Source organism: Hordeum vulgare, chromosome 2H (assembly GCF_904849725.1).
Source record: "Hordeum vulgare subsp. vulgare chromosome 2H, MorexV3_pseudomolecules_assembly, whole genome shotgun sequence".
In the NCBI taxonomy this organism is placed as follows: Eukaryota; Viridiplantae; Streptophyta; class Magnoliopsida; order Poales; family Poaceae; genus Hordeum; species Hordeum vulgare.
In genome coordinates this window covers 137,522,778-137,594,866 of record NC_058519.1, presented here as the reverse complement: position 1 = coordinate 137,594,866, position 72,089 = coordinate 137,522,778, and the positions used below count along the sequence as shown (strand labels likewise).

At 47.5% G+C, this 72,089-nt stretch overlaps 2 protein-coding genes across 2 annotated transcripts; both read right to left on the bottom strand.

Moving 5' to 3' along the window:
• Positions 1 to 33,413: 33,413 nt before the first annotated feature.
• Positions 33,414 to 36,527, bottom strand: LOC123425554 (putative polyol transporter 1). Its single transcript, XM_045109246.1, has 3 exons — positions 35,533 to 36,527; positions 35,185 to 35,317; positions 33,414 to 35,098 (listed from the first exon to the last, which is right to left on the bottom strand). Exons 2-3 carry the CDS (start codon positions 35,270 to 35,272, stop codon positions 33,735 to 33,737), a joined length of 1,452 nt encoding a protein of 483 aa, XP_044965181.1. The 5' UTR covers positions 35,273 to 35,317; positions 35,533 to 36,527; the 3' UTR covers positions 33,414 to 33,734.
• Positions 36,528 to 36,613: 86 nt separating this feature from the next.
• Positions 36,614 to 39,770, bottom strand: LOC123425555 (probable stress-associated endoplasmic reticulum protein). The gene is made up of 3 exons (XM_045109247.1): positions 39,663 to 39,770; positions 37,577 to 37,730; positions 36,614 to 36,902 (listed from the first exon to the last, which is right to left on the bottom strand). The coding sequence occupies exons 1-3, from the start codon at positions 39,663 to 39,665 to the stop codon at positions 36,856 to 36,858; spliced, it is 204 nt and encodes a 67-aa protein (XP_044965182.1). The 5' UTR covers positions 39,666 to 39,770; the 3' UTR covers positions 36,614 to 36,855.
• Positions 39,771 to 72,089: the final 32,319 nt, after the last annotated feature.

The following is a 72,089-nucleotide window of genomic DNA, read 5'->3' as shown; positions in this document are numbered from 1 at the left end:
TCTCCAAGGTCCTTCATTGAAAAACTCTTGTTCAAATAGGCCTTTATGCTCTCCAACATCTCTATATTATTCCCCATCAATAATATGTCATCCACATATAGTATGAGTAAAGCTACAGAGCTCCCATTCACTTTCTTGTACAGACATGCTTCTCCATAAACCTGTATGAACCCAAACGCTCTAATCACCTCATTAAAGCGAATTTTCCAACTCCGAGATGCTTGCACCAGCCCATATATAGAGCGCTGGAGCTTGCACACTTTGTTAGCACCCTTAGGGTCGAGAAACCCTTCTGGTTGCATCATATACAACTCTTCCTTAAGATTCCCGTTAAGGAACGCTGTTTTGACGTCCATTTGCCAAATTTCATAATCATAAAAGGCGGCAATTGCTAACATGATTCGGACTGACTTCAGCTTATCTACGGGAGAGAAAGTCTCTTCGTAGTCAAATCCTTGAATTCATCAAAAACCCTTTGCGACAAGTCGAGCTTTATAAACGGTCACATTACCGTTGCATCAGTCTTCTTCTTGAAGATCCATTTATTTTCTATGGCTCGTCGGTCATCGGGCAAGTCCACCAAAGTACATACTTTGTTCTGATACATGGATCCTATCTTGGATTTCATAGCCTCAAGCCATTTGTTGGAATCCGAGCCCACCATTGCTTCTTCATAGTTCGAAGGTTCACCGTTGTCTAACAACATGATTTCCATCACAGGGTTGTCGTACCACTCTGGTGCAGAGCGTGCCCTTGTGGACCTTCGCGGTTCTGTAGTAACTTGATGCGAAGCTTCATGATCATTATCATTAACTTCCTCTCCAGTTGGTGTAGGCGCCACAGGAACAATTTTCCGCGCTACACTACTTTCCGGTTTGAGAGGGGGTGTAATTACCTCATCAAGTTCTACTTTCCTCCCACTTACTTCTTTCGAGAGAAACTCTTTCTCTAGAAAGGATCCGTTCTTGGAAACAAAGATTTTACCTTCGGATCTAAGATAGAAGGTATACCCAATAGTTTCCTTAGGGTATCCTATGAATACGCATTTCTCCGCTTTGGGTTTGAGCTTCTCTGGTTGAAGTTTCTTCACATAAGCATTGCAGCCCCAAACTTTAAGAAACGAGAACTTAGGTTTCTTGCCAAACCATAGTTCATACGGTGTCGTCTCAACGGATTTAGATGGTGCCCTATTTAAAGTGAATGCTGCAGTTTCTAATGCGTATCCCCAAAATGAAACCGGTAAGTCGGTAAGAGACATCATAGATCGTACCATATCTAATAAAGTGCGATTACGACGTTCAGATACTCCGTTGCGTTGCGGTGTCCAACGCGGCATCAGTTGTGAAATGATTCCACACTTCCTTAGGTGTGTGCCAAACTCGTGACTCAAGTATTCTCCTCCACGATCAGATCGTAGACACTTAATTTTTATGTCACATTGATTCTCGACCTCACTCTGAAATTCCTTGAACTTTTCAAATGTCTCAAATTTGTGTTTCGTCAAGTAGATATACCCATACCTACTCAAATCATCGGTGGGAGCGAGAACATAACGATAGCCACCACGAGCTTCAACGTTCATTAGACCACACACATCAGTCTGTATTATTTCCAATAAGTCGGTCGCTCTCTCCATTATTCCTGAGAATGGAGTCTTAGTCATCTTGCCCATGAGGCACGGTTCGCATGTGTCAAATGATTCAAAGTCAAGAGACTCTAATAGTCCATCAGTATGGAGCTTCTTCATGCTTCATGCGCTTAACACCGATATGACCAAGGTGGCAGTGCCACAAGTATGTGGGACTATCATTATCAACTTTACATCTTTTGGTACTCAAACTATGAATATGTGTAACATCACGATCAAGATTCATCAAGAATAAACCATTCACCAGCGGAGCATGACCATAAAACATATCACTCATATAAATAGAACAACCATTATTCTCTGACTTAAATGAGTAGCCATCTCGCATTAAGCAAGACCCTGATACAATATTCATGCTCAAAGCTGGTACTAAATAACAATTATTAAGGTTTAAAACTAATCCCGACGGTAGATGTAGAGGTAGCGTGCCGACGGCGATCACATCGACCTTGGAGCCATTCCCGACGCGCATCGTCACCTCGTCCTTGGCCAGTCTCCGCTTATTCCGCAGTTCCTGCTTTGAGTTGCAAATGTGAGAAACGGAACCGGTATCAAATACCCAGGAGCTACTACGAGCGCTGGTAAGGTACACATCAATAACATGTATATCACATATACCTTTAACGTTGCTGGCCTTCTTCTCCGCTAAGTACTTGGGGCAGTTCCGCTTCCAGTGATCTTTTCCCTTGCAATAGAAGCACTCAGTCTCAGGCTTGGGTCCATTCTTTTTCTTCTTCCCGGCATCTGGCTTACCGGGCACGGCAACGGATTTGTCGTCTTTCTTCAAGTTCTTTTTACCCTTGCCCTTCTTGAAACTGGTGGTCTTGTTGACCATCAACACTTGATGCTCTTTCTTGATTTCTACTTCTGCAGACTTGAGCATCGAGTACAACTCGGGAATGGTCTTCTCCATCCCTTGCATGTTGTAGTTCAGCACAAAACCTTTGTAGCTTGGTGGGAGAGACTCGAGGATTCTGTCAATTATAGCATCATCCGGAAGTTCGACTCCAAGTGAAGTCAGACGAGCGTGTAACCCAGACATTTTGAGTATGTGCTCACTGACAGAACTGTTCTCCTCCATCTTACAACTAAAGAACTTGCCGGAGACTTCATATCTCTCGACACGGGCATGAGCTTGAAAAACCAGTTTCAGCTCTTGGAACATCTCATATGCATCGTGTTGCTCAAAACGCCTTTGGAGCCTCGTTTCCAAACTGTATAACATGCCACACATAACCAGAGAGTAGTCATCACTCCGCGTTTGCCACACGTTCAGAATGTCCTGGGCTGCTGCGGGAGTGGGAGTGTCACCTAGTGGCGCATCAAGGACATAAGCCTTTTTAGCTGCTTCAAGGATGAGCTTCAAGTTGCGAACCCAGTCCACATAGTTGGTACCATCATCTTTGAGCTTGTTTTTCTCTAGGAATGTGTTGAATTGAGGTTGACGTTGGCCATCTACAATATTTATAAAGACAAATTTTAGACTAAGGTCATGACAATTAAGTTCATTTAATCAAATTAAGTATGAACTCCCACTTAAATCGACATCCCTCTAGTCATCTAAGTGATACATGATCCATGTTGACTGACACGTGTCCGATCATCACGTGAGACGGACTAGTCACCATGGTGAGCAACTTCATGCTGATTGTATTCAACCATACGATTCATGTTCGACCTTTCGGTCTCTTGTATTTGAGGTCGTGTCTGTACATGCTAAGCTCGTCGAGCCAACCTAGGTGTTTCGCGTGTGTAAATCTGGCTTACACCTGTTGTATGCGAACGTTAGAATCTATCACACCCGATCATCACGTGGTGCTTCGAGGCAACGATCCTTCGCAACGGTGCACACTTAGGGGAATATGTTCTCGAAATTTTAAGAGGGATCATCTTATTATGCTACCGTCGTTCTAAGCAATAAGATGAAAAACATGATAAACATCACAATGCAATCATATAGTGACATGATATGGCCATTATCATCTTTGCTCTTTCGATCTCCATCTTCAGGCATCGCATGATCATCATTGTCACCGGCGTGACACCATGATCTCCATCATCATGTCTCCGTGAAGTCGTCACACCAACTACTACTATAGCTAACCGTTAGCAATGAAGTAAAAGTAGTAAGCACATGGCGTTGCATCTCATACAATAAATCAAGACAACTCCTATGGCTCCTGCCGGTTTTCATACTCATCGACATGCAAGTTGTGAAACCTATTACAATAACATGATCATCCCATACATCATACATGCAACATCACAACTTTGGCCATATCACATCACATGTCAAACCCTGCAAAAACAAGTTAGACGTCCTCTAATTGTTGTTGCAAGTTTTACGTGGCTGATTTGGGTTTCTAGCAAGAACGCCTTCTTACCTACGTGACAGCCACAATGATGATATGCCAAAGCTATTTACCCTTCATAAGGACCCTTTTCATCAAATCCAATCAGACTAGAGTAGGAGAGACAGACACCCGCTAGCCACCTTTATGCACGGTGTGCATGTCTGTCGGTGGAACCAGTCTCACGTAAGCGTACGTGTAAGGTCGGTCCGGGCCGCTTCATCCCACAATACCTCCGGAAAAGAATAATACTAGTAGCGACAAGCAATTGACAAATCATCGCCCACAACCTTTTGTGTTCTACTCGTGCATAGAATCTACGCATAGAAAACCTGGCTCTGATACCACTGTTAGTAAACGTAGCATAAATTCAAAAACTTTCCAACACATATTCAGATCTTCCTATGGAGAGACCAGCAACGAGAGAGGGGTGAGTGCATCTTCATACCTTTGAAGATCGCTAAGTGGAAGCGTTGCTAGAACGTGGTTGATGGAGTCGTACCCGCGGCGATTCAGATCGCGGTGAGATTTCGATCTAGTGCCGAACCACGGCACCTCCGCGTTCAACACACGTGCAGCCCGGTGACGTCTCCCACACCTTGATCCAGTAAGGAGGAGGGACATGTTGGGGAAGATCTCCAGCAGCACGACGGCGTGGTGTCGATGGAGAGACGAGGTCTCCCGGCAAGGCTTCGTCAAGCACCGTGGGAGGAGGAGGAAGGAGGGGAGAAGGGCTGCGCCGAGAGGAGAAGAAACTGTGTGCAAAACAGCCCCAAACCCCTCTCTATTTATAGGAGGAGGGGGGTGCCACCCCTAGGGTCTCCCCCCTAGGTGGTGCGGCAGCCCCCCAGATGGGAGGTGCGTCGGCTAGGGTAGGGGAAGGGGTGGCGCACCCATTAGGTGGGCCTTAGGCCCACAAGCGCCAGGGTTCCCCCCCTTCTCTCCCTCCTGCGCCTTGGGCCTCTTGTGGGAGGCGCACCAGCCCACTTTGGGCTGGTTGCCTCCCCCTTTTGGCCCATGCTACCTCTTGGGCCTGGTGGCCCCTCCCGGTGGACCCCCGGTGTTGGGGATATTATCTGTTGTGTGACCCGCCCTAGTTGGGCCGGGTCACCAAGCGGGCGACTCATCCTTTGGCGATTCAAGCTTTGGCCCAATAAGCTCAGGAGCTGGATGGCGGTTCAAGATCCTCGTGGAGAATCAGTCATTGGGAAGATATCCAAGTCTTGGAAAGCACGGCGACTTAGAGATAGAAAGAATCATGACTTGCGTAATGGCAAGGACTCTTGTAAACCCTAAGGGCTCGACCTGTATATAAAGGCGGGTCCCAGAGATGGAGAGGGCAGGTTAGAAATCATCGAGAGCTAGGTCAGGCGAGTTACGCCCTCCTTGTAATCGAAACATCATCAATACAACACAAAGCATGACGTAGGCTTTTACCTCCTCACGCGGGGCCGAACCTGGGTAAATCTGCGTCTAGCTCCCGTTCAACCCCTTTGAGTCGCCACCAAGGTGCGATGGTTCCAACACTAAGGTGGTGTTTCTTTCCAAGGGACTAGACTTTTTTAGTCCCAGGGACTAAATAAAAAAGTCCCTCCAATAGAGACTTTTTCTAGTTCCTTAAGGAAAAGTCCCTCGTGTTTATTTACCTGGGGACTAAAAGGGACTTTTTAGTCTAGTCCCTGGGTAAAGAAACACCACCTATGTCCTTTCACGAGGACATCTGCCATCACAAAACCACGACAGTTGGCACCCAACGTGGGGCTTACGCACGGTGGAGTTGAGTTCTCAAAGGGAGCCCTACCAGGGTCAGGGACCTACGCGGCTGGGCTCATGACCCGGAGCCGCCGCGGAAAGTACTACATCGACAACTCGCTGTGGGGGCCCGAGGCCGATTCAATCGAATCCGGCTACAGAGTTCCCTTCGGCAAGGTCAACATCTTCATCGGCATGGTCGGAGCACCCGTGCCTGAGCCGGACACCTCCACCGACATCGTCGAGCCGGCCAGGTACATCTGTCCCGTGGCGACACCAAACCTGACACGCCCGGTCTTCATTGTCTTCACGCAGGGCTGTGATGAACCAGAACGATCGGCGACTCAGGAGACTACGCCGGTCAACACGGATGACGAGTCATCCATGGGCGACACAGATTCAATTCAATCTCTGCACGGGGGCTACCACAGAGATCTGTCGCTGGCAATGGATCCCGAGGTCCTCGATCGGACCCGCCGTCAGATCGCCGTGTACATGGCGGGGGCGACTTAGTCCCAGCAAAACCCTGCAGGCGACAACGGGGCTGGCGAAACATCCAAGAGCCCAGCTGCGATCTTGGTGGACTTGACGACGAAGATAGAAAGGATCATGGTGACCCTTGTAACGGCAGAAAACCAGGGCACGATAAATGCCGAGTTGGAAAGCTACGAGATGAGATGGCGAAGGCTCAGCGAGATGCTGAAGCAGAAGCCGCCAGGATTGAGACCCGGCAAGCTCAGATCACTGCTGAGACAACCCGTTTGAACACCAAAAACTAGCGACTCGAAAGGCATCAGCGTGCATCTGACGCCGTTCATCAGAGGAGGCACCAGGGACGTTTACCCCCTGATTTGAACCCTACCTGCCTTTTCAACACTCCACGCACCCCCGGGGCAGGAACCGTTCCAGGAGGAGGGCCGACTTAGCCACCAAACCCGCCGCTTCAGCCAGTAGTTGATCGTGTTCCCCGGTTCCACACGCCTCAGGGCCACTTTTCCAACCCCGTGGACAACGTGCTCTCCGCAACTCGCCACTTAGAATCCCTTCCGATTTATGGCAACACACCGGCTGAAATAGAACCAAGAAATGCCATTGAGATGTTGAAGACGGCGGTGGTTCAAAACGCGCAATTCTCGCACAACCTCGATCGGCTACACTCCACCCCCCACGCGAGCCGCACCAGAAGCCGGCCAGAGGACCAACCTGCCATAACCAGCGGACCGCGACACTTGCCTCAGGTTAACCCGCCTGACCATCGGGACCCGCCTGGCCGGGATCACCCGGACATTCAAACCAGCCCAGCACCGCTTATCGGAGATGGCAGGCAAGTAGGGGTGCCATGCTTGGCCCCCGCCCATCGCAATGAGCGGATGCCGAAAGATTTTAAAGGACCAAGGAAGGTGCCCAATTACACCCCGGACCTTGAGCCGGCGTCATGGGTTGAGAGTTACGAAATCGCCATGGACATGCTCGATATAAGTGAAGCGGTCTATGCCAGGTACTTTACAATGATGCTCGAAGGGACGGCACGCACTTGGTTGAAAAACCTGCCACCCAACTCCATCCAGACTTGGGCTAAACTGAAAGAACGTTTCATCAAAAACTTCCGGGGAACTTGCAAACGCCCGATGACGATAGTCGACTTACAGCACTGCGTTCAGCGCCCTGATGAGTCGGCCCACCACTGGATGCGGCGGGTTGCAGAAATCATCCACTCGTCAGATGGCATCACGGCGGCTCAGACTATGTTGATCTTGGAGCAAACTGCCACTATGAGCCCTTGGTGCAGAAGCTGGGGCGACTCAAGCGCAAGGTCCAGGATATGGGCGAATTAATGGACATCCTCACTCGGTACGCCGAAGCAGACGATACTAAAGATCCAAGAGATGACGACACCAAGGCCAACTCATCGAGGAAAGGCGAGTCATCCAAAAATCACCCCCGGTTTCAGGGACGCGCCCACCATAATCATGGCGGGAACAGCAAAAGAAGGCAGCGGGATGGGTCCACGGACTTTGTCACCAACACCAGTGCTAATAATGGCAACCGGCGCCAGAAGAAGAGGGGTTACAGTGGTAAGAATCCGCGCAACTACAATGAGATACTTATGGGCCCCTGCCCACACCATGCCATGGCGGATGGAGCGGCGACTCACTCTTGGGAAGACTGTTAAGTGAGGCAGGAATTTCGGGCGGAGGCAATCAAGAAGGGTCAAACCGGTGACCATGGCCAACGGCAGGAACAGTTCGGTGCACCTAATCAACGTCAGAACCCGTTCGGCGGCTTTCCCAAACCAGGGGCCAGGGCGGCTCGCAACCAAGCAGTGGCCAGTATCCGGTGCATAACCAACAACGGTATAACCCGCCCGGAGTGTTTCGGCAGCCACCCCTGCTGGGGGCTCCGCAGGGGCAAGATGATCATGGCGGGTTCCGCAGCAATCCCAAACAATTAAGCAGCGGGCAATACCACGTGTTCACCACCAGTGCCTGCAAGCGAGATAAGAAGGTGAAGCACCGAACGTATAGTGTAATTGAGCCGGCACTCCCCAGATACCTCCACTGGTCCGAGCAGACTATCTCGTGGAGTAGGGAGGATCACCCGCCCAGAATTGACAACCCTGGCGACTTAGCATTGGTCGTGGCCCCCCAAGTCAGAGGATATACCCTATCGAGGGTGCTTATGGATGGTGGCAGCAGCATCAACATATTATATTTTGATACCTTTCGAAGGATGAACCTATTAGAGAAAGACATAATGCCGTCAACCACAGTATTCCACGGTATCATCCCAGGTAAGTCGGCATACCCAATTGGGCGGGTCAAACTCACTGTGGCTTTTGGTACAACATCCAACCACAGGAGCGAGTCACTTATATTTGAGGTGGTCAAGCTAAAGAGCCCTTATCATGCGTTGTTTGGGCGACCGGCTTACGCCCATTTCATGGCTCGCCCCTGCTATGTTTACCTTAAACTCAAGATGCCTGGTCCTACGGGACCCATCACGGTCGATGGTGACAGGAGGATAGCAAGGGAGTGTGAGGAAGGAGATGCGGCTTACGCAGAAATCGCTTGTGCTGCAGAAGAACTCAAGTATCACCAAGCCAATGTTGATCCGGCACATATGTCGCCCCTCAAGAAGCCAACAACAGATGTTGAGCTACCCTTCAAGTTCAAACCGATGGATGACACTAAGATGGTGGACTTCGTTCCTGGTGACTCATCCAAGCAGTTTACTATCGGGGCGGGTCTGGATCCCAAATAGGAAAGCGCGCTCATCGAATTCATCCGTGAGAATCGGGACATCTTCGCATGGAAACCTTCTGACATGTCTGGTGTACTGAGAGAATTCGTTGAGCACCATCTTAATGTTGACCCCAAACCAAAGCCGATTCAGCAATATCTTCGCAAGTTCAATGAGGAGCGACGCAAGACAATCGGGAAAGAAGTCGCCCGTCTTTTGGCCGCCGGATTCATCGTAGAGGTTTTCCACCCCAAATGGTTGGCTAACCCGGTCCTGGTGCTCAAAAATAACGGCACTTTTCGCAGGTGCATCGACTACACCGACCTCAACAGAGCTTGTCCAAAGGATCCTTTCGCCCTTCCCCGCATTGATCAAATCATTGATTTGGTGGCGGGCTGCGAGTGTTTGTGTTTCTTGGACGCCTACTCCGGATATCACCAAATCAAGATGGTTGTGGAAGATCAGGAGAAGACAGCTTTCATAACCCCGTTTGGGTTTTTTTGCTATGTATCCATGTCGTTCGGGCTCAAGAGCGTCGGGGCGACTTACCAGCGTTGCATCCAAAACTGTCTCCGTGGCCAAATCGGATGCAACGTCCATGCTTATGTTGATGACATTGTGGTTAAAACTTGTAAGAAGGAGACGCTCTTGGAGGATCTCAAGGAAACTTTTGACAATCTGCGGGTGTATCAGATGAAGCTTAATCCCACCAAATGTGTTCTTGGTGTTCCCGCGGGAAAGTTTTTGGGTTTCTTGGTGTCCGAACGCGGCATTGGGGCCAACCTGGACAAAATCGAAGCAATTACTTCGCTTGGGAAACCAGCGAATAATAATCAAGTTCAACGCATGGCGGGTCGTATCGCGGCTTTAAGTCGCTTTATAAGCCGCCTGGGGAGAAAGCTATTCCCCTCTATCAGTTGCTTAAGAAAGCTGACCATTTCGTTTGGACGGACGAGGCCAATGAAGCTTTTGAAGCCCTGAAGCAGCAGCTGGTTAACCCGCCAGTTTTGGCCGCCCCGACTGAAAAGGAGCCTATGCTTCTATACATCGCGGCGAACACCAAGGCGGTGGGTGTGGCAGTAGCTGTCGAACGGAAGGAAGAAGGAAAGGAATATCCGTAACAACGCCCGGTGTATTTCATTAGCGAGGTGTTAACCCTCTCCAAACAACGTTACCCGCACTGGCAGAAGTTGGTTTATGGGGTATTTATGGCGAGTCGGAAGCTCAAGCACTATTTCCAAGAGCATCCTATCACGGTGGTTAGCTCCGCCCCTCTTGGGGACATCATCCAGAACCGAGAAGCAACTGGGCGAATCGCCAAATGGGCGATTGAGCTTGGGCCGCACCACGTGCGGTACACACCTCGCACGACCATCAAGTCCCACGCATTGGTTGACTTCATCAACGATTGGACCGAATTGCAGATTCCGGAAGACAGGCCTGGCCTCACGTACTGGACTATTTATTTTGATGGGTCTAGGCAATTGGAAGGCTCGGGGGCTGGCGTGGTGTTGGTTTCACCCCAGGGAGACAAGTTCTATTATGTTCTCTGACTCATGTTCCCGTGCACCAACAACGTTGCGGAGTATGAAGCCTTGCTTCATGGTTTGCGGCTCACCAAGGAGATGAACCTCACGCCTGTCAGATGTCTTGGCGATTCTGATCTGATGGCTCAACAAGTTTCAGGTACATGGGACTCCCGGGACCCCTTGATGGCGGCTTACAGAAGGGCCGTGTCTGATGTGGCGGGTCATTTCCATGGCTACCAAGTTGATCATATCGACCGGCGACTTAACGAAGCAGTTGATGCCCTCTCACACCTCGGCTCACAACGTAAGCCGGTTCCTCCTAATGTTTTTCTGGACATTTTGCATAATCCTTCCGTGAGGTTGCCCTCAGAAGAGGAGTTGGCGACACCAGATCCTGAGTCCCAGCTGGTGGCGGTTCTTCGTGTTATGCCGGATAGGGCTCTTCCTTATTTGGCGTACCTTACACGAGGCGAGTTGCCTTCGGATGAGGTGTTGGCTCGCCAAATCGTCCGTCGGAGCAAGTCCATGGTCATCATCAACGGTGAATTATATAAGCGAAGTGCCTCTGGGGTATTTCAAAGATGCGTTTCTTCCGATGAAGGGTGCGTAATTCTGAACGAGATCCATGCCGGAGATTGTGGGCATCACGCCGGGTCACGTTCCCTGGTCTCAAAGGCATTCCGACATGGACTCTTTTGGTTGACGGCTCATGCGGACGTGGAAGAGATAGTTCGTCGATGTGATGGCTGTCAACGTTATGGCCGACATGCCCATGTGCCGGCTCAAGAGCTGAGGATGATCCCTCTCACTTGGCCCTTCACGGTCTGGGGGTTAGATATGGTTGGCCCCTTTAAGATGTCATCCAACCAAAAAACTCATCTGCTGGTGGCGGTTGATAAATTCACCAAGTGGGTCGAAGCAGAACATGTCGACAGCTATGATGCAGAAACGGTCGTCAAATTCTTGAAAAGTTGATCTTACGGTTTGGATACCCACACAGTATTATCACTGATAATGGTACCAATTTATCACAAGGAGCGATGCAGGAGTTTTGCCACCGTGAGCACATCCGGCTTGATGTATCTGCGGTCGCTCATCCACAATCTAATGGGCAGGCGGAGCGGGCGAATGAGGAAGTGTTGCGAGGAATCAAGCCCCGACTTATGATTCCCCTGGAGCGCACCCCGGGGTGTTGGGTTGAGGAGTTGCCTTCAGTATTATGGAGCATCCGGACCACCCCGAACCGTTCTACGGGTTTTACTCCCTTCTTCCTCGTGTACGGAGCAGAAGTCGTTCTTCCTAGTGACATTAGGCATGACTCGCCCAGAGTCGCTGCTTATGTGGAACAGGACAACGAGTTGGCACGTCAGGATTCTTTGCATGCTTTGGAGGAAGCACGCGATCTGGCTGCCTCCCGATCGGCTATTTATCAGCAGGACTTGCGGTGTTATCGTAGTCGCCGGGTCAAGAGTCGACCTTTTCAGGAGGGTGACTTAGTGCTCCGTTTGATCCAAGATCGCACTGGCATGCATAAGTTGTCACCACCATGGGAAGGACCGTTCGTTGTCAGCAAAAACCTTCGCAACGGGTCATACTATCTGGTGGATCTTCGGTGTGATCGGCCAACCATGGAGGCTGAGTCAACTCGCCCCTGGAACATAGCCCACTTGCGGCCTTATTACACTTGAGCTATTGGCTCCGTTTTTTCTTCTCTCATCTTTTCAAAATTGTAAGTCTTTCATTTATATAAAGCAATAAAGTTGATGCCCACGAATCCTGGGTCTTTCCTGCCACTTCATCTTAATGAAAGCATGGATCTTTATTGCTCCTCGACAAGTCGCCCAAGCATGGGCGCTATCCATACCAGAGAGCATAAGTCGCCATTCTGCACTTATTACAACACTGGGTATCGATAAGCCAAAGAGGATCAAGTCGCTACAAGCGCGCGATTCAAACATGGGCGCCTTATATGATTCTGGGGATTAGGCCGGCTTACTTGGGGGCTATTAGCTCCCAAGTCGTTTTGTGGCAAGAGCGTATACGCTTCTACAATCCTATGACCGGTCTTTCCCCCCATCATAGGTCACTTGGGGGCTTCCTCTCACTGAGATCGGCCTTACTACCCATTTGGCTAGCGAAAAATTACCACATTACAAATGGTTATACTGGACTGTGTGTTGGCCGAATCGCCATATGGACCCATGAACTCTTGGCAAGTCAATCCGCTCTATGGACCCTGAACTCGCCTTGGTTAAAACATGCATGGTACCGGCTAGCGCCCCACATGGAGCATAGAGAAACCATTGGTTCATTGAACCTGCTTCACTGAAGCTTGACTCGTGCCTGATCAGCCGGTCTAAATACTTGAGCTTTTTTACACAAAAAGTCTCCCTCGGGTAGCACTTGAGTTAATCTAACTCGTCCTATCCTGTCGCGACTTGAACGAGCCGACGAAATTCTTACTTTCACCTTCCTGGCACTCCCACGAGGTTTCACAAACTTTTATGACTCGCCGGATCTTTTTGAACTAGGCTCTTCTGCATATAATTCGCCAGAACACCTTGAGTCGGTTATTATTTATCATCCATTACTCATTGAGATGGTTTGATGTATGTTTTTAGCCCACAGGTTGATGATCAAAATCTCTGCTGACATGGCGGGTCAAGCATCATAAGGCGCCCCAAGGGCGACACAAGGTTTTTAAAGATCACAGAAAGGGATTGTTTTCTACAATAACCTATTACATGGCTCGGATGGCTAATTCAGTAAAGATCTATTCTGCTGGTGCCCTGGGTTAGCTTGCCCTGAGCTCTGGCCGACTTCAAGTTGCAAGTCGCCCAGCACCCAATTGCACTTGGATAGAGCGGCAAATTCGTCCTCATCATTCAAGAATGCCGAGAGGTCTGCCTCCAAATCAAAAGGGTTCTTGGGCGGACCAGGAGTCAAGCTGGTTGTCACAAAGGTTGGCGGGTTTACTTTCTTATTATTGTCGTCATAAGCAGCTTGGTACTTTGACAAATCCAAGCTTGCTACCAGTTGAGTCGCCGCCGAGCGTGATTCTTTGACAACACGCTGATAATCGTCTTGAATAAATTATGACTCGTCATCCTTGAGCTGTGGAAAGCCTGCTGCTACTTCTTCGGGTTTCAGTTCTGGAGCATATGCTAAACACCGACTCAACGTAGTCAGCACCCCTTTCCGGGCGGCTGATCGGGTTAGCTCACCTATCTGAGGCGGAAGGGTAGATAAGCAACCAAGCATCTTTTTGATTGAGGTAATCGGTTCCTTGGCGCCCATCACTGCCTTCACGGTCAGCATGCTTCCAGTATACAGTTGCTCCGTCAATGTGTAAATCGCCTTTAACCTCAAGATACAATCGTCCTGAAGATTGGCGGCTCTCGGACCTGTATAAAGGACAATAATGGTCAGTACTTTCTTCACACTAAGTTTTTCCTGTTCAAAGTACAAGATCAGGGATTCTTTCTTACCAAAGATAGCTTGTGCCATGTTGGAGATATGTTGCTTTAAGCCGGCCAGCTCTTGCTGCACGGCTTCCAGTTTTGTTTCAGCTTTTTCAGCTCGCTTTAGCGCGGCGGCTTGATCAGCTTGAGCCTTCTTGTTGGCGGCCTTCAGCTTTTCCATCTCAACTAAGATCACCTGATATTTTTCTTCCGCCTTAGCCCGCGCGTCTTGCTGGTCGGCTAAACTTTTCTTTAAGTCGCCCAACGTCGACTCAGCTTGGGCGAGAGATTCCTGTCAAACATATTATCAAGGGACAAGTCTCAGAATTATTGCAAGCAACACCCCTCACACTTGGGGGCTAATGTATAATTTTTTAGACAAAATTATACCACATCAAGACCCGGCTCATCTTTGAAAATATGACCCGGCCCTTGGGGGTTACAGGTCGAAAGTTTTTCTAACATCAAGACCCAGCTCATCTTTCAAAAGATGACCCGGCCCTTGGGGGTTATAGGTCGAAAGTTTTTCTAAGATCAAGACCCGGCTCATCTTTCAAAAGATGACCCGGCCCTTGGGGGTTACAGGTCAAAAGTTTTTCTAACATCAAGACCCAGCTCATCTTTCAAAAGATGACCCGACCCTTGGGGGTTACAGGTTGAAAGTTTTTCTAACATCAAGACCCGGCTCATCTTTCAAAAGATGACCCGGCCCTTGGGGGTTACAGGTCGAAAGTTTTTCTAACATCAAGACCCGGCTCATCTTTCAAAAGATGACCCGACCCTTGGGGGTTACAGGTCGAAAGTTTTTCTAACATCAAGACCCGGCTCATCTTTCAAAAGATGACCCGGCCCTTGGGGGTTACAGGTCGAAAGTTTTTCTAACATCAAGACCTGGCTCATCTTTCAAAAGATGACCCGACCCTTGGGGGTTAATGAGGAGGATATGCATTAAGGCGTACCTCATGTTTATTCTTCATCATAAGGAGCAGATTCTTCTCCATTTCATAACTTGTCTCCAGGCGACTTGCGAAGCCGGAGCAGAGCTCTTTAAATTCAAGATTCTCATACTGAGAAAGTTTGGCCTTGGAAATTTCATGTCCAGTAGAAGGCTGGTATGATGTTGATACATGCTTCGATAAGACTGCCGAGGCCGGCTTAGAAAAGCCAGTACCAGTGATGATTACAGCATCCGGATCTTCAGCCGTTTTCAACGGACTTGGCGGGTTGGGTGTTTCCGTGCCTTCCTTGGGAGAACTTGGGAGGCCCGCCTGGTCATCAGGTTTATCCTTTGTCGGGTTAGCATGAGCCGGTGCCGACTTTCTTTAGGCTCTGGAGCCGGAGTGGAAGTTGATCCGCCAGTTTTCCTCTTCTTCGCTTGTGCTCTAAAAAGAGAAAGGGTTATGCTTAAAAGCAAGCATCATGATCATCAGGACAAGTGTAAGTATTATAAGGACCTACCCTTGAATGCGAATCATTGGCGGAAGGGCTGACATCACTGAGTCGCCCGACGAAGGGGGAGAATTCTGCAAAAGTAATATCTCAAAATATGAGCAAGTTACAAGTATGATCCAAAAGAAAACAAAGGGGTACATTGCTAAAGGATACCTCATTCTGACGTTTCTTGGTAGGAGTTTTCGCTGGTAACCCGGACACCAAATCTCCTGAGTGGCTCTGAGTCTTCCGATAGGAAGCGTGTTGCGCCTTCTTCAAAAGGAAATTAGGATCCAGACAAGCATCCAGGTGAGACATGGGAACTTTCCCACAAACCCGCGTGGACGGCTTAGGCGGAGGAGAAGATGAGTCGGAAGAAATAGAAATTACCTCTACGGTGTCATCTTGGCTTTCGTTACCATCACTCTATACATAAGAGATGCAGAGATGTAAGCACAAATTGGAGCAACAGATGTCAAGACAAAGAAGATAGAATTTTTACCTCTGAAGACGCATCACCGACTTGGGATTCGTCCACATCGGACGATTCGGTGATGACGGCTTTGTTCTTTCCCTTGGTTTCCTCGTTGGAGGTGGTCTGGTTTGCTTCAGGGCCATCTTTTTCGGCCTCTTTGACCAGAATCGGTCACCTTTCTGAGGAGGAATTTTCAGTATGCAAGTCAGAATCTGAATAAGTCGGAAGGAATGAACCAAGGGTGGGTTAAATTATTTACCTTGGGTGCCGGGTTAATCTTGCAGAACGGCTTAAGCCCTATCTGGTTGCACTTGGCCAAAGGCTCGCCCGTTAACTTCTTGATGATGAGCACAATGTCTTCTTCTGTAAGTGATGTGCGGAAGTAACATTGGGGGTGGTCCAAAGTCCCATCAAACTCGCACATCAAGCCGTCTCGGCGACTCAAGGGAAGGATGCGCCACTCCACCCAGCAGCGGATCAAGTCAACTCCAGTAAGACCGTTGTTTGTTAAGGATCGTAACTCAGATAGCACTGGGATAAAATCCGCCTCGTCCTCTTCACTGAGCTTGTCCGGGAGTTTGAAGTTGGTGGGCAGACGTTCTTTCCTATAGCCAAGGAGTTTGTTCTCACCCGGAGGGGAAGTTTCCTGGCAGTAAAACCAAGACTCGCCCCAGCCTTTGGGATGGCTAGGCATGGCGAGTGACGGGAATGAGCTGTCCCTGCAGCGTTGAACGTTGACCCCTCCAAGTTCTAAGCTAGGGCCACTGGCAAATTTGGTCTGGCGATTCAAATGGAAGAAATACCAAAACAAAGGGACCGATGGTTCCATCCGCAAGTAGGCTTCACAGAATACTTGGAACTGGCATATGTTGTTGATCGAGTTGGGGCCCAGGTCTTGGAGGCGGACGTTCATGAAGGCCATAGCATCTCTGAGGAATTTTGATCCTGGCGGCTTAAAACCCCGTTCGAGGTGCTCAGCAAAAACAACTATCTCCCCTTCCTTTGGGTTGGGGATTTCCTCGCCTAATCCGGATCGCCACCCGATAACTTCTTTCTGGTCAAGATTCCCCGTTTTCACACAGTCGTTGAGGAAGGCGTCGTCAACTTTGGTCGGGAGCCAATCGGCCTTGAACACGGTGCCCATAGCTACAGAGGAAAGGTTCACTGGTAAATTAACTCGCTGAACACCTGTTGGGCGGCTAAGAAGATCTATTAACCTGCCAAATATTTGTTGAGTTGCTAAAGGAGTTTGTTAACTCGCCAATAAAGGACCAGATCTGGGCACAGGGGCGACTTAAGAATTTCCTATTGTTTAGAGAAGACATCTCAGAGCATCAGGATCTATAAACAGGTTTCTACACGACAGGCTGCAAAATATAGATCTACGAGCAAGTTAAAATGAATGGAAAAAGGCCTGGATAAGGTGAAACAGTCTATGGCTAGGGTAAAAACATTGAAGGAGATTTGACAGAAGACTTTTTTAGATCCTCAAACGGGGGCTAATCGACTGAGGATATGGTCGATGCTACCGTGCCTATTACTGTTATTGCGAACCGATCAGCGTCTATGGGGGCATTCGAGGTGTTCTAAGGAACTGGCAGGCGATGAACATCGAGGAGCTAAGCTCTGTCTCTAATGGCGAAGGAATGACCTGATGATGGCGTCCGGAGGCGACCGAGGAAGATCTGCGACGAGTGTTGCGCACTTGGTCGGCCTGGAGATGCGTCGGACACGGTGGCCGGAGACGGAGGTCCTCGGGCAGCGATGGAGTTCTTTGTGCAGTCGCGAGGAAGAAGGGGTCGACGAAATGGGTAGGTGGGGGTGAACCCTGCCCTTTCCCCGAGCCTATTTATTGGGTCGGGCGCTGGAATCAAGGCACCTCGCGCGGGAACTGAAGACAGGATAAAGATTCGCTATAATAGCGCCAAGATTTTTGGGATATCTGTGCCGAAAGATCCGTTGGGGATTGCGTCATCATTTCTTCCGAGATTAAAGGGATAAGATGGTGTCAACAATAAACGGTTCGGCGACTTGGATATTTCCATGAAGGGTGGCGGATTAAGCGTATGACGCGTAAAAAGAGCAGAGTGAGTCACCCCTAACTAGGTAAGAGTTGGCGTGAACAGGTTCAAGTCAATCTGGGGCCTAATGTTGGGGATATTATCTGTTTGTGTGACCCGCCCTAGTTGGGCCGGGTCACCAAGCGGGCGACTCATCCTTTGGCGATTCAAGCTTTGGCCCATAAGCCCAGGAGCTGGATGGCGGTTCAAGATCCTCGTGGAGAATCAGTCATTGGGAAGATCTCCAAGTCTTGGAAAGCACGGCGACTTAGAGATAGAAAGAATCGTGACTTCGGTAATGGCAAGGACTCTTGTAAACCCTAAGGGCTCGACCTGTATATAAAGGCGGGTACCAGGGAAGGAGAGGGCAGGTTAGAAATCATCGAGAGCTAGGTCAGGCGAGTTACGCCCTCCTTGTAATCGAAACATCATCAATACAACACAAAGCAGGACGTACGCTTTTACCTCCTCACGAGGGGCCGAACCTGGGTAAATCTGCGTCTCGCTCCCGCTCAACCCCTTTGAGTCGCCACCAAGGTGCGATGGCTCCAACACTAAGTCCTTTCACGAGGACATGTGTCGTGACAAAACCACGACAGTTGGCGCCCACCGTGGGGCCTACGCACGGTGGAGTTGAGTTCTCAAAGGGAGCCCTACCAGGGTCAAGGAGCTACGCGGCTGGGCTCATGACCCGAAGCCGCCGCGAAAAGTACTACATCGACAACTCGTTGTGGGGGGCCGAGGCCGATTCAATCGAATCCGGCTACAGACTTCCCTTCGGCATGGTCAACCTCTTCATCGGCATGGTCGGAGCACCCGTGCCTGAGCCGGACACCTCCAACGACATCGTCGAGCCGGACACCTCCACCGACATCGTCGAGCCGGCCAGGTACATCCGTCCCGTGGTGATACCAAACCTAACACTCCCGGTCTTCGTTGGCTTCACGCAGGGCTCTGATGAACCAGAGCGATCGGCGACTCAGGAGACTACGCCGGTCAACACGGACCACGAGTCATCCATGGGCGACACAGATTCAATTCAATCTCTGCAAGGGGCTGCCTCGGAGATCTGTCGCTGGCAATGGATCCCGAGGTCCTCGACGGACCCGCCGTCAGATCGCCGTGTACATGGCAGGGGCAACTCAGTCCCAGCAAAACCCTGCAGGCGACAACGGGGCTGGCGAAACATCCAAGAGCCCAGCTGCGATCTTGGTGGACTTGACGGCGGAGATAACAAGGATCATGGCGACCCCGCTATGCTACCGGTGACGCCCGAAACATTTCCGGTGTCCAAAACCATCCATCCTATATATCAATCTTTACCTCCGGACCATTCCGGAGCTCCTCGTGACGTCCAGGATCTCATCGGGGACTCCGAACAACTTTCGGTAACCTCGTATAACATTTCCCTATAACCCTAGTGTCATCGAACCTTAAGTGGGTAGACCCTACGGGTTCGGGAAGCATGCAGACATGACCGAGACGTTCTCTGGCCAATAACCATCAGCAGGATCTGGATACCCAAGGTGGCTCCCACACGACCCACGAAGATCTCATCGGATGAACCGCGATGTCAAGGATTCAATCAATCCCGTATACAATTCCCTTTGTCTGTCGGTATAGAACTTACCCGAGATTCGACCGTCGGTATACCTATACCTTGTTCAATCTCGTTACAGGTAAGTCTCTTTACTCATTCCATAGCACGTCATCGTGTGACTAACTCCTTAGCCACATTGAGCTCATGATGATGTTCTACCGAGTGGGCCCAGATATACGTCTCCGTCACACGGAGTGACAAATCCCGACCTCGATTCGTACCAACCCAACAGACACTTTCAGAGGTACCCGTAGTGCACCTTTATAGTCACCCAGTTACGTTGTAACGTTGATACACCCAAAGCACTCCTACGGTATCCGAGAGTTGCACAATCTCACGGTCGAAGGAAAAGACACTTGACATTAGAAAAGCTTTAGCATACGAACAATACGATCTAGTGATATGCTTAGGATTGGGTCTTGTCCATCACATCATTCTCCCAATGGTGTGATCCCGTTATCAATGACATCTAATGCCCATGATCAGGAAACCATGATCATCTATTGACTAACGAGCTAGCCAACTAGAGGCTTGCTAGGGACACATTGTGATCTATTTATTCACACATGTATTACTGTTTCCTGTTAATACAATTATAGCATGAACAATAGACGATTATCATGAACAAGGAAATATGATAATAACCATTTTATTATTGCCTCTAGGGCATATTTCCAACAGTCTCCCACTTGCACTAGAGTCAATAATCTAGTTACATTGTGATGTATCGAACACCCATAGCATTATGGTGTTGATCATGTTTTGCTCGAGGAAGAGGTTTAGTCAACGGGACTGCAACATTCAGATCCGTGTGTACTTTACAAATCTCTATTACTCCACTCTGGACATGGTCCTGGATGGAGTTGTAGCGGCGTTTGATGTGCTTGGTCTTCCGGTGAAACCTGGGCTCCTTGGCTATGGCAATGGCCCCAGTGTTATCACAGAAGAGTGTCATTAGACCCGACGCGCTTGGAACCACTCCAAGGTCGGTGATGAGCTCCTTCATCCAAATTCCTTCATGAGCCGCTTCTGAAGCAGCTATGTACTCCGCTTCACATGTAGATGCTGCCACGACTTCTTGCTTGCTGCTGCACCAGCTCACTGTCCCATTATTCAAAACATACACGTATCCGGTCTGTGACTTAGAGTCATCCGGATCTGTGTCGAAGCTAGCATCGACGTAACCCTTTACGATGAGCTCTTCGTCACCTCCATAAATGAGAAACATCTCCTTAGTCCTCTTCAGGTACTTAAGGATATTCTTGACCGCTGTCCAGTGTTCCATATCGGGATCACTTTGGTACCTCCCTACCAAACTTATGGCAAGGTTTATATCAGGTCTGGTACACAGCATGGCATACATTAGAGAGCCTACGGCTGAAGCGTAGGGGACAATACTCATCTTCTCTCTATCTGTTGCCATGGTCGGTGACTCAGTCTTACTCAATCTCATACCTTGCAAAACTGGAAGAACCCCTTCTTTGAGTTTTCCATATTGAACTTCTTCAATATCTTGTCAAGGTATGTACTTTGCGAAAGACCTATGAGGCGTCTCGATCTATCTCTATAGATCTTGAGGCCTAATATGTATGCAGCTTCTCCAAGGTCCTTCATTGAAAAACTCTTGTTCAAAAAGGCCTTTATGCTCTCCAACATCTCTATATTATTCCCCACCAATAATATGTCACCCACATACAGTATGAGGAAAGCTACAGAGCTCCCACTCACTTTCTTGTAAAGATAGGCTTCTCCATAAACCTGTATGAACCCAAACGCCTTAATCACCTCATTAAAGCGAATGTTCCAACTCTGAGATGCTTGCACCAGCCCATATATGGAGCACTGGAGCTTGCACACTTTGTTAGCACCCTTAGGGTTGACAAAACCTTCTGGTTGCATCATATACAACTCTTCCTTAAGATTCCCGTTAAGGAACGCTGTTTTGACGTCCATTTGCCAAATTTCATAATCATAAAAGGCGGCAATTGCTAACATGATTCGGACTGACTTCAGCTTCTCGACGGGAGAGAAAGTCTCTTCGTAGTCAACTCCTTGAATTTGTCGAAAACCCTTTGCGACAAGTCGAGCTTTAAAAAGGTCACATTACCGTTTGCATCAGTCTTCTTCTTGAAGATCCATTTATTTGCTATGGCTCGCCGGTCATCGGGGAAGTCCACCAAAGGCCATACTTTGTTCTCATACATGGATCCTATCTCGGATTTCATAGCCTCAAGCCATTTGTTGGAATCCGGGCCCGCCATTGCTTCTTCATAGTTCGAAAGTTCACCGTTGTCTAACAACATGATTTCCATCACAGGGTTGCCGTACCACTCTGGTGCGGAGCATGCCCTTGTGGACCTTCGCGGTTCCATAGTAACTTGATCCGAAGCTTCATGTTCATTATCATTAACTTCCTCTCGAGTTGGTGTAGCCGCCACAGGAACAATTTTCCGCGCTGCGCTACTTTCTGGTTCGAGAGGGGGTGTAATTACCTCATCAAGTTCTACTTTCCTCCCACTTACTTCTTTTGAGAGAAACTCTATCTCTAGAAAGGATCCGTTCTTGGAAACAAAGATTTTACCTTCGGATCTAAGATAGAAGGTATACCCAATAGTTTCCTTAGGGTATCCTATGAATACGCATTTCTCCGCTTTGGGTTCGAGCTTCTCTGGTTGAAGTTTCTTCACATAAGCATTGCAGCCCCAAACTTTAAGAAACGACAACTTAGGTTTCTTGCCAAACCATAGTTCATACGGTGTCGTCTCAACGGATTTAGACGATGCCCTATTTAAAGTGAATGCTGCAGTTTCTAATGCGTATCCCCAAAATGACAGCGGTAAGTCGGTAAGAGACATCATAGATCCTACCATATCTAATAAAGTGCGATTGCGACGTTCAGACACTCCATTGCGTTGTGGTGTGCCAGGCGGCGTCACTTGTGAAACGATTCCACACTTCCTTAGGTGTGTGCCAAACTCGTGACTCAAGTATTCTCGTCCACGATCAGAACGTAGACACTTAATTTTTCTGTCACGTTGATTCTCGACTTCACTCTGAAATTCCTTGAACTTTTCAAACGTCTCAGATTTGTGTTTCATCAAGTAGATATACCCATACCTACTCAAATCATCGGTGGGATTGAGAACATAACGATACCCACCGCGAGCTTCAACGTTCATTGGACCACACACATCCGTATGTATCATTTCCAATAAGTCGGTCGCTCTCTCCATTATTCCTGAGAATGGAGCCTTAGTCATCTTGCCCATGAGGCACGGTTCGCATGTGTGAAATGATTCAAAGTCAAGAGACTCTAATAGTCCATCAGTATGGAGCTTCTTCATGCGCTTAACACCGATATGACCAAGGCGGCAGTGCCACAAGTATGTGGGACTATCATTATCAACTTTACATCTTTTGGTACTCACACTATGAATATGTGTAACATCACGATCAAGATTCATCAAGAATAAACCATTCACCAGCGGAGCATGACCATAAAACATATCACTCATATAAATAGAACAACCATTATTCTCTGACTTAAATGAGTAGCCGTCTCGCATTAAGCAAGACCCTGATACAATATTCATGCTCAAAGCTGGTACTAAATAACAATTATTAAGGTTTAAAACTAATCCCGACAGTAGATGTAGAGGTAGCGTGCCGACGGCGATCACATCGACCTTGGAGCCATTCCCGACGCGCATCGTCACCTCGTCCTTGGCCAGTCTCCGCTTATTCCGCAGTTCCTGCTTTGAGTTGCAAATGTGAGAAATTGCACCGGTATGAAATACCCACGATCTACTACGAGCGCTGGTAAGGTACACATCAATAACATGTATATCACATATACCTTTAACATTGCCGGCCTTCTTGTCCGCTAAGTACTTGGGGTAGTTCCGCTTCCAGTGACCTTTTCCCTTGCAATAGAAGCACTCAGTCTCAGGCTTGGGACCATTCTTTTTCTTCTTCTCGGCATCTGACTTACCGGGCGTGGCAACGGCTTTGCCGTCTTTCTTCAAGTTCTTTTTACCCTTGCCCTTCTTGAAACTGGTGGTCTTGTTGACCATCAACGCTTGATGCTCTTTCTTGATTTCTACTTCTACAGACTTGAGCATCGAGTACAACTCGGGAATGGTCTTCTCCATCCCTTGCATGTTGTAGTTCAGCGCAAAACCTTTGTAGCTTGGTGGGAGAGACTGGAGGATTCTGTCAATTATAGCATCATCCGGAAGTTCGACTCCAAGTGAAGTCAGACGACAGTGTAACCCAGACATTTTGAGTATGTGCTCATTGACAGAACTGTTCTCCTCCATCTTACAACTAAAGAACTTGTCGGAGACTTCATATCTCTCGACACGGGCATGAGCTTGAAAAACCAGTTTCAGCTCTTGGAACATCTCATATGCACCGTGTTGCTCAAAACGCCTTTGGAGCCTCGTTTCCAAACTGTATAACATGCCACACCTAACCAGAGAGTAGTCATCACTCCGCGTTTGTCATACTCATCGACATGCAAGTTGTGAAACCTATTACAATAACATGATCATCTCATACATCATACATACAACATCACAACTTTGGCCATATCACATCACATGTCAAACCCTGCAAAAACAAGTTAGACGTCCTCTAATTGTTGTTGCAAGTTTTACGTGGCTGATTTGGGTTTCTAGCAAGAACGCCTTCTTACCTACGTGACAGCCACAATGATGATATGCCAAAGCTATTTACCCTGCATAAGGACCCTTTTCATCAAATCCAATCCGACTAGAGTAGGAGAGACAGACACCCGCTAGCCACCTTTATGCACGGTGTGCATGTCTGTCGGTGGAACCAGTCTCACGTAAGCGTACGTGTAAGGTCGGTCCGGGCCGCTTCATCCCACAATACCGCCGGAAAAGAATAAGACTAGTAGCGTCAAGCAATTGACAAATCATCGCCCACAACCTTTTGTGTTCTACTCGTGCATAGAATCTACGCATAGAAAACCTGGCTCTGATACCACTGTTAGTAAACGTAGCATAAATTCAAAAACTTTCCTATGCATATTCAAATCTTCCTATGGAGAGACCAGCAACGAGAGAGGCGTGAGTGCATCTTCATACCTTTGAAGATCGCTAAGAGGAAGCGTTGCTAGAACGCGGTTGATGGAGTCGTACTCACGGCAATTCAGATCGCGGTGAGATTCCGATCTAGTGCCGAATCACGGCATCTCCGCGTTCAACACACGTGCAGCCCGGTGACGTCTCTCGCACCTTGATCCAGCAAGGAGGAGGAGAGGTTGGGGAAGATCTTCGACAGCATGAAGGCATGGTGTCGATGGAGAGACGAGGTCTCCCGGCACGGCTTCGTCAAGCACCGTGGGAGGAGGAGGAAGGAGGGTAGCAGGGCTGCACCGAGAGGAGAAGAAACCGTGTGCAAAACAGCCCCAAAACCCTCTCTATTTGTAGGAGGAGGGGAGCGGGTGCCACCCCTAGGGTTTCCCCCCTAGGTGATGCGTCAGCCCCCCAGATGGGAGGTGCGGTGGCTAGGGCAGGGGAGGGGGTGGCGCACCCCTTAGGTGGGCCTTAGGCCCACCAGCGCCAGGGTTCCCCCCCCCCTTCTCTCCCTCCTGCGCCTTGGGCCTCTTGTGGGAGGCACACCAGCCCACTTTGGGCTGGTTGCCCTCCCCCTTTTGGGCCATGCTACCTCTTGGGCCTGGTGGCCCCTCCCGGTGGACCCCCGGGACCATTTTCGGTGGTCCCGGCGGTCCTGGTACGCTACCGGTGACACCCGAAACATTTCCAGTGTCCAAAACCATCCATCCTATATATCAATCTTTACCTCCGGACCATTTTGGAGTTCCTCGTGACGTCCGGGATCTCATCCGGGACTCCGAACAACTTTTGGTAACCTCGTATAACATTTCCCTATAACCTTAGTGTCATCGAACCTTAAGTGTGTAGACCCTACGGGTTCGGGAAGCATGCAGACATGACCGAGACGTTCTCCGGCCAATAACCATCAGCGGGATCTGGATACCCATGGTGGCTCCCACACGTTCCATGAAGATCTCATCGGATGAACCACGATGTCAAGGATTCAATCAATCCCATATACAATTTCCTTTGTCTGTCAGTATAGAACTTGCCTGAGATTCGATCGTCGGTATACCTATACCTTGTTCAATCTCGTTACCGATAAGTCTCTTTACTCGTTCCGTAACACGTCATCGTGTGACTAACTCCTTAGTCACATTGAGCTCATGATGATGTTCTACCGAGTGGGCCCAGAGATACCTCTCCGTCACACGGAGTGACAAATCCCGATCTCGATTCGTACCAACCCAACAGACACTTTCAGAGGTACCCGTAGTGCACCTTTATAGTCACCCAGTTACGTTGTGACGTTTGATACACCCAAAGCACTCCTACGGTATCCGGGAGTTGCACAATCTCACGGTCGAAGGAAAATACACTTGACATTAGAAAAGCTTTAGCATACGAACAATACGATCTAATGCTATGCTTAGGATTGGGTCTCGTCCATCACATCATTCTCCCAATGATGTGATCCCGTTATCAATGACATCTAATGCCCATGATCAGGAAACCATGATCATCTATTGACTAACGAGCTAGCCAACTAGAGGCTTGCTAGGGACACATTGTGATCTATTTATTCACACATGTATTACTGTTTCCTGTTAATACAATTATAGCATGAACAATAGACGATTATCATGAAGAAGGAAATATGATAATAATCATTTTATTATTGCCTCTAGGGCATATTTCCAACACCCTCGGCCATGCGCCCAGGCCAGACTAGCACGACCTAAGGGCAACGGTGGGTACCCGAACACCTGCCGGCGATTGAACGGAGCCCGCGCAGGCGACATGGGCATGTGTTCCACCCTGAGTCCCTAGGCGGGCGCCACGGGCCTTGGGGGCAGGGGCGGATATACCACCCCCAGCCCCCAGGTTGGGATCGTCTGGCCCAGGAACATGGGTGTGTGCTCCACCCTCATTCCCTGGGCTGGAGCCCCTCGCCCTGGACACAAAGGTGCATCCACCCTGTCCAAGGCGAGAGGTCCCCGGTCCCCAGACCCAGACGTTGCCACCCCCGCGGTGCTGTTTCATACATGTTTGCGTGGGGGCTGCCCGCGGGGTCGCGTGCATGCCTCCTGCCGTAGTGATGATCTGCGTTGCCCCCTCCGTAGCCCGTGGTGCGCCGATGCGATCGTTGTCGGACTGTGGGCGCCCCAAGGTTTGATGTAGTCGGGCCTCCCGTACTCCCTCCTTGCGCCACGAAGCATGTCGGAGAGTGCTAGATGACGCCTTCCTAGTGCGGCCAAATCCCGTGCCTCTAGTGGCTCCCGCCGGATCCCCAGTAGGGGCGGGCCTGAGTGGATGTTCTGGGCGCGCCCGCATGGTCCTCCCGTCGTAATACCTGGTGATGCAGGCCAGCGAGGGCGGCTCGCACGGGGGCGCGCTTGGGTTTCGCCAGCGGTGTCGCGCCCAAGGTCGCGCTCTGAGCCTCTGACACGATGGTGGAGGGCGGTATGTTGGCGCGTGAGCTCGTGTGCCACCAGGAGTGCGACATGCATGTGCGTCGTGTGCTGACAGACCCGAATGGGGGAGGGAGTCGCCTGGACGTGTGGAAGGGCCGAGGCGATGAGGGGACGCCATGTGGTTGGTGAAGGCGGCAGCCCCTGGCGCCCGTTGGGAGCCTGTCCAGCATGGACACCGGTCGTCGGGGTGACGGAGCGTCCCTGGGTGTCTCGGCCCGCCTGCGCCGTCCGCGCCACGCGGGCGGCCCGCCTCTCCGGGCCGATTCGTCGTCTCCCCGCCATGAGTGTGATCATATTCAGTGGCCCGAGTCCTGACAGGGACCTTGACACGCCCCTACCTGGCGCGCCAAATGTCGGATTTCGGGCTCCGCAATACCCTAAAGATTCGAACTCAGGGGCGTGTACAAAGATCTCTCACTGGTTCGCCTCACCTAGCTCGCTACTCGCTTGGGATGGCAGGAAACTCACTCGATGGCGAGGGAAAAAGAGAGCACAATAGTTTACCCAGGTTCGGGTCGCTGTGAAGCGTAAAACTCTACTCCTGCTTTGATGGATTGCCTCTCGCGGAGGTTGGTGGATGAACTAGTACAATGCTTGGGAGCCTTCAGAGGCTGGGTGGCTTTGCGTGGTGCTGGTGGGTGAATGAATGGTTCGGATCCCATCCCCTTCTACGAAGCAACCTATCCTCTATTTATAGTGACGGCCCCGGTCCTCTACCCTTATCGTTTTGGCGGGAAGGGATCCCACATCGACCAATTTTGAAGGGGAACAGGGGAACACACTCCCCTACCCAAAGGTGGTCTTCGCCTGCAAAGTGGCTGCCTGCGCTGCAGGGACGGGCCCGAGGATGACGTCTGTCCTGCTGGTGGGCGGTGACAACCTTGTTGCACCAGAAGGGACACCTTTGGAAGATGCCTTTGGAACTCTGGTACATCCTTGCCCCTTCTGCACTAAATGGGGAACTGCTCCACCCTGTTGTCTGCTGCCCGCATGTCCTTCCTCTGCGTCAGCCTTGACTCCTGAGGCTGGGCCTCGCCTCGGAATATTCGCCGCTCCGGAGGGGTCCTGAGGAGGCCCCCTGTGGGTCTGGATGTTGTTCATCTTCGCGAGGCTTGGCCCCTCGCGAGGGCCTTGTCTTAGGTGATGCCGGGTCCGTTGGTTTTACGTCGATGAAGTGGGCCAGCCCTGGGCCGCAGGCAGGCAGGTCTGGGTATCCCCATTCCCAGAACGCCGACAGACTCCTATGTCGATGTTCCAGCATGCACAGGAGGAGCAACGATACAATCTCTTTCTCCTCGAGCAACACCGGCTGGCGAAGGGCCAAAACTACAGCAAGCGTGAGAGCAAGGAGGTCGTGGCCGCCATGATCGCTACAAACTTGAACTTCGTTACAGAGCAGCGGGCGATTAACGAGGCCACACGTGCTCAACGCTTCGCTCGTGACAAAGTGGTGGCGTAACTGGACGCGAACGCGTCAGCACACGCACTAGCGGCGCAGGGAGTCGACCAATGATGGATATACCACGGTCCTTCAAGGATGAGTAGGGCAACGGGAGGCGACATGCCCTGTGTCCCATGTGAGCCGATACGTCATTCATGTTCTACTCTTCCTTGTTGGAGACTGCACCTTTACTTCACGGGTCTTGAACCCCGTCGATGCTCATCAAGACGATAGATGAAGAACGTGGTCGCTGGAAGTTGGGCGTTATCGTAGGATAGGTTTAGCTCCGATAGCTCTCTTTTTTAACGAATAATGTTAAAAATGTAATGAATGTGCTCTGATCTATATAAAAAATCAGTCGATTTACATGAAGTACGTCCAGTATATTTAAACCACTGTTTGAACTGTATGCGGGTAGTATTGGACCAGTCTGCGGATGCGGAAGCAAATTTATAAGTCATCCTTGGAGATGCCGTAACATATTATTTCCTTTGCAATGATGGTTTGATTTTTTTCTTTGTAATGCACTAGCAAAAGGGCCCGTGCGTTGCAACGAAAGAAAAGAAAATCATACGCTCTTAATTTATAAAAAATGTCTATAATCTGAGACTTCGTAGTTACGGCACAAACACATATGGTCTTACCCTCCAAAAGTTCAGTTTAAGATTCCATGGGTCTTCTATTTTAACACGGCTTGCATGTAGATTTAATACATACAAAGAAACGGACAAGTGGCCTTCAATTTCATCTCCAATCCTGATTTGGTTGACGTGTTTATCCTTAATCCGGACTAGTACCGCTATGAAAGAAAGACGAATAATGAATTATTTATTAAAATTGCATCCTTGATAAAAAAAACTTATTAAATGTTTAACATGTAAAGTAACATCATATTCAAACTCTACATATTTTTCTAATCAAATTCCATATATAACATGTTAAATTTGAAGTTACGGTTTAGAAGATATGAGTATTTTAAAAAAATATTTAAATATACTGCGGGTTTAATGTTAAAAACACCAGAGGATTTTCTATAAAATAGCAAGACGAACTAAGAATATAAAAAATATATTAATAGGTATAGAAGACAACTTCGTAATTACTGTTACCTGATCACTTTCCTAATCAAGATCATAAATCTATATATCTGATAATAAAGGGATTATTGCTTTGGATGGTACGCCATGAAAATTATCCTCCAAATTGTAAAATATTATCCATCAATGTCACTTATAAGTGATAAAAAATGTTTCACACAGGTAAACTCCCCGTCTGGGCCGTTCCATGCGGTAGGGACCAACGCACCGGAAGGACGCGCAGATTTGGGCTCGCCCATGTCCGGATGACCTGTTTCTAATTTAATTTTACTTTTTGTCTTTTTTACTTCATACAATTTGGGGCTTCAATTTTTTTTAAAAAAATAAATAAGTGATAATTTTGAAATAAAATGTTTAATAAATCATAAATATTTGTGCATTAAAAAAACATTCAGAATTTTGTAAAAAGAAGTTTGTTTATTAAATAAATGCTCAAAACTTTTAAACAAATATTTGAGAAATAAATGTTTATGCTTTTTTAAAAAGTCTGTGCATTATTATTTTTTATTGAAATTGAACAAAAAGATGCCATTTCAAAGAAATTTCATGCGTGAAAAAATATCCTAAAAATTCAAAAAATGTTCATAACTTACAGAATTATTTATTCATTCTTAAAATCTTCACTGATTCAAATAATGATCATGCATTTCAAACAATGTTCATTAAATAAAAAAATGTCCGTGAATTTAGAAAATGATCCATCAACTTCCAAATAAATGTTTGTCGATTCAAGAGAATTGTTTACAATTACTCACAATTAAAAAAATGTGTGCATTTGTAGTATAAATGTTCATGAATTCAAAAAGAAATTGAGTTTTAAAATGTTTGAAACTTTTTAAAAATGTTCACAAATTTGAAGAATATCCGTGATTTCAAATATATTCACGAGTTTTAAAAATGTACATGGTTTCATCAAATTGAGAGTGATGATGCATCTCGGTGATGCAGCAAAAAGCATCCATGGCCATTGAAGATGATGCATTTTTCTTCTCCCGTTACAACGACGGGCGAAAACCATTTTTAAATAAATACGAATATCCAATATATATTCCTACTGTAGTTCATTAAGCAGAATTGGTATGCATTTCCACACTTGCAGCAATGTACAAACAATTATCTATATTTTTGTTAAACACAGTACAAATGCAAACGCTTATTTATACGTGCATGTGCTATCTCTATGAACGCACACACGCATACTTATCTGTATGAGCATCTTTGAGAGACTGAGCGGGCATATCATCTTGAAATTTACAAACTCACCGTAGGCACCTCTTCATCGATGAAACGTCTCCTGCCACTAAATGTACATCGCCAGAAATCTTAAAATAAATCCAAAAATAAATTCGAGAACCAGGATTTAAACCCCGATGGACTAAAAATATCATGTTTCCTCTAATCATACAATCACAGTCAGTTCGCACGAACAATTACCTATAGATCACTGAAAAAACTCATGGACGCCTACCTGTACGTCGATACTATACTATACTACTTTCCGTCTGCGTAAATACAATGGAATTTCCCCTTCTTTTCTTAAGAAATTTTGTATATCATTAAACAAATGTCACATTACAACACAAAATCACAAAAACCACTACAAAAAAGATTAAACAAATGTCATATTACAACACGAAATCACGAAAACCATGATAGAACAAGAGAGATGACACATGTCTAGAAACATTTACAAGAAAACTTCATTGAAGCAGATTTTTGCGACAGCCATTGTTGCCACTTGCCATCTTCGGAGACGAAGAAACACCATCATCCATAAAGGCTTTGTGAGTCAAAGAAAAGACCTGCCGCCGGCAAAGCCATTATCGTTGTGGCGCGTCGATCGGGGATCATCCCGTGCTTCTCGAAATCTAGATCCACTACATGTCATCGAGGCAAAACACCAAAACTACATGTCCATGAGGCAAAACACCAAAACTACATCTCGTCAATGTCGTCAAGGCAGAAAACTGAAACTACCACCCACAAGCCTCCAACCTTGTTCGTCGACTTCCATTTTCTTCCAAACAAAGACGGCACCACACAGGATGAGATCCGCCATAGGCACAACAAACACCATTAGATCCCACATATCCCTCGAGTTCACCACCAAGGAGTCATCAAGATGGGACTGAGATCGGGAAATTTTTATTCCGAACGCCAACGTCATTGCCATCCAAATGCCGTGAACACAATAAACCTAACCCTAAGAGCATCTACAGCGGACCCCTCAAACCCGCTTCAAACGTTAAAACAACTCGTCTGGTCACTTATCAATCATAAAAAATTAACCCAGCCGGACCCCTCATACCCATCTCAAATGCCTAGACTGACCGACACCCATCATATTCATCTCAACAACGAGGATGATATGAGGGCTCCGGACGCGTCCGGTCGGTCCGCTACGTACAACGCGACCCCATCCCGGACATTTTTTTTTCTTTATTCATTTCTCTCTCTCTTTTCTTGTCCACGATCCCGTGCAGATGACCAGGCATATCAGAAAAAATATGAAAGATGCGGCTGCGCAGATGAAAAAGTAGAGGTTTAAAACGGATGTCCGCGAACGATTTGAGGGACCGGATTTGCAACTTCCGGCTGTAGATGCCCTAACTACAGCCGAGTGAAGAGTCGGGTTCCCTCGCCCATCCGTTAACGGAACGACGACCGGAGAGCAAGAGATGCCACGGTCTCGCCGGCAGAGCGCGGGAGGACTTTGTCGCTTCCCTGATCGCTTTTCCCGGACGAGAGAAGTTAGAGCATCTCCAACAGCGGCGCTAAAAAATGCGCACGCGCAGTAAACTGAACTTTTAGCACGCGCGGGACGAAATCACGCGCTGGAACGGACGCGGAAAAATAGCGCGTGCGGTAAACTATTGCGCGTGCGGGAGAAAGCGGGCGGCCGCGTGCTAGATTTGGCGCACCGCTTTCAATGCGCCTATAAAATGGAGCGCTCGCCACGCGGCTGGTCATAGCCACGCGCCATCTGCCGCTTCCTCGCCGCTGTCTCTGTCGCTCCCTCGTCGCTTCCTCTGCCACCATGTCGCCGCGCCACCGTGGATCCTCGGGCTACCGCGGCGTCCGCGAGCGCCGCTTCAGCGTCTACTACGCCGAGATCAGGTTCGACGATGTTCGCCTCAGCCTCGACACCTTCGAAACCTCGCACGAGGCCGCCCGCGCGTACGACGCTGCAGCGTGGCGCCTAGGGAGGCCTTGTGCGCGGATGAACTTTCAGGATGTCTACACGCGCGAGCAGGCGCGGGACCTCGCCCCTCCGCTTCGTCTGATAACAGACCAGGACCGTGAGGAGCACCATCGGCGGCAGCGCTGGCTCCTCGTCGCCGAGGAGGACCAACAAGCCATGGCGGAGTGGCGCCGGCGCTACCCGGAGGACGTCGCCGCCGAGAACGCCTTCTAGGCGGAGAGGACGGCAAGGCGTCGCGAGGAACGACACGACCGGCGTCGACGCAAGTTACTCGCTATATTGCAGTGCGTGGTTGTCGACAATGGTGGAACGTCCATCTTCACTTCTGACGATGAATGTTGGGAGGACGCATGGCTATCTACCTCGGACAGCACCCACAGTGACGTCTCTAAATAGTTTTATCTATCTATATAGTTTATTATCGTGTTGGACTAATTTTATTATCTATATTATCTATATTATCTATAAGTGTTGGACTAATTTTATGTTTTAATTTGCAGCGTCTGTCGAAGCGCCGCGCACATGCTAAAATATGTTGCGACTGCTAGAGCCGGCGCTTGTCGGCGCGTTAAAAAAACTAGACGCACGCTGTAAATTCCTTTTTTGGGCGCTGGTCGAAGCGCTCTTAGAGATCGTGAATTTCCCCTTCTTAATGCCGAGCAACAATGACATTGTCGTTCTGAGCGATAACGACCGATCGGAACTCTGCTCCCAAATTTCTACTGTAACATTTTCCATTCCCGCACGAACATCCACGAGGCACCGACTGCGTGCTATCGCCAGTCCTCGTTAGCGCGCACGCACAGGAGAAATGCAAGAATGGCGTCGCTAGCATCGCCTGGCCAATGACCGGAGGGAACCCATCCTTGCCTGCGGTGCCGTCGCCCGTTCAGCCGTGGATCAAGCTGGCTAGACTAGCGGCGGACGTGGTTATTGGGAAAGACCGTACGTGAATGAAGCTGGCTCGCCTCCTCCTCGCGCCAAGAAGGCACGCACAAAAGAACATCCACACGAGCACGCCGACCGCGGGGCAAACGAGCAAGCCCCCGTGCACGGGAACGGAGGTGGCACCGTACGCCCTCGCGAAGCTCCACAAGACCGACGCCGTGTTCGCCACGGCTGCCGCCGCCCACAGCCACCGGCTGCTGCCGGACGACGACGCAGCGTCCGCCCACTGCGCCGGCCCGGGCGCGATCCACACCAGCGCTATCAGCGACAGCAGCATGGTCGCGGACATCCCCCTCGACCGCTTCAGCTGCTCCTGCCGCCGGGTCATGCCGACGTGGCCGCCCCGGTGCGGCATGGGGTGGGACGGCGCGCGGCTTCCTGCGGCGAGTGCCGTCACCAGCAGCAAGCCGAGCTCCACGAGGACCAGCGACACGGAGAAGGACATCACCACGACGATCCCGAACGCCAGCAGCGCCCTCGGCATCTGCCGGGCCGACGAGACGCCGACGTCGAGGAACGCGCGCTGCACGTACTGGGACATGCGCCCCATGCCGGATGCGAAGACCTTGGCGACCAGCGCGCTGACGACCGCGCGGGGGAGAGGCTCCGTCGGCCTCGCCAGCAGCTCCCGCCATATCGCGCACTCCTTCTTCCACCGGTTACGTGTCACCGACGTCGCCACCTTCTCTTCGGTGCCATCGTGCGGCGTGCCGAGCTCGGCTTTTATCTCAAGCCAACGGAGCTCCGCCTCCTCCAGCGTCGCAGACGTTCTGGAGAGCACACGCCGGGCCTTGGTCACCTGGTCCCTGGCCACGAGCCACCGGGGCGACTCCGGCATGAGAAGGACGGCGAAGCTGAGCGAGGCCGGAACGGCCGTTCCGGAGACTATGGTCAGCCACCAGGCGAGGTGCGCCGGGAGCTTCAAGAAGCCCGTGGAGTAGCAGAGGGAGCCGAGGATGCAGCCGAGGTACACGAAGCCGTCCGGGTGGGAGGTGAGGGCGCCGCGCACCGAGGAGGGGCTGAGCTCGGCGACGTACGCCGGGACGATCATGAGCGCCTGGCCCATGCCGACGCCGTTGACGAAGACACCGGCCGCGAACGCCGCGGGGCCGGCGGCGAGCCCCCTGGCGAGCGCGCCAACGCAGAGCACCGCGGCAGAGAGGAGGACGGTGCGGCGGTCCCCGATGAGGCACTGCGCTACCACGGCGGTGAACGCGCCCACGAGGGTGGAGAGCACCACTATGCACGCCAGGAGCCTCAGGTCGGCCTCCGCGAGCACGGCCGTGCTGCTCACCATGGCCAGGTCTGCGTCAACACGCACTTGCAAATTGAACAGTGTGGCAATGGATCACAACACGGAGACACTTGCATGCGTGGGAGTTCATTCTCACCGTAGCCCAAGAAGAGGGGCGTCGCCGCCGAGAGCACGGTGGCGGCAAGTGCATACTTGTTTACAGGGCGCCTTCCCGGCTTCGCCATCTCCGAGGAATCAGGCCGGCTCCGGCGATCTTTCCGTCAGGTACTCTGCACATTGGTGGTGATCACGTACTAAGATGAGGTCAAGAAGTGTGAGCAGCGTGGAAATTGTTAATTGATCAACTCATCCCAGCGTGCTGCGCCGTGCATGCCACCTACACCTACTACTATTTCATTTCAAAACTTTCACCTCTCCACAACGAACTGGATGCAAAGAAATAGAGGCGAATGCCGGACCTGCTGGTTGGCATTTGTCCACGAACCTGAGCAAGATGCAGTTCAACAAGATATGTAGTTGGATGAGCATTTCAGCGGTGAGACGAGAATCCCTAGACTCCAATCCTCTTCATTCCCGCAGAATGAACCCCTCCACACGAATCCGCCTTTAGGCATCACACACGATGGATTCCTGGCGTCCTTGCGCCAAAGACATGAGCTCTACGGCAAGGATCTGGGAAGGTGGAGTTCAGATCCGACCAATCTCATCTCCACGAGTGATGCAGTTGCGGTAGACCATGCAACGAACGAAACTTCCTTTAACCAACTCCTCCGGAAACCAGGTATCAAACGCCCAAGAAACCCTCTCACACTCTCCCAAGTGGTTGACTGGTAGTACGAGTAACAACTAATAACTACCCTAATTACCAGGGAGCAACTGTAGACTGACCGGGTCAGGACAATATTATATGTATTCTGTAAGATAATCGTACTATTACCATGTACTCCTCCTTAAGCAAGGAAGATTTAAGAAGATGCATCCCCTAAAATAACCTAGGTCGCTGCTTTGGGGATTGATCTTCTGAAGCTGACTGTGCACCGTGCTTAATCTCGATATTAATCTGTATCCTGCACTTGCATGATTTTGGGCGAGATGGGGATGAGTGCCAAAGGACAGGGCCCATTGTAAATTCCGAGTCAGAAGATTGCAGCCAAGTCGGCTAAGAGTAAACCAACGGAATACAGTTAATCAGGGCGGACGCAGATGAGCCGGGCTCAGAAATGCAGCGTTTCGGTGCCAAAAATTCCAAAAAAAAAACTCTCATGGTAGATAAGTTCTTGCGTGAGATCCGCTTCAATTTTCACATCATTTAAACATCTAAGGAGCTCTCAGCAAAAAAATAAATTAAATAAAAACAGTGAACAAACAGTAAACTTTTTAGAGGTCCTTAATTTGTCTTTTTTGCGAGAGGATGTCCAATTGAAACGGACATCACACATGAAATTATCTACTATGCAAAAGACAATTGGACTTATTTGTATTTATGTTTATTTTTTTAATCAGGGCATGTGCATATGAGCCTGGGCTCAAAAATGGATTTTCGCTGAATACATTATTCAAGTATGTAAAGCAAATTATAACCAGATATTAAATGGAAATTTTCCAATGGCGTGAGGCCCCGATTGATACAGATTAGCAGTCCAATGGTATGACCTCCATATAACTTAAACTCCACCAAGTACAACGGCAAGAGGTATAACAGGCATCACAAGAGTACCAGCTATCTCATTCAGTTCTATTTTAAACTGACAACCAACTGCATATGACAACCCTGTTCATTGTCACTATAAGTAGAGCGCCATTATACTCAGAAGAGGCCAGCGCTTGAGGCTGTCCTGATGATCTGGAACAGAGCTGCATGGAGAAAAGAGTGGACAAGACATGAGAAGGAATTTGAAGTATCTGTCGATGCAGCGGTTTTTCATTTGCAGAACTCTTTAATGTGAGTCACAAGTTCTATAATATTTATAGAAAAATAAACTATTCCTTTGCATCAGATTAGAGTAGCTGATGCCCACGGATAGTAATATTAGTTGTCAACAAACCATATGTGAATCAAATCAGACCAGGGTTACAGTTTCTAACCTTTTCGAACAGGATACACTAATAAATTTAGAAGGGTCAGAAGTACTACACCAAGAATTGAATAACATTTTAAAAGAAAAGAAAAAACAATGGTGTATATTGTAAATACCAAATATCTCACTACTAACACACTGCTTTAAGATTACCAGTTTGGTTCTCTAAAAAAATACTGCAGTTTAGCACAAGATACCAGTTCGTTCTCTACAAAGATAGCAGTTTAGCACAATCTAATTTCCATAAAACATACAAAGCTCTCTGCACTTACTAAAATGCGAGCATGCTATTTTCCTACCAATAGAAACTTATCGGGATTGTCTTTTAGTTGGTCCAGTTATTTGAAGAAAAATGTTGAGACATGTTTTTGTTGGTAAGCTGACATACCAAACAAGTGGAGTGTACAATCAACAACTCAAACATATAACACCATAAATGCAGAAACTTACATGACCCAACCACAACGAAGACAAAAAATCCAAGCACGATAGGTGCAACAGGATAATCATTTCCTTTCTTGACTGTCTCCGGAACAGAACCCCTCTTCATGATATTCTTCTCAAATAGTGCAATTTTCCTATCAGCAACACGTCTTGAGGTAGTCTGCACAAAAAATCAGTGAAGGGGTAACATATAAGCATTGTTTATTTTGGATACAGAGTCAAGGAAATAACATTCATAATGGTGTTAAATAGTTTCAAGTAACAACACACTAATTCCGTACTCGATGCCAGTAATGCTATACAGTACAAATTCCAACTTTTAGCCATACAGCAAAGACTAATCAAGGTAAGCTCTATGATACCATCACGAGCTAACTGATGATTTATCCAATTTGCCAAGAAATAGAGTTTGATTTGCCCGTTAGGAAGAACGTAACAGGTATGGACGAGCAAGGCAGACTTCTAGAATTGACTCGTAAATATAGTAAAATTGTAAGGTTAAGGTTTACTCAGTGAACTATGACATTTGTGCCTTTTGCTTGATCTATTATTATACAGTTAACAAAAGCAAATACAAAGCTCATGAGGAAAATGTATGAATAAGACAGAATCACATAGAAAAGAAACATCTAGCTCTCAGTTTAGTAAACTCTAACTGAGAGCAATCACTAATTGTTAGATCTTAACTCAAAATATAAGAGTCCTAAATATAAATAATAAACCAACTATAATAAAAACATATGATATACTAGAAGTTGTGAAAGGTTACAAGCGGACATAGTATACACGTCAGTTGCATGGGGAAATTAATACTCCCTCAAGAAGCAAAAAAATATTCTGACTCTGTGGTGGCAAGCATCGAAATCAAGAGAAGCAAGTGAGGAAAGGAGTCCATAATAAAATTGCTTGATACCATTGACCAAATAAGATGGCTACCTCACAGAAATGCAGTCAAACTTCTAGTTTTCTTTAGATTCTTAAATACAAAAATGTCACCTTTCAATAAAAAAAGTGCGAGTGCACCCACTTGCAGTTCGTCATTTTCCGAATGCTTGCTAAATACCTAAATACCCATACGTTGATACAATTAACAAATTAATAGATTCCTCCATAAGAAAGTAGAAACTACTCAACATGTAACGAAACCATGATGCTAAACTTAGCCTATGTGATACCCTCGTCAGTTACTATTATATACTATTAGTGGCACTTGCGGGTAATTATATTCCAACTTTGGCAGTAGAAAAGATCATCATCTCGACAGTTTGTAAGAGATCTAAGGGCTCACATCAGGAGCCACCAAGGAGGTGAACCGCCCGCCCGCCGCCAAGTAATGATAATGCAAAAACTCGTCCGTAAAATCCGACACCATTTATCATTTCTCACTAGTTAGTAGTACATACTAAAGTATAAACTTGAAACTTTAGTAGGGTGCAATGAAAGACATGTTACCACACATATTATAAAGATTTATGGGGAGAACGCATCAAGCACTCGAGCAATGCACACAAACCAACAATCTGAACTGCAGGATGCCAGCCAAACGTATATATAGCACAAACTGCAAACAGCACAGATCTTCAAGCAAACCTTGCACATCTTCTTTATAATTATAAAAATATAACTTGTATGTACGCAAAATTCCCACAAATACAGTGCTAAGATTTCTTCATCTGAAACTGACGAGATCTATGCGAGGACTGCAAAGCATAGACAAGAGATACCGCAAAGAAGTCGCTAGAAAGTGCATCCTACGAAAAGCGTGCATCCTTTTTAAAAAGTTAGATCCTCCTGAAGCGAATGTTCTTTTCTTCCACATACACACACAAGAGAATCTACAGATACGATACAATAGTATAGTATCTACACCAGTCAGTCAGGTCCTGTCAACGAAAAAGCCAAAGATAAACCATCGATTCAACCAATCGGACAAGAAAACACGCGGGGCAACGCCGGATCTGCCACAGCAACGCTCGGACTAAACGTCGACACTCGCAGACAGATTCCTCTCCACAGAGCCGAGCAGAACAGGCAACGCTAACCATCGCGGGGGGTACGGGGGATGGGGGGAGGCGGGATGCGGGCTACTAACCATGGCGACGACGATGAGGGGAACGTCGGCGGGTTGCCGACAGCAGGGACGCGGCTGAAGACGGGGAGAGGGTCAGAGGAGTGGAGGGGGGGGGGGGGGGGGTCCCTGCGGAGGAATTTGGGAGACGGCGACGGACGGGGCTGAAAGAATGCGAGGCGCGTCCGAGTCGGTCCGCCTTTTATTGTGCGCGCCGGGGCCGGACCGCTCTCGCGTTTCCCGTGGGCTACCTGCGTTGTGCGGGCGGCGGCCGACTCGTGGAAGGCGTGACGCGACGGCGACCGGCAGATAAGGTCGAAATGAATGCGGAGATATCCTTCCTTCCTTTTGCGGCTATACCGCTTCGTCCAAAGTCTGGCGCGGGGAGGTTCTGTTTTGTGCCTCGTTTTGGTGCTTGAAAGATGGCAGGGGGCATATGTGGCCGTGTGGTCCTCGGTGCGCGGAACGCGTGCGACAAGGGGGGTTTCCCGATCCGATCGGGCATGGCATCAACCCCTGTCTCTGGTTCGTTCTTGTGCAAGGCAGGCGAGAGAGAGAGAGGAAACGATTCCTCGCAGAAGTGTGATAAGAGCAAATCTTCAGACTGGTTGAGACATGTTGATGTACTAGCTTTCATCTCACTGTCGAAATTGATTCCAAATCCCGTAGATGTGTTTCAAATTTTAGGCGATTTCCTCGCCCCGTATTTACCCATAATCACTCCCATTAATCACACATTCCCCAAACCCATCTGACGCGTCCCTTATCCCATTTCCATTCCCAAATCACCTCCTTCCTGAGCTCTTGCTCTAAATTCATGTGCCATGATTCAATCATCTCTTAGACTCCCCGTGATGAAAATAACATAGGTGGTATTTTCTTCGTCACGGTTTAGAAGGCGTGCATGGAAATTCTCTGTAACCTAGGTGGTTATTGATTGGCTGTGAGATGAGTTAAAAATAGCATTCACACTACACATGCATATAGAAGTAGTACAATGGAGTACTAATTAGGTACTAGGAGTAATGCAATGCGACTTAAATCTTGTCTATTGTAAAAATGCACGTAAATTTAACCATGCCTTCTAAACCGTGACAGATGAAGTACTATAGATGTCATCTACGCAAAATAAAAAAAATATGACGTGACAACTGATTAATGAGAAGAAAGAGAAATTGAGTAACTTAACTGGTTACTCATACTTATCAAGGTAAGATGAGCATATAAACTAATAAATGAAAGGCTCGATGTTAATACCTCTATGTTAATATTCACTGTGAAGATAGTAACTTAGATTAGTAACATATGCATGTTACTACTCTATGTTACTCCTCATTGTGAGTAGTCTTAAGACGTGTTTGGTTACTTGCATCGTTTTTACTCTTTTGTGTGCTTGATCCAGTTGGGTCTAGCTAAACATATGGAGACAAAAATCAACATGTGCATGTCGATTGATTGTCTGCGTTGCATCAAGGTCCAGCTAAGTGCATGTTGTTTGGTTGCATATGTTTTGTGTTTCAAGTGTGAGCAGATGTAAATCACAGTTGTTTAGTTGTGTGCAAGCACTTGATATGCTTACCTCTTTCAAATATGATGGACTTACCACCCATTTATGAGCACACAACACACATAGATCATCATTAGCAAGATCAAAGTAAGAACAAAGCAAGTACTATTAGCCATACGTTTTTAAAAAATAGAGCATTTAATGTCCTTGTTAGGCCCCAGGGTGTTGCTCCATGGGCAAAATATGAACAACTTCACAGCAAAAGAGTCGATGGGGTTTCAGTTCAAACTACACTACTTAAGTTCAGACTAGGAGGAACAAGCTACTCGCTCCGTCCCACAATATAAGAGCGTTTTAACACTAGTGTAGTGTTAAAAACGATCTTATATTATGGGACGGAAGGAGTATATAGCATGAGCGATGTCACGGACGCAACTCTGCTTGGAGCACCGGACCCTGTAGATGTTGGAGTTGTTGGCGTTGAAGATCTGCACCTTGAGCCCGAGACAGTAGAGCCTGAAGACTACAAGGTCGCCGAGGAGGACTTGTGCCGGGAGTAGAAGTACTCCCAGCCGTGCCCCAGCACCATGTGCCCCTTGAAGTAGTGCACCTGGACCCAGAGCTCACACCACTTGTTGGCGGAGAGGTCGACGACGCGAGGAGGGGTGGTGATCAGACATTGATTCATCACCGACCTAAATTTAGGCGGGATGATGAGCATGGTGATGTCCTCCTGGTCCCTGGTCTGCATGTAGAACCTGGTAGGTTCCCATGCACCCTCCTCGTGGTCGGTCGTCAGCCTCCTGCCAACGCCAGCTACATCCTCATGTAGTCCACCCTGCCAGGGAGCACCACCCTCTTCATCCACCGGTTAGTGGGGATGAGGTCCTCCGCCGCCTCCACGTCGGCGACGACCTGCACACCACCACCGACTCTGTCCCACTCCGTCTTCATTATCTTCTCAGCAAGATGTGATCAGTACTAACACATGATCACTACTAACAATGATCAGAGATAGCAATGATCAATGACATCACTGATCAAAATCTAATAATGATCAGTGATAAGAGTGATCACAATCTACCCTAATCAGAGCTACCACTCATCAGATCTAGCCAACAATCACATGTCCTACTCTGATCATGTATGTCCTACTTGCACCTACTATTTTTGACATTCGGTTATGTCCTACTTGCCTGCCACATGCACTCACATACCCTAGCAACAAGAGCAAGATGATCAGTAAGAACTAACAACGGCAACAAAAACAGGAGCAACATGAGCACTAAGAGCAAAAACACTAGTAACAGCACCAAGACTAATAATGTGACAGTAAGAACTAACAATGTGGCACTACAAAGTAACAATGTGGCAGTAGAAACTTATAATGTGGCACTAAGACTAACAATGTGGCAGTAGATAGTAACAATGTGCCACTAAAATGATGCAAACTAACACTGCACTATGAACAATCTAGCCATGTGATATGAACAAAGTAGGCATGCACTCTGGTTCATCCCCAAAACAGTGGATTCTTATCGTATCCAGTCGAATTTGGTCGAATCTACTGTCCTAGAACACAACTTGAACTATCCTAAGAACCCTAAGCAATAAGCAAAGGGAGATTTGAGAGCTTACAATGGGGGTTGCCGGCATAGCGTACGCCAGCCATGGAGAAAAGTCGGCGGTAAGAGGGGTGTTGGCGACGCCAATGAAGAGGACCCGACCATTTCGAGGTCCGCGGTCGTGGACCTCGTCCTTCGCTGGCTCGAAGATGACGTCGTCATCCTGTAGCTCCCCTCCCCTGGCACACGGATGCAGAGGAGAAAACCTTCGTATTGGGGTAAAAACACCCCCATAAGAGGGGTCGGCAAAGGACATCGTCACGAGGGTATTGGATCCCCGTCGGGTTTTCGTCGAAGGAGTAGACCACTGGCTCCAGTGGCGAAGCCAGAGCGACTGTCATCGGTGCTGCATTGGCTCGAGGCAGCAGCATGGTGCAGAAAGGGGGGAGGAGCTCGCAGTGTCGTCGCAAGATCTAATCTGGTGGAGGAGAGGCCGCAAGTCTACTTCGTAACTTTTATTCTTGTAGACGTTGTTGGGCCTCTAGGTGCAGAGTGTTGTACAAATTTCCCTCAAGTGGATGGCCTAAGGTTTATCAGTCCGTGGGAGATGTAGAATGAAGATGGTCTTTCTCAAAAAACCGAGCAATCAAAGAAAATAAATCTCTTGTGTCCCCAACACACCCAATATAATGGTAAATTGTATGGGTGCACTAGTTCGGCAAAGAGATGGTGATACAAGTGTAGTATGGATAGTAGAAATAGATTTTTATAATCTGAATAAATAAAAAACAGCGAGGTAACAAGTAGTAAACATCAAGCAGAATGTTATATAAATGCTTGGAAGTCAGGCCTAGTGCAATCTCTCAACAATGCTAACATAATAGAATCATATGATCATCCCTCAACGCGCGACAAAGAATCACTGCAAAGTTCATATCTATCAGAGAAAATAAGATGAAACTATTGTAGGTAGTCAAACCACCTCAAAGTCATCCTTTCCGACCAATCTATTGGGCTATTCTTATAGGTGTCACAAAGAACCATAGAGTTCGTACTAAAATAATACCAATGATAGATATCAATCAACTCTAATGTCACCTAGATACTGCAATGTCACCTCAAGTATCCGTGGGTTAATTATTAGACATGCATCAAACAATTTCAGATTCATCATATTCAATCCAATACAAAGAACTTCAAAGAGTACCCTGAGATATATATCAGAGAAAGTAGGACTAGAACGTTGAGGGAGTCTGAATTATGAAAATAGGATTATACTCACCCATTCAATGGGGTTATGATTCGAGTAGCCTTCCTTGGTGCTCATACAGATGAACTCTTCCTTTTCTCCTTTGAAGAGGTCGGCCAATATAGCAGCTATCACTGCGTGGTTGGCGGGACCTTCCCGTTTGTACCGTGTCGCGTCACTTAAACCATTGTAATGCCACAAAGGATGGGATCTTTGTTGAAGAGGCTGGACACATCGATTAATGATCATGGCGATCACGTCAATGGTGGTTAGCTTGTGGTGTGCTAACAGTCTCACCTTGGAAACCAGTTGTTTCACTTCTGAACTATCCTCCTGGGAAGGACTCTTCTCACGTGAGTAGAATCGCTTCTTAAGGGGAACTGTTGAGAATTCGGGCAAACCCCTCCGAACTAGATCAAATAATGGGACATCTTCAATATAGAACCACTCGGAGGTCCACTCTTCGGAAGCTTTCTTTGGGGTGCCTACAGGATACCTCATCCCAGCTATACGCCACACTTCTACTCCGCCTACTTCACAAATTGTCCCTCCTTGAGTATGAGGGACAAGGCAGAAAAACTTCCTCCATAGATCAAAATGGGCTTCATAGCCTAGAAACATATCGCAAAGCGAAACGAAGCCCGAGATGTGAAGAATGGATCCAGGGTGAGGTGGTGGAGTTGAATCCCGTAAAATTCTAATAAACGCCTTAAAAGGGGGTGAACAGGGAAGCCCAAGCCTCGTGATAGGAAGGGAACGAAACATACCCTCTCTTCCTTACGAGGAGTGGGGAATTTCTCCGTGAAGGCTTCACCATTTGTCCACGTTAACTCGAAATGGGAAGGCACCAGATCTGAGGAAGGAAGATATCCCTGCACCTCTAGGTCACGCAAACAAAGACGAGAAACAGAGCAGCTTGCCCAGTTGCCTGGGAGAGGGCCATGAGAGTGCGAGGAGGATCTTGGAGCCCTCGCCATGTTTGTCGGCTCTTTGATGTTCTTCTCGACGGTTGGGGAAAAGGGTGTGTTGCTTGAAGCATGCTTGGATTATTTAATAAATGGATTTCTCCTGCACGCGTTAAGGGTTTTTTAAAAGAATATTGGAACCACCCGTCTCCTATTAGGGCACAAAAATTGAGGGATGTCATCAACCGTGTAGTGGAAAGGTCAGTTTTGTGGGCCATGCGCCGCTTCGACAATCGGGAATGTGATGCAAGCCGAACATAGGGGAAGAGCGGAACTCGCCCCGCAAGCCAAAGACTTTGGACGCGTGAAGATGTTAGATCAAGACCGCGCCATTGGAGTCCAGTTCGGGGGCAATTGAGGGAGTCTGGGACTAGGGGGTCCTCGGGTCGCTTACCTACTTTCATCGACCGGACTCATGGGCCATCTTATAATTGTCTTGGAGATCGAACTATAAGATGACACAGTATCAAGAATGGACTCCTCCGAAGACTTAGCGTACGCTCCAAGGCAAGATGATGATCGACATATTTTCTCCCTGGTGTAACCGACATTGTGTAACCCTAGTATCCCTGGTATCTATATAAACTAAAGAGATTTTAGTACATAGGGCACGTTAAGATCATTACTCCTAGGGTTTTATACCACAACATACGATCTTGAGGTAGATCAACTATGTATTCGATACTCTGCCATCAATATAAAAAAACAGCACGTACGGTTTTACCTCCATCAGGAGGGCCTGAACCTGGGTAAACATTGTCTCCGTTGTCTCCTGTTACCTATCAATCCAAGATCCGTAGTTCGGGAAACCCTACCCCAGATTCGCCAATTTTGACACTCACATTGGTGCTTTCATTGAGAGTTCCGCTGTGTGATCACCAATGAATCGATGGCTCGCTTAATCATCAGCGACAACTTCTGTAATGGGGACGTTTTTGTCCTCGAACAGATCATCGTGTTTGGCAGCATCATGCTGCATGCTGATCTGACCGGGTGCCTTGGCCAGGTCAGGAACCTCGCCCCCGATCAGGAGATCAGGTTTGGGAACCTAGAGTTCATCGCTGGCTCCCGGGGAGATCTTATTCTAACAAAACTTTCGACTCCCCCTAAAGAGCTCTCGAGCCATGACGTACCGGCGTCGGGGATGGTGGACCACGCCCTCAAAGTTTCCTCCACCCTCAGTTCGGCCCTAGAGCCTGAACGAGTCGACGCATCCGAATTATCTTTGGATGACCACTACCCTGATGCAACTTTAAGCACCCTGGGAACCACGACATTGTGGGTTGACCCCATGTACTCTAAAAACATGGACTCCATGGATGTTGCGGAACTGAATGAGATGCTTGGCCAAATCCAGTCCATAAGGATAACAGACAAACAACCTTCACTCTACGATTAGATCGGGCTTAGGCCTGACGATAGGAAAATTCATGTCCCACCCATCATGCACCTGGTTGCCACCCTCGAGGACCCGGTTGAGGGTTCGCCTACCCATCTACCAGAGCTTAAGACGATATTGTTGAAAATATGCCCTAGAGGCAATAATAAATTGGTTATTATTATCTTTCCTTATTCATAATAATCTTTATTATCCATGCTAGATTGTATTGATTGGAAACTCAAATACATGTGTGGATACATAGACAACACACTGTCCCTAGTGAGCCTCTAGTTCACTAGTTCGTTGAACAAAGATGGTCAAGATTTCCTGGCCATAGGCAAGTGTTTTCACTTGATAACGGGATCACATCATTAGGAGAATGATGTGATGGACAAGACCCAAACTATAAACGTAGCATATGATCGTGTCAGTTTATTGCTACTGTTTTCTGCATGTCAATGTATCTGTTCCTATGACCATGAGATCATGCAACTCCCGGACACTGGAGGAATACCTTGTGTGTATCGAACGTCGCAACGTAACTGGGTGACTATAAAGGTGCTTTACAGGTATCTTCGAAGGTGTCTGTTGGGTTGGCATGGATCAATACAAGGATTTGTCACTCCGTGTGACGGAGAGGTATCTCGGGGCCCACTCGGTAATACAACATCACGACAAGCCTTGCAAGCAATGTGACTGATGAGTTAGTTACAGGATCTTGTATTACATAACGAGTAAAGAGACTTGCCAGCAATGAGATTGAACTAGGTATGAAGATACCGACGATCGAATCTCGGGTAGGTAACATACCGAAGGACAAAGGGAACATCATACGGGATTAACTAAATCCTTGACATAGAGGTTCAATAGATAAGATCTTCATAGAATATGTAGGATCCAATATGGGCATCCAGGTCCCACTATTGGATATTGATCGGAGAGTGTCTCACGTCATGTCTGCATAGTTCTCGAACCCGCAGGGTGTGCACACTTAAGATTCGGTGACGTTTCTGTATAGTTGAGTTATAGGTGTTGGTAATCGAAAGTTGTTCGGAGTCTTGGATGAGATCCAGGATGTCACGAGGAGCTCCGGAATGGTCCGGAGGTAAAGATTAATATATAGGAAGTCCTGTTTTGGTCACCGGAAAAGTTTCAGGCTCATCGGTAGTGTACCGGGAGTGTCGGGAGGGGTGCGGGGGACCATCGGGAGGGGTGTCACGCCCCAAGGGATCTCATGGGCTATGGGAAGAGATAAACCAGACCCTAGTGGGCTGGAATAAGTTCCCACTAAGGCCAATAAGGTTTGAGAAGGAAAAAACACAAGGTGGAAAGAGTTTCCAAGTGGGAAGGTGGAATCCTACTCCAAGTAGGATTGGAGTAGGACTCCTCCACCTCCAATTTCGGCCAAACCTTGAGGTTTTGAGGCTGCCTCCTCCCCTCCCTCCCTCCTATATGTAGTGGTGATTTAGGGCTGATTTGAGACAACTTTTTGCCACGTGCAACTCAGATCTAGACACAATAGTTCTTCCTCTAGATCGTATTTCTGCGGAGCTCGGGCGGAGCCCTCCAGGATTAGATCTTCACCACCACCGGAGCGCCGTCACGCTGCCGGAGAACTCTTCTACCTCTCCACCCCCTCTTGCTGGATCAAGAAGGTGGAGATCATCATCGAGCTGTACGTGTGCTGAACGCGGAGGTGCCGTCCGTTCGGCACTAGATCGGAACGGATCATGAAGAAGGATCGCAAGATGGTTCGTGAGACGGATCGCGGGACGGTTTGTTGGACGGATCGCAGGACAGATCATGGGACGGATCACATGACGGTTCATGGAATAGTTCGTGGGGCGGTTCGACGGACGTGAAGACGTTCCACTACATCAACCGCATTTCTTAACGCTTCCTGCTGTCGTTCTACAAGGGTACGTAGATCCAAATCTCCTCTCATAGATGGACATCACCATGATAGGTCTTCGTGTGCGTAGGAAATTTTTTGTTTCCCATGCAACATTCCCCAACAGTGGTATCAGAGCTAGGTTCATGCATAGATGTTATCTCGAGTAGAACACAAAGGGTTTTGTGGATGGTGATGTTCGATTTGTTGCCCTCCTTAGTCTTTTCTCGATTCGGCGGTATTGTTGGATTGAAGCGGCCCGGATCGACATTATTCGTACGCTTACGAAAGACTGGTTTCATCGATTGACATGCAACCTCGTTGCATAAAGATGACTGGCGGGTGTCGGTTTCTTCAACTTTAGTTGAATTGGTTTTGACCGAGGCGGTCCTTGGAGAGGTTAAATAAAAATTTGCACATCTTCGTTGTGGTTTTTGCGTAAGTAAGATGCGATCATACTAAATACCCATAGCTGCCACGTAAAACATGCAACAACAAATTAGAGGACGTCTAACTTGTTTTTGCAGGGTATGCTTGTGATATGATATGGCCAATGACGTGATGTGATATATTGGATGTATGAGATGATCATGTTGTAATAGTTAATATCGACTTGCACGTCTATGGTACGGTAACCGGCAGGAGCCATAGGGTTGTCTATAAACTAACGTTTGCGTTTGCAGATGCGCTTACTATATTGATAGGACGTAGCTTTAGTAGTAATAGCATAAGTAGCACGACAACCTCGATGGTGAGACGTTGATGGAGATAATGATGATGGAGATCATGGTGTGGCGCCGGTGGGAAGAAGATCGTGTCGGTGCTTTGGTGATGGAGATCAAGAAGCACAAGATGATGGCCATATCATGTCACTTATGAATTGCATGTGATGTTAATCCTTTTATGCACCTTATTTTGCTTAGAACAACGGTAGCATTATGAGGTGATCTCTCACTAAAATTGCAAGACGAAATTGTGTCCTCCCCGAATGTGCACCATTGCGACAGTTCTTCATTCGAGACACCACGTGATGATCGGGTGTGATAGACTCAACGTTCACCTACAACGGGTGCAAAACAGTTGCACACGCGGAACACTCGGGTTAAACTTGACGAGCCTAGCATGTGCAGACATGGCCTCGGAACACAAGAGACCGAAAGGCGAGCATGAATCGTATAGTTGATATGATTAGCATAGAGATGCTTACCACTGAAACTATTCTCAACTCACGTGATGATCGGACTTGAGTTAGTGGATTTGGATCATGTACCACTCAAATGACTAGAGAGATGTACTTTTTGAGTGGGAGTTTATTAAGTAATTTGATTAGTTAAACTCTAATTATCATGAACATAGTCAAAAGGTCTTTGCGAATTATGATGTAGCTTGCGCTATAGCTCTACTGTTTTTATATGATCCTAGAGAAAATTTAGTTGAAAGTTGATAGTAGCAACTTTATGGACTAAGTCCGTAAAACTGAGGATTGTCCTCATTACTGTGCAGAAGGCTTATGTCCTTAATGCACCACTCGGTGTGCTGCACCTCGAGCGTCGTCTGTGGATGTTGCGAACATCTGACATACACGTTTTGATGACTACGTGATAGTTCAGTGTGTGATACTTAATGGCTTAGAAGCAAGGCGCCGAAGACGTTTTGAAACATCGGGGAGCATAAGAGATGTTCTAGGAGATGAAATTGAGATTTCATGCTCGTGCCCTTGTTGAGAGGTGTGAGACTTCCGACAAGATTCTTTGTCAAAAAGTAGAGGAGAAAAACTCAAATTATTGAGCATGTTCTCAGATTGTCTCAGTACAACAATCGCTTGAATCAAGTGGGAGTTAATCTTCCAGATGAGATAGTGATGGTTCTCCGAAGTCACTTCACCAAGCTGCTAGAGCTTCGTGATGAACTACAAACATATCAAGGATAGATATGATGACCCTTGAGCGATTCACAATGTTTGACACTACAAGAGTAGAAATCAAGAAGGAGCATCAATTGTTGATGGTTAGTAAAACCACTAGTTTCAAGTAAGGCAAGGGCTAGAAGGGACACTTCATGAAACGGCAAACCAGTTGCTGCTCTAATGAAGAAACCCAGGATTGAACCCAAACCCGAGACTAAGTGCTTCTATTATGAGGGGAACGGTCACTGAGGCGGAGCTACCCTAGATGCTTGGTAGATAAGAAGGCTGGCAAAGTCGACATAAGTATATTTGATATACATGATATTGATGTGTACTTTACTAGTACTCCTAGTAGCACGAGGGTATTGGGTACCGATTCGGTTGCTAAGTAATTAGTAACTCGAAATGAAGTCTACATTATAAACGGAGACTAGCTAAAGGCGAGGTGACGATAAGTGTTGGAAGTGTTTCCAAGGTTGATGTGATCAAACATCGCACGCTCCCTCTGTCATCGGTATTGGTGGTAAAACCTAAATAATTGTTATTTTGTGTTTGCGTTGAGCATGAACATCATTGGATCGTGTTTATTGCAATACGATTATTCATTCAAAGATAATAATAGTTGTTCTATTTGCTTGAATAATTACCCTTCAATGGTTTATTGAATCTCGATCGTAGTGCTACACATGTTCATAATATTGGTGCCAAAAGATACAAAGTAATAATGATAGTACCACTTACTTGTGGCACTGCCACTTGAGTCATGTTGGTATAAATGCATGAAGAAGCTCCATATAGATGGATCGTTTGGACTCACTTGATTTTGAATCACTTGAGACATGCAAATCATGCCACATGAAACAACAGAGTAACTTGTTGGGAGTAATACATTTTTTATGTGTGCAGTCCAATGAGTGCTGAGGCACGCAGTGGATATCGTTATGTTCTTACTTCATTGATGATTTGAGTAGATATAGGAGTATTTACTTGATGAATCACAAGTCTGAAATATTGAAAAGTTCAAAGCTATTTCAGAGTGAAGATCGTCGTGACAAGAGGATAAACTGTTTACGATATGATCATACAGATGAATATCTCAGTTGCGAGTTTTGGTACACAGTTAAGACAATGTGGAAATTGTTTCGCAATACATGCCACCTAGAACACCATAGTGTGATGGTGTGTCCGAACGTCATAGCCACGCCCTATTTTGATATGTTGCATACTTTGATGTCTCTTATCGAATTGCCACTATCGTTTATGGGTTATGCATTAGAGACAACCACATTCACTTTAAATAGGGCACCGCGTATTTCCATTGATATGACACAATATAGACTATGGTTTGGAGAAACCTGAGCTATAGTTTCTTCAAAGTTTGGGGCTGCGACGCTTATGTGAAAAAGTTTCAGTGTGATAAGCTCGAACCCAAAGCGGATAAATGCATCTTCATAGGATATCCAAAACAATTGGATACATCTCCTATCTCAGATCCGGAAGCAAAGTGTTTGTTTCTAGAAACGGGTCCTTAATCAAGGAAAGGTTTCTCTCGAAAGAATTGAGTGGGAGGGTGGTGGTACTTGATGAGGTTAGTGAACCGTCACTTAAACAAGTGTGTAGCAGGGCTGTCACGCACAAGATGCGACCCTATCCTCAATTTGGCACGAAGGCCTCGTCAGGGATAGAAGCGCATCTCGTCGTGTCGCAAGAATGGATATCGTTACAAGTACATGTACTGAAAAGAAGAGATATATATACAGAGTTGGCTTACACTCGCCACAAGCTACATCAGAGTCACTTCAGTACATTACATAATCATCAAGAGTAAGAGCAGGGTCCGACTACGGACGAAAACAAACGAGAAAAATGAAACGACGTCCATCCTTGCTATCCCAGGCTGCCGGCCTGGAACCCATCCTAGATCGATAAAGAAGAAGAAGAAGAAGCAACTCCAAATGAACAATCAACACGCTCGCGTCAAGTAACCTTTACCTGTACCTGCAACTGGTGTTGTAGTAATCTGTGAGCCACAGGGGACTCAGCAATCTCATTTCCAAAGGTATCAAGACTAGCAAAGCTTAATGGGTGAGGCATGGTTAAGTGGTGAGGTTGCAGCAGCGACTAAGCATATATTTGGTGGCTAACTTACGAATACCATAAATAAGAGGGGGAATATCTATGCATAACGGGCGTGAACTACTGATGATCAAATTAATGATACTGAACACCTACCTACGTCAGACATAACCCCACCGTGTCCTCGATCGGAGAAGGAACTCACGAAAGAGACAATCACGGTTACGCACACAGTTGGCATATTTTAATTAAGTTAACTTCAAGTTATCTAGAACCAGTGTTAAACAAAGCTTCCACGTTGCCACATAACCACGGGCACGACTTTCTGAAAAGATTTAACCCTGCAGGGGTGCTCCAACTAGTCCATCACAAATTGCCACAAGCCGCATAGAAATCCTCAATCACGAAGCTCGCGATCTCGTCGGATTCCCTAGTGGAAAACCTCAACTCTGAGATTACCCAAAGCATCACCGGAATCCCGATGCACAAGATATTCCGTCAAAGGTAAAACTAACCCAGCAAGGCCGCCCGACGTGTCGACGATCCCGATAGGAGTCGCGTACCTCGTTCTCAGGACACGACGGATGGGTCACACTAGGAGAACCAAACCTCGGGTTGCCCCGCGGTGGCCCCGTAGTTTGCCAATTTGGACCAACACTCATGAGGAGCATTGGCCCGGGGGTTGATTAAATTATCCTCGGGGTCCGGAAAGTCCCTATGCAATTTTATTAGGTGTTTAGGCAAATGTAGTACCAAAGTTGGGCCTTGCCAGACCAGTCTTAATCTAAAACGAATTATCAAGGGGGTCCCCATAACAACCCCAATCGTGTTAGGAGCGCTCAATTATGGAACATAACACCGGTAGCTGAAACTAAGGGGGCAAAGGTGGAACAAAACACCAGGCTAGAAAGGCCGAGCCTTCCACCTTTTACCAAGTGTATAGGTGCATTAAATTAAATAGCATTAATATGGTGATAAGACAAGGAACCCATGTTATCACATGGAAGCATCTGCACCTACAACTAGCAACGCTAACAACAAGGTTAAGCAAGTAGTAACATAGCCAATCAGTGGTTTGCTAGGTCGAACAGGTTTAAGGTTATCATGGCATTGTTGCGAGGCTGATATTTAACATGTGGTAGGCAACGAGACATAATCGATAGAAACGATAAAACTAGCAGGGCAATGATAGTAATGGTATCTGGGGAAATGGTCATCTTGCCTGAGATCCCGCTTGGAAGAAGAATGACTCCGAGATGTCGGCGAACCAACATAGTCGTACGGGTCCTCACATTCCGAAACGCTTGCGGAACTCTATCGAGACGGAGCACACCGGAAACAAACATCAACACAGATATTCGCCACACGATGCACAACATGATGCATTACCTACTATGATGCATGATCAGCTCAATGATGCAAGGGATGGCATGGCAATTCACCTCAGACAAACACTACACATTAAGTGAAGCTCGATATGCAACGAGTTACATATCGATGAAACTCCACGATCAATTATTTAATTCACTCCCGATTATTTACCCGGCAATATTAAATTGGTTAACATGGCAAGAGGTGAAGCGATAATTCTACATGGCATCCTCGACGGTTAACACGCGGAGCAAAGAGCGGAGCTACGGCACAAGAACATGCAACACGAGATATCATGCCATGAATGCGACATGCATGCAAGTTACAACATCACAGCAAGAAGGGAAATAAGCATATGTCGCCACGGCGAGCGAAGGATACCATGGCGGCAAGACGGAAACGAAGCCAGGGCAACATTCCTATCCCGATAACTCATCGGGGTATCGTGCCAACGTTTACGAAGCGTGCGGGAACGGTAAATAAAGATGGGGTGATCCCGGTTACCGGGTTCCCATGTGTCGGGGCACAACATAAGAGGAACACAACGTACCACGGGCAACATACGGTGCATACCTATATTCAACTCATACAACACATGCATTCGTTACACGACATGTCTCATCGGTATACCTTCGACGCGTGCGAATCTGAGGGGTTCGGTTCGATGAAGGAGATCAACGGTCGTCGTGGTCGTCATGGAAGTCAGGGAAGTCGGGTCTCGCCGACGGTAGTCGTACGCTCGACGTAGTGGTACACGGTTCTTCGACGTCGGTAGTCGAACACGTCCTCCAAAGATGTCCGGGGGTCGTCGTGGACGTCGTGGTACTAGCGGCGAACTTGTCGATTCCATGAAGGAGGGTGCTTGCGAACTTCGGCAACGGTCCCGAAGGCGACAGCAAAACGCAAGATCTAGCAGCAATGGCGGAATAGCAACAAAGCAAGCTAGGGCAGCTAGCAAATGCAGCTAGCCTACAGCAAGAGCAACAGCAACACGCAGCACAAGCTAGCATCAGCTAGCAACTAACATCTACCTAGCCTACTACCGCAACAGCCAGCAACAAGCAAGCTAGCATCATCTAGCCTCGGCTAGCAGCAAAGCAGGGCAGGCAGCGAGCAAGCTGGCAAGCATCGGCAAGGCAAGCTAGCGACTACACAACATGTCACAAAGCGGCGGCGGCAAGGCAACAACATGCAAAGCAGCAAGAGCATCGGTTACACACAGCAAAAGGCTCCAGCAACTAGCGGCAGCCAACAACAACACTATGGGAGCAACAACAAATACAAATCGCAGCAACAAGGGTAGCAAGGCAGCAGCAATTACCTCAGTGACAGCAACAGGCGCTGGGATCCAGGGAGGCGGCGCGCGCGCGGCTCCTGCGTGGGGTCACGGCGGCAGGAGCTAGCGTCTGCGGCCGACGGGAGGCCTTTGGGCGACAGAAGGAGGGGTCGCGCTGGAGAGCTCCTTGCGGCAGCGGTGAGCACGGGGACGAGGAGGTGAAGTCAGCAGCGCGGTGGAGGAGAGCGCAGGCGTGGCGGAGCGCAGGCGACGGCGCCGAAGCGGCGAGCTGCTGGCGCGCAGGGACGGCCATGGCGGACGGTAGGAGCGAGGGCGGCCACGGCGGGCGGCGCGGGCAGGGCACCGGCAGGGGGACCTCGGGCCGGGCCCTGTCACCGGCATGGCGGCGACCACCGCGGGAGATGAGGTGGCGCAGCCATGGCGCTGGGGGGGGGGTGGAGCGCGGGGAAGAGGGGTGAGGCGCAGCTGCGAGGGGATCGGGACGACGACAGGGGACTGCGCACAGGGGAGCAAGGGAATCGGGCAGAGTGGCAGCAGGGCAAGCCGGCGGCGGAGCAGCTCGGGAGAGGGAGGAGGAAACGGGAGGAGAGGGGAATCGAGGGAGGAAGGAGACGCGAGGGAGATGGGGTCGACTGGAGCGCTAGGGCACGGGAGGCTTGGGCCTGGGCCTGGCGGCTGGCTCCCTTCCCTTGCCTTTCTCCTCTTTTTTATTAAAAAAAAACAGCAACACCAAAAGGAAAGGAATTTTTTTTGAAACAAAGATAAAAAATAATAATTTTTAACTCCTTTAAAACAAACCCCAACTATAAGAAATAGATTGGGTTTTTTAACGAATAGAAATTAAACCTTTTGAAGAAATAAATAAAACCCTTTTTAACAAAAGAACAAAATCGAACCCCTTTTAGAAATAAAAATGCAACTCTAGTTTTGAAATGAAACAAAAGAATAAATAAGAGAAAAACCCAAGGGGTTTCCCCCACCTTTTAACAAAAGGAGTTTTAAAAGAAGATGATTTTTTAAAAGGGGTTAAAACGGAAACTTAGCAAACCGCCAAAACAGATAAAAGAGGAGAGGAGGGGAGTGAAGGTTTTAGGTCCTCGGTGCAACAAGGTTACGAGCTTGAACTTGTTTCACCCAATCATGTTGCAAGTCCCTAAGGCACATACACACATGCGCTCCACGCAAACAACAAGGTGCAACTAGCCACACAAGACAAGCACACAGATGACATGATGCCATGCATGCTGCGATGATGCAAACTACATGACGATGCAACGAATAAAAATACTCACACGACGGAAACGGAAAGGAAAGGGGAATCTTCTGGAACGCCGGCATCGGGCTGTCACAACTCTCCTACACTACAAGAGGATCTCGCCCCGAGATCCAAGAATGAAAGGGGGAGAGGATGAGAAAGAACAAGAGGTAAAAGCTTAGTCGCTTCTTTCACAAACGAGTGAAACCAACGATCCTTGAAGGTTGCAAAGAGACGAGGAATTATATGAGAAAGAAGCAAGAATTCACGGAAAATTTTGGCAGCATTTCGGTAGGAAAATGGGACAAAAAATTCGAAAAGGTAGGAGAATTAGACAATATTCATAACAAACAACTAACTAGAAAAAGGGAACACCATGATCTTGATAGAACAACATAATAGACCCAAAAGAGCAACAACACAAAGCCTCCGGAACAATAGAATAGGAACTAGCTCATACGGAAGAGAGAAATGAAGAAAATAATGACAACTACTAACTCCAATGAACTTGGCAAGCATCCTTGCAAGAAGAATTGAACGGAGTTGTTGACAAAACAACAACGAAAAGAACAAGACAATAGTGGGCTTATTAAAATCATCTCAACAAATATGAGGTGACAACCAACCACTAAAAGAAACAAGGATAGATTGGGGGCGACAAGAAATGAACACTTTCTTACACCAAGAGGATACATTGAGAACTAGGATTGATGGGAAGCACCATGATAGCAACAATCCATAGGAAAAAACTTTAGGTGAATCCAAACCAAGATAGCTCAATGAAGAAATCATGGGTTGAAATATCTCATGACCATAGAATTAGTGGGTTTAATTATCTCATTCTTGAAAGGAAAATCTCTTCCAGGCTCCTACACTAACAAGAATGCTATAATACCACCTCAAAGGACAAAGGAAGAACAATTGCACATATAAATGCAAGAGAAAGGATACTTGAGGTTCTCCAACAAGAATCTTGAAGAACACTTCAGAACGAATTGATATCATGACGAACCACCAAGAAGGACCACCGTATACAAATGAATGATGCAAAAATACGAAGGTAGAAAAGAATAAGATTGAAGCCTTGTGAAGAGTTCGATGAAGCTTCACGATGAGACACTTGAGAAAACTTGGAACTCCGGAAAAGAAAGATAAGCACTTGAGAAAAGAATTGACATGATGCGCCACTCCGGAAGAAGAATTCAAAATACTACGAACAAGAATAAGAATTATGTTATGCTTGTCCTTCATCAAGTTAAATTGATGACAAGCAGCGGATTTAGCATACAACTTATTCTTCTAGAAATGAGTCTTGGAGAGACAGAGAGGACAAACACCACTTGAAGCAAAATTGAAGGAAGCACCGGTAAGAATTCACAATTGAATGGGAACACCACGAATTAATGGAGATACATGAGAATGAAGAGATCATGATCCACCTAACAGAAAACTTGAACAAGACACCGGAATAAACGAGAGATGACCGACGAGACAACAATTCAGAAGAATTGAGGATGAAAGCTGAAAGCTGAGAACGAAGAATCTTCTGAAATGATGGCCTTCGGAGGATCGAGAATGAAAACAACTCAGAAATGCACCGGATAGCGAGAAAGGATTGCTCATGACTGACAACAATTAAGAAGATGGCACCAAGCTGAAATGATGAATCTCCAAGAGAATGAACCAAGATTGAGAGAAACACTCCTTCGAATCTGCAAGCTGAGAAGGATGATGAGGAACAACACCAAGAATAGCTGAGACACTCCGGAACAACGAAGAATGAAAGTTTGAGCCAATATGAGAATTAATTCCAATAGATCTTGAAGAAGGAATATGACTGATGAAATACATACTTACGTCATAGTTGAAAAGAATTAAAGATCTCCGGATGATTACATGAGCCAGACAAGATCCTGGGAAAACCTGTGGGTTACGGGCCCACTCAAAGAAATCACCATTGAAACAATTGCTAGAACGAGAGATATTGCACCGGTATAAGAAAACTAGATGAGGTTAGAACCTCGAAATAACTAAAAGAATTGAAAATGAGAAACTACTAAAATAGCTTTAACACTCCGGATAGAAAGAGAGAGGAATTAATAAACAAGATAGGCTGAAAGAATTTCCAACGTCGGAAAGAATTTAATGGTTGAAAAGGATATGATGACCATGGATAACTGAAATGAATTCACCGGTAAGGATGACAAGAATGAATAAAGATGAACATGAAGCTCCTAAGAATCTTCACAACGAATCACTGGGTAAGAGAGAAAAGAACAGATAGCGGAAGCACAATGAAAAGAAAACTCTTGGATGAAAATTGAATCACTGAGAAAAAGGGCGGGAGGGTGGGGAAAAACAAAGACAACTTGGGCTAGATGAGACAACTCCGGAAAGAATTCAGAGAATGATCTTGCAAAATAGGAGAGGATGGAATTCACTTGAAGAGAAACACACCGGTTGGAAAAGAATTAACATGATGAATCCGGTTGACAAGAATTGACAAGACAACTGATTAAGCAAAATGATTTGCATTCTCACATAAAAATATGAGAACACCTCTTAGAAAGATCTGAAATCACCACTTGACGTCGAAGCAACTCGAATTACCATATTCCAACAAAACAAGGATGCGGCTTGCAATTAGCCAGAACAAACTCATGAGAAAAATTTCGTCCGATATTTTCGTGGACAGGAATCCACTAGATGTCGAACTGTTGGAATTATGCCCTAGAGGCAATAATAAATATAGTTATTATTATAATTCCTGTATCAAGATAATTGTTTATTATCCATGCTATAATTGTATTGAATGAAGACTCATTTACATGTGTGGATACATAGACAAAACACCGTCCCTAGGAAGCCTCTAGTTGGCTAGCCAGTTGATCAAAGATAGTCAGTGTCTTCTGATTATAAACAAGGTGTTGTTGCTTGATAACTGGATCACGTCATTAGGAGAATCACGTGATGGACTAGACCCAAACTAATAGACATAGCATGTTGATCGTGTCATTTTGGTGCTACTGTTTTCTGCGTGTCAAGTATTTGTTCCTATGACCATGAGATCATATAACTCACTAACACCGGAGGAATACTTTGTGTGTATCAAACGTCGCAACGTAACTGGGTGACTATAAAGATGCTCTACAGGTATCTCCGAAGGTGTTCGTTGAGTTAGTATGGATCGAGACTGGGATTTGTCACTCCGTGTGACGGAGAGGTATCTCGGGGCCCACTCGGTAATACAACATCACACACAAGCCTTGCAAGAAATGTGACTTAGTGTAAGTTGCGGGATCTTGTATTACGGAACGAGTAAAGAGACTTGCCGGTAAACGAGATTGAAATAGGTATGCGGATACTGACGATCGAATCTCGGGCAAGTAACATACCGAAGGACAAAGGGAATGACATACGGGATTATATGAATCCTTGGCACTGAGGTTCAAACGATAAGATCTTCATAGAATATGTAGGATCCAATATGGGCATCCAGGACCCGCTATTGGATATTGACCGAGAAGTCTCTCGGGTCATGTCTACATAGTTCTCGAACCTGCAGGGTCTTCACACTTAAGGTTCGACGTTGTTTTATGCGTATTTGAGTTATATGGTTGGTTACCGAATGTTGTTTGGAGTCCTGGATGAGATCACAAACGTCACGAGGGTTTACGGAATGGTCCGGAAACGAAGATTGATATATAGGATGACCTCATTTGATTACCGAAAGGTTTTCGGAGTTACCGGGAATGACGAATGGGTTCCGGGAGTTCACGGGGGGGGGGGGGGGGGGGGGGGGCAACCCACCCCGGGGAAGCCCATAGGCTTTGAGGGTGGCGCACCAGCCCTTAGTGGGCTGGTGGGACAACCCAAAAGGGCCCTATGCGCATTGGAAGAAAAATCAAAGAGAAAGAAAAAAAGGAGGAGGTGGGAAGGGAAGGAAGGACTCCCACCCACCAAACCAAGTCCAACTCGGTTTGGGGGGGGGGAGACCTTCCCCCCTTGGCTCGGCCGACCCCCTTGGGGCTCCTTGAGCCCCAAGGCACGGCCCCCCCTCTCCCACCTATATATACGGAGGTTTTAGGGCTGATTTGAGATGACTTTTCCACGGCAGCCCGACCACATACCTCCACGGTTTTTCCTCTAGATCGCGTTTCTGCGGAGCTCGGGCGGAGCCCTGCTGAGACAAGGTCATCACCAACCTCCGGAGCGCCGTCACGCTGTCGGATAACTCTTCTACCTCTCCGTCTCTCTTGCTGGATCAAGAAGGCCGAGATCATCGTCGAGCTGTACGTGTGCTGAACGCGGAGGTGCCGTCCGTTCGGCACTAGATCGTGGGACTGATCGCGGGATAGTTCGCGGGGCGGATCGAGGGACGTGAGGACGTTCCACTACATCAACCGCGTTCACTAACGCTTCTGCCGTACGGTCTACAAGGGTACGTAGATCACTCATCCCCTCTCGTAGATGGACATCACCATGATAGGTCTTCGTGCGCGTAGGAAATTTTTTGTTTCCCATGCGACATTCCCCAACAGTGGCATCATGAGCTAGGTTCATGCGTAGATGTCTTCTCGAGTAGAACACAAAAGTTTTTGTGGGCGGTGATGTGCGTTTTGCTGCCCTCCTTAGTCTTTTCTTGATTCTGCGGTATTGTTGGATTGAAGCGGCTTGGACCGACATTACTCGTACGCTTACGAGAGACTGGTTTCATCGCTACGAGTAACCCCGTTGCTCAAAGATGACTGGTAAGTGTCGGTTTCTCCAACTTTAGTTGAATCGGATTTGACTGAGGAGGTCCTTGGATGAGGTTAAATAGCAACTCATATATCTCCGTTGTGGTGTTTGCGTAAGTAAGATGCGATCCTACTAGATACCCATGGTCACCACGTAAAACATGCAACAACAAAATTTGAGGACGTCTAACTTGGTTTTGCAGGGTATGCTTGTGATGTGATATGGCCAACAATGTGATGTGATATATTGGATGTATGAGATGATCATGTTGTAATAGATAATATCGACTTGCACGTCGATGGTACGGCAACCGGCAGGAGCCATAGGGTTGTCTTTATACTAATGTTTGTGCTTGCAGATGCGTTTACTATTTTGCTAGGATGTAGCTTTAGTAGTAATAGCATGAGTAGCACGACAACCCCGATGGCGACACGTTGATGGAGATCATGGTGTGGCGCCGGTGACAAGAAGATCGTGCCGGTGCTTTGGTGATGGAGATCAAGAAGCACGTGATGATGGCCATATCATGTCACTTATGAATTGCATGTGATGTTAATCCTTTTATGCACCTTATTTTGCTTAGAACAACGGTAGCATTATGAGGTGATCTCTCACTAAAATTTCATGACGAAATTGTGTTCTCCCCGAGTGTGCACCGTTGCTACAGTTCGTCGTTTCGAGACACCACGTGATGATCGGGTGTGATAGACTCAACGTTCACATACAATGGGTGCAAAACAGTTGCTTACGCGGAACACTCAGGTTAAGCTTGACGAGCCTAGCATGTGCAGACATGGCCTCGAAACACATGAGACCGAAAGGTCGATCATGAATCATATAGATGATATGATTAGCATAGGGATGCTTACCACTGAAACTATACTCAACTCACGTGATGATCGGACTTGAGCTAGTGTAAGTGGATCATGAACCACTCAAATGACTAGAGAGATGTACTTTTTGAGTGGGAGTTTAGTGAATAATTTGATTAAGTTAAACTCTAATTATCTTGAACATAGTCTAAGTCCACTTTGAATATATTTGTGTTGTAGATCATGGCTCACGCGACAGTCACCCTGAATTTTAATACGTTCCTAGAGAAAGCTAAGTTGAAAGATGATGGAAGCAACTTTGTAGACTGGGCTCGTAATCTTAAGCTAATCTTACAAGCTGGGAAGAAGGATTATGTCCTTAATGCTGTGCTAGGAGATGAACCACCCGCTACGGCTGATCAGGATGTTAGGAATGCTTGGTTAGCACGTAAGGAGGACTACTCAGTAGTTCAATGTGCAGTCTTGTATGGCTTAGAACCGGGACTTCAACGTTGCTTTGAGCGTCATGGAGCATTTGAGATGTTCCAGGAGTTGAAGCTTATCTTTCAGAAGAACGCCCGGATCGAGAGGTATGAGACCTCCGATAAATTCTATGCTTGCAAGATGGAGGAGAACTCGTTTGTCAGTGAACATGTGCTCAAAATGTCTGGGTACTCAAACCGTCTAGCTAAGCTGGGGATTGAACTCCCGCAAGAGGCTATCACTGACAGAATCCTTCAATCACTGCCGCCAAGCTATAAAGGCTTTGTGTTGAACTACAACATGCAAGGGATGAACAAGTCTCCCGGCGAGTTGTTTGCGATGCTGAAAGTCGCAGAGTCTGAACTCCGTAAAGAGCATAAAGTGTTGATGGTGAATAAGACCACTAGTTTCAAGAGAAACGGCAAAGGCAAGAAGGGTAATTCAAAGAAGAGCGGCAAGCCTGTTGCCAATCCGACGAAGAAACCCAAAGCTGGACCTAAGCCTGAAACAGAGTGTTACTATTGCAAGGGTATGGGTCACTGGAAGCGCAATTGCCCCAAGTATCTGGCAGATAAGAAGGCGGCCAAAGAAAAATCAGGTATATTTGATATACATGTTATTGATGTGTACTTAACGGGCTCTCGTAGTAGTGCCTGGGTATTCGATACCGGTTCTGTTGCTCATATTTGCAACTCGAAATAGGAACTGCGGAATAGACGAAGGCTGACGAAAGATGAAGTGACGATGCACGTAGGAAATGGTTCCAAGGTTGATGCAATCGCCGTCGGCACAGTTTCACTTCAGTTACCATCAGGATTAGTTATAAACTTGAATAATTGTTATTTAGTGCCTGCGTTGAGCATGAACATTATATCTGGATCTTGTTTATTGCGAGACGGTTACTCTTTTAAGTCAGAGAATAATGGTTGTTCAATTTCTATGAGTAACATCTTTTATGGTCATGCACCCAATGTGAGAGGATTGTTCATATTGAATCTTGATAGCGATACACACATACATAACATTGAGACCAAAAGAGTTAGAATTAACAATGATAGCGCCATATTTTTGTGGCACTGCCGCTTAGGTCATATTGGTGTAAAGCGCATGAAGAAACTCCATGCCGATGGACTTTTGGAGTCACTTGACTTTGATTCACTTGACACGTGCGAACCATGCCTCATGGGCAAGATGACTAAAACTCCGTTCTCCGGAACAATGGAGCGTGCAAGTGACTTGTTGGAAATCATACATACCGATGTGTGTGGTCCGATGAGCGTAGAGGCACGTGGTGGATATCGTTATTTTCTCACCTTCACTGACGATTTGAGTAGATATGGTTATGTCTACTTAATGAAGCACAAGTCTGAAACATTTAAAAAGTTCAAGCAATTTCAGAGTGAAGTTGAAAATCATCATAACAAGAAGATCAAGTTCCTACAATCTGATCGTGGGGGTGAATATCTTAGTTTTGAGTTTGGTGCTCACTTAAGACAATGTGGAATTGTTTCATAGTTGACACCGCCTGGAACACCACAGCGTAATGGTGTGTCTGAACGTCATAATCGTACTTTATTAGAGATGGTGCGATCTATGATGTTTCTTACCGATTTGCCGTTATCGTTTTGGGGTTATGCATTAGAAACAACTGCATTCACTTTAAATGGGACACCATCAAAATCCGTTGAGACGACACCATACGAACTGTGGTATGGCAAAAGGCCAAAGTTGTCGTTTCTTAAAGTTTGGGGATGTGATGCTTATGTCAAAAATCTTCAGCCTGAAAAGCTGGAACCCAAAGCAGAAAAGTGCATCTTCATAGGTTACCCAAAAGAGACAGTTGGGTACACCTTCTATCTCAAATCCGAGGGCAAAGTGTTTGTTGCTAAAAACGGAGCTTTTCTCGAGAAGGAGTTTCTCTCGAGAGAATTGAGTGGGAGGAAGATAGAACTTGATGAGGTTGTCGAACCTCTCATCCCTCTGGATGGTGGCGCAGGACAAGGGGAAACCTCTGTCGTTGCAACGCCGGTTGAGGAGGAAGTTAATGATGATGATCATGAAACTCCGGTTCAAGTTTCTGTTGAACCACGCAGGTCGACGAGATCACGTGCTGCTCCAGAGTGGTACGGTAATCCCATCTTATCAATCATGTTGTTGGACAACAATGAACCTGCAAATTATGAAGAAGCAATGGTGGGCCCAGATTCCAACAAATGGCTAGAAGCCATGAAGTCCGAGATAGGATCCATGTATGAGAACAAAGTGTGGACTTTGGAGGTACTGCCTGAGGGCCGCAAGGCTATTCAGAACAAATGGATCTTGAAGAGGAAGACGGACGCTGACGGCAATGTGACCGTTTATAAAGCTCGACTTGTGGCAAAGGGTTTTTCACAAGTTCAAGGAGTTGACTACGATGAGACATTCTCACCCGTAGCGATGCTTAAGTCCGTCAGAATCATGTTAGCAATAGTTGCATTTTTCGATTATGAAATCTGGCAGATGGATGTCAAAACGGCGTTCCTTAACGGTTTCCTTAAGGAAGAATTGTATATGATGCAACCCGAAGGTTTTGTCGATCCTAAGAATGCTAACAAGGTGTGCAATCTCCAGTGATCCATTTATGGACTGGTGCAAGCATCTCGGAGTTGGAACAAACGTTTTGATGAGGTGATCAAAGCATTTGGGTTTATACAAGTGGTTGGAGAATCTTGTATTTACAATAAAGTGAGTGGGAGCTGTGTGGCGTTTCTAATATTATATGTGGATGACATATTGCTGATTGGAAACAACATAGAGTTTTTGGAGAGCATAAAGGATTACTTGAATAAAAGTTTCTCTATGAAGGACCTAGGAGAAGCTGCTTACATTCTAGGCATTAAGATCTATAGGGATAGATCAAAACGCCTGATAGGACTTTCACAAAGCACATACCTTGATAAAGTTTTGAAGAGGTTCAAAATGGAACAGTCCAAGAAGGGGTTCTTGCCAGTTTTACAAGGTACGAGATTGAGTAAGACTCAGTGCCCAGCAACTGATGAAGATAGAGAGCATATGCGCTCCGTCCCCTATGCTTCAGCCATAGGTTCTATCATGTATGCAATGCTGTGCACTAGACCGGACGTTAGCCTGGCCATAAGTATGGCAGGTAGGTTCCAAAGTAATCCAGGAGTGGATCACTGGACGGCGGTCAAGAATATCCTGAAGTACCTGAAAAGGACTAAGGAGATGTTTCTCGTATATGGAGGTGACGAAGAGCTCGCCGTAAAAGGTTACGTCGATGCAAGCTTTGACACAGATCTGGACGACTCTAAGTCGCAAACCGGATACGTATGTATTCTTAATGGGGGTGCGGTAAGCTGGAGCAGTTCCAAGCAAAGCGTCGTAGCAGATTCTACATGTGAAGCGGAGTACATGGCTGCCTCGGAGGCGGCTAAGGAGGGTGTCTGGATGAAGCAATTCATGACGGATCTTAGAGTGGTGCCAAGCGCACTGAATCCAATAACCTTGTTCTGTGACAACACGGGTGCCATTGCCTTAGCAAAGGAACCACGGTTTCACAAGAAGTCCAGACACATCAAACGACGCTTTAACCTCATCCGCGACTACGTCGAAGGGGAGGACGTAAATATATGCAAAGTGCACACGGATCTGAATGTAGCAGACCCGCTGACTAAACCTCTTCCACGGCCAAAGCATGATCAACACCAGAACTGTATGGGTGTTAGATTTATTACAATGTAATTCGCATGATGATGTGAGGGCTAGATTATTGACTCTAGTGCAAGTGGGAGACTGTTGGAATTATGCCCTAGAGGCAATAATAAATATAGTTATTATTATAATTCCTGTATCAAGATAATCGTTTATTAACCATGCTATAATTGTATTGAATGAAGACTCATTTACATGTGTGGATACATAGACAAAACACTGTCCCTAGTTGGCTAGCCAGTTGATCAAAGATAGTCAGTGTCTTCTGATTATAAACAAGGTGTTGTTGCTTGATAACTGGATCACGTCATTAGGAGAATCACGTGATGGACTAGACCCAAACTAATAGACGTAGCATGTTGATCGTATCATTTTTTTGCTACTATTTTCTGCGTGTCAAGTATTTGTTCCTATGACCATGAGATCATATAACTCACTAACACCGGAGGAATACTTTGTGTGTATCAAACGTCGCAACGTAACTGGGTGACTATAAAGATGCTCTACAGGTATCTCCGAAGGTGTTCGTTGAGTTAGTATGGATCGAGACTGGGATTTGTCACTCCGTGTGACAGAGAGGTATTTCGGGGCCCACTCGGTAATACAACATCACACACAAGCCTTGCAAGCAATGTGACTTAGTGTAAGTTGCGGGATCTTGTATTACAGAACAAGTAAAGAGACTTGCCGGTAAACGAGATTGAAATAGGTATGCGGATACTGACGATCGAATCTCGGGCAAGTAACATACCGAAGGACAAAGGGAATGACATACGAGATTATATGAATCCTTGGCACTGAGGTTCAAACGATAAGATCTTCGTAGAATATGTAGGATCCAATATGGGCATCCAGGTCCCGATATTGGATATTGACCGAGAAGTCTCTCGGGTCATGTCTACATAGTTCTCGAACCCGCAGGGTCTGCACACTTAAGGTTCGACGTTGTTTTATGCGTATTTGAGTTATACGGTTGGTTACCGAATGTTGTTCGGAGTCCCGGATGAGATCACGGACGTCACGAGGGTTTCCGGAATGGTCCGGAAACGAAGATTGATATATAGGATGACCTCATTTGATTACCGGAAGGTTTTCGGAGTTACCGGGAATGTACCGGGAATGACGAATGTGTTCCGGGAGTTCAACGGGGGGGGGGGGGGGGCAACCCACCCCGGGGAAGCCCATAGGCTTTGAGGGTGGCACACCAGCCCTTAGTGGGCTGGTGGGACAGCCCAAAAGGGCCCTATGCGCATTGGAAGAAAAATCAAAGAGAAAGAAAAAAAAGGAGGAGGTGGGAAGGGAAGGAAGGACTCCCACCCACCAAACCAAGTCCAATTCGGTTTGGGGGGGGAGACCTTCCTCCCTTGGCTCGGCCGACCCCCTTGGGCCCCAAGGCAAGGCCCCCCCTCTCGCACCTATATATACGGAGGTTTGAGGGCTGATTTGAGACGACTTTTCCACGGCAGCCCGACCACATACCTCCACGGTTTTTCCTCTAGATCGCGTTTCTGCGGAACTCGGGCGGAGCCCTGCTGAGACAAGGTCATCACCAACCTCCGGAGCACCGTCACGCTGCCGGAGAACTCTTCTACCTCTCAGTCTCTCTTGCTGGATCAAGAAGGCCGAGATCATCGTCGAGCTGTACGTGTGCTGAACGCGGAGGTGCCGTCCGTTCGGCACTATATCGTGGGACTGATCGCGGGATAGTTCGCGGGGCGGATCGAGGGACGTGAGGACGTTCCACTACATCAACCGCGTTCACTAACGCTTCTGCTGTACGGTCTACAAGGGTACGTAGATCACTCATCCCCTCTCGTAGATGGACATCACCATGATAGGTCTTCGTGCGCGTAGGAAATTTTTTGTTTCCCATGCGACGTTCCCCAACACGAACCCCAACCTAACATCATGCATTTTTTGGAAGATTGTCCTATAAACAACTACTTGAATTCCCACCTATGAATTCCCGAAATATCTGGTCATGCAATCTGGTACACGGATACAAGGAGTAATATCACACAACTCCTATACTAACCCGTCACCTGTATCACATTCGTCAACACACAACCAGAATCTCGGACCTTCATCTACTACACACCCTCGTGATCACAATGATACAAAGTATGGCAGTACTCCCGAACAATCTGCACCAGTACTGGGGACATCGGGGTTATTTCACCACTACTAGTATTGAAGCAATTACGAACATCCTTCGTACTGAGATACTAAGAAATCTGAATGATAACGATGTGCTCAAGAATCCCCTGGAGCTCAACTCCCGTGAGACTTAGAGCAGATAGGAGGCACCAAGACAGAACTCCGTCACATCGGCATCATATAGATTCCAAAAATATCCGCGTGATCCTAAATTTTTTTTGAGTGAGAAGAGGAGTAGAATTAAATTATTACGTCAAGATTCCTCACCAGAGCGTAGAAGAGGAGAAAAAAGAATGCTACTCTCCGATATATAACTAGACTCAAAGTAGTTTTTCACTAGACTCTACTCAGCCAAGTTCGATCAATCAAGGGGGATCCTAGGTCGGTACTATTCTGATACCAACTTGTCACGCCCAAGATGCGACCCTATCCTCAATTTGGCACGAAGGCCTCGTCAGGGATAGAAGCACATCTCGTCGTGTCGCAAGAATGGATATCGTTACAAGTACATGTACTGAAAAGAAGAGATATATATACAGAGTTGGCTTACACTCGCCACAAGCTACATCAGAGTCACTTCAGTACATTACATAATCATCAAGAGTAAGAGCAGGGTCCGACTACGGACGAAAACAAACGAGAAAAATGAAACGACGTCCATCCTTGCTATCCCAGGCTGCCGGCCTGGAACCCATCCTAGATCCATGATGAAGAAGAAGAAGAAGCAACTCCAAATGAACAATCAACGCGCTCGCGTCAAGTAACCTTTACCTGTACCTGCAACTGGTGTTGTAGTAATCTGTGAGCCACAGGGGACTCAGCAATCTCATTTCCAAAGGTATCAAGACTAGCAAAGCTTAATGGGTGAGGCATGGTTAAGTGGTGAGGTTGCAGCAGCGACTAAGCATATATTTGGTGGCTAACTTACGAATACCATAAATAAGAGGGGGAATATCTATGCATAACGGGCGTGAACTACTGATGATCAAATTAATGATACTGAACACCTACCTACGTCAGACATAACCCCACCGTGTCCTCGATCGGAGAAGGAACTCACGAAAGAGACAGTCACGGTTACGCACACAGTTGGCATATTTTAATTAAGTTAACTTCAAGTTATCTAGAACCAGTGTTAATCAAACCTTCCACGTTGCCACATAACCACGGGCACGACTTTCCGAAAAGATTTAACCCTGCAGGGGTGCTCCAACTAGTCCATCACAAATTGCCACAAGCCGCATAGAAATCCTCAATCACGAAGCTCGCGATCTCATCGGATTCCCTAGTGGAAAACCTCAACTCTGAGATTACCCAAAGCATCACCGGAATCCCGATGCATAAGATATTCCGTCAAAGGTAAAACTAACCCAGCAAGGCCGCCCGACGTGTCGACGATCCCGATAGGAGTCGCGTACCTCGTTCTCAGGACACGACGGATGGGTCACACTAGGAGAACCAAACCTCGGGTTGCCCCGCGGTGGCCCCGTAGTCTGCCAATTTGGACCAACACTCATGAGGAGCACTGGCCCGGGGGTTGATTAAATTATCCTCGGGGTCCGGAAAGTCCCTATGCAATTTTATTAGGTGTTTAGGCAAATGTAGTACCAAAGTTGGGCCTTGCCAGACCAGTCTTAATCTAAAACGAATTATCAAGGGGGTCCCCATAACAACCCCGATCGTGTTAGGAGCGCTCAATTATGGAACATAACACCGGTAGCCGAAACTAAGGGGGCAAAGGTGGAACAAAACACCAGGCTAGAAATTACCAAGTGTATAGGTGCATTAAATTAGATAGCATTAATATGGTGATAAGACACGGAACCCATGTTATCACATGGAAGCATCTGCACCTGCAACTAGCAACGCTAACAACAAGGTTAAGCAAGGAGTAACATAGACAATCAGTGGTTTGCTAGGTCGAACAGGTTTAAGGTTATCGTGGCATTGTTGAGAGGCTGATATTTAACATGTGGTAGGCAACGAGACATAATCGATAGAAACGATAAAACTAGCAGGGCAATGATAGTAATGGTATCTGGGGAAATGGTCATCTTGCCTGAGATCCCGCTTGGAAGAAGAATGACTCCGAGATGTCGGCAAACCAACGTAGTCGAACGGGTCCTCACATTCCGACACGCTTGCGGAACTCTATCGAGACGGAGCAAACCGGAAACAAACATCAACACAGACATTCACCACACGATGCACAACATGATGCATTACCTACTATGATGCATGATCAGCTCAATGATGCAAGGGATGGCATGGCAATTCACCTCAGACAAACACTACACATTAAGTGAAGCTCGATATGCAACGAGTTACATATCGATGAAACTCCACGATCAATTATTTAATTCACTCCCAATTATTTACACGGAAATATTAAATTGTTTAACATGGCAAGAGGTGAAGCGATGATTCTACATGGCATCCTAGACGGTTAACACGCGGAGCAAAGAGCGGAGCTACGACACAAGAACATGCAACACAAGATATCATGGCATGAATGCGACCTGCATGCAAGTTACAACATCACGACAAGAAGGGAAAGAAGCATATGTCGCCACGGCGAGCGAAGGATACCATGGCGGCAAGACGGAAACGAAGCCAGGGCAACGTTCCTATCCCGATAACTCATCGGGGTATCGTGCCAACGTTTAGGAAGCGTGCGGGAACGGTAAATAAAGATGGGGTGATCCCGGTTACCGGGTTCCCATGTGTCGGGGCACAACATAAGAGGAACACAACGTGCCACGGGCAACATATGGTGCATACCTATATTCAACTCATACAACACATGCACTCGTTACACGACACGTCTCATCGGTATACCTTCGACGCGTGCGAATCTGAGGGGTTCGGTTCGATGAAGGAGATCAACGGTTGTCGTGGTCGTCATGGAAGTCGGGGAAGTCGGGTCTCGCTTACGGTAGTCGTACGCTCGGCGTAGTGGTACACGGGTCTTCGGCGTCGGTAGTCGAACACGTCCTCCAAAGATGTCCGGGGGTCGTCGTGGACGTCGTGGTACTAGCGGCGAACTTGTCGATTCCATGAAGGAGGGTGCTTGCGAACTTCGGCGACGGTCCCGAAGGCGACAGCAAAACGCAAGATCTAGCAGCGATGGCGGAATAGCAACAAAGCAAGCTAGGGCAGCTAGCAAAAGCAGCTAGCCTACAGAAAGAGCAACAACAACACGCAACACAAGCTAGCATCAGCTAGCAACTGACATCTACCTAGCCTACTACTGCAGCAGCCGACAACAAGCAAGCTAGCATCATCTAGCCTCGGCTAGCAGCAAAGCAGGGTAGGCAGCGAGCAAGCTGGCAAGCATCGGCAAGGCAAGCTAGCGACTACACAACATGTCACAGGGCGGCAGCGGCAAGGCAACAACATGCAAAGCAGCAAGAGCATCGGTTACACACGGCAAAAGGCTCCAGCAACTAGCGGCAGCCAACAGCAACACTATGGGAGCAACAACAACTACAAATCGCAGAAACAAGGGCAGCAAGGCAGCAGCAACTACCTCAGCGACAGCAACAGGCGCTGGGATCCAGGGAGGTGGCGCGCGCGCGGCTCCTGCGTGGGGTCGCGGCGGCAGGAGCTAGCGTTTGCGGCCGGCGAGAGGCCTCGGGGCGATAGAAGGAGGGGTCGTGCTCGAGAGCTCCTTGTGGCAGCGGCGAGCATGGGGACGAGGAGGCGAAGTCGGCAGCACGGTGGAGGAGAGCGCAGGCGAGGCGGAGCAGCACGCGGGTAGGCCGGCGACTACGCGGGCGCAAGGTACGGCGGCGAAGCGGCGAGCTGCTGGCACGCTGGGACGACCATGGCGGACGGTAGGAGCGAGGGCGGCCACGGTGGGCGGCGCAGGCAGGGCACCGACGGGGGGACCTCGGGCCGGGCCCTGTCGCGGGCATGGCGGCGACCACCGCGGGAGATGAGGCGCCACGACCATGGCACTGGGGGGTGGAGCGCGGGGAAGAGGGGCGAGGCGCAGCTTCGAGGGGATCGGGACGATGTCAGGGGACTGCGCACGGGGGAGCAAGGGAATCGGGCAGAGAGGCAGGAGGGCAAGCCGGCGGCAG

What these genes read in the sequence shown, in the direction of transcription:
- LOC123425554 (XM_045109246.1), bottom strand. Translation starts at nt 35,272, where the DNA reads ATGGCGAAGCCGGGAAGGCGCCCTGTAAACAAGTATGCACTTGCCGCC. An exon ending in GCCCCTCTTCTTGGGCTACG is followed by an intron (nt 35,099 to 35,184) that starts GTGAGAATGAAC and finishes GTGTTGACGCAG; the next exon opens with ACCTGGCCATGGTGAGCAGC.
- LOC123425555 (XM_045109247.1), bottom strand. An exon ending in CTTCGTTGTGGTTGGGTCAT is followed by an intron (nt 36,903 to 37,576) that starts GTAAGTTTCTGC and finishes TTCTCCATGCAG; the next exon opens with CTCTGTTCCAGATCATCAGG.